The sequence below is a fragment of the Hesperophylax consimilis genome, chromosome 19 (genome assembly GCF_061612785.1).
Source record: "Hesperophylax consimilis isolate HC1 chromosome 19, BYU_Hcon_1.0, whole genome shotgun sequence".
In the NCBI taxonomy this organism is placed as follows: Eukaryota; Metazoa; Arthropoda; class Insecta; order Trichoptera; family Limnephilidae; genus Hesperophylax; species Hesperophylax consimilis.
In genome coordinates, this window is record NC_142854.1 from 23,228,412 (window position 1) to 23,300,500 (window position 72,089).

At 35.5% G+C, this 72,089-nt stretch overlaps 2 protein-coding genes across 3 annotated transcripts; both read right to left on the reverse strand.

Annotated features, from left to right (window-relative positions):
• Window positions 1-2,240: 2,240 nt before the first annotated feature.
• LOC149415019 (uncharacterized) lies at window positions 2,241-6,193 on the reverse strand. Of its 2 annotated transcripts, XM_089643143.1 has the most exons (6): window positions 5,362-6,193; window positions 5,194-5,283; window positions 4,907-5,041; window positions 4,621-4,755; window positions 4,335-4,469; window positions 2,241-4,184 (listed from the first exon to the last, which is right to left on the reverse strand). In XM_089643143.1, exons 1-6 carry the CDS (start codon window positions 5,567-5,569, stop codon window positions 2,287-2,289), a joined length of 2,601 nt encoding a protein of 866 aa, XP_089499269.1. In that variant the 5' UTR covers window positions 5,570-6,193; the 3' UTR covers window positions 2,241-2,286. The 2 variants fall into 2 exon arrangements, with proteins under 2 accessions (XP_089499269.1, XP_089499268.1); XM_089643142.1 differs by having other exon boundaries at window positions 5,194-6,193.
• A 10,823-nt stretch (window positions 6,194-17,016) lies between these two features.
• LOC149415020 (uncharacterized) lies at window positions 17,017-34,071 on the reverse strand. The gene is made up of 6 exons (XM_089642977.1): window positions 33,954-34,071; window positions 31,461-31,613; window positions 21,518-21,676; window positions 21,250-21,427; window positions 20,849-20,991; window positions 17,017-17,048 (listed from the first exon to the last, which is right to left on the reverse strand). Exons 1-6 carry the CDS (start codon window positions 34,069-34,071, stop codon window positions 17,017-17,019), a joined length of 783 nt encoding a protein of 260 aa, XP_089499103.1.
• Window positions 34,072-72,089: the final 38,018 nt, after the last annotated feature.

Here is a 72,089-nt window from a genome sequence, read left to right on the forward strand (position 1 = left end):
AGACTTAGAAGTAAGTAGATGTGCATGTCGCTTACCCTCTTGATCAGTTGAGACGACGTAAGCGCAGGCTCCATATGCTTTTTCCGAAGCGTCGCAGAAACCGTGTAATTGTATATTCCTTGGCGCTCCGTGGTTAATTCCCCTCGGGATTTTCAATACATTTAGTTGTGATAGTTCACCTAGATAGGCCCTCCAGGGTAGTAAAATTTCATCAGGTAGTGTGTCGTCCCATGCTGCTTTTGATTGCCATAATTTCTGCATAATTAATTTGGCCACCACTATTATGGGGCCTAGGAGACCCAATGGGTCAAAAGTTGAAGCTATGCACGACAATATCTGACGCTTACTTTCCGTCTTACTTGACGGTCTTTTAATTTCATATGATAAACAATCTGATTCATTATCCCAGATCAAACCTAGGATCTTTTCAATTTTGGAATTGTTAGTGATCATTTGTTCACCATTGCTTTTCCCAGCAATTTCACCCTGGCCCGACCCAGATGACAATTCCGAAATATTCGATCTCCACTTCCGCAGGGTCATTCCGGCGGACAGTAAAATATCATGTACCTGTTGCTTCAACCTGACGCATGCGTCCAAGTCGTCCTCTCCGGTCAACAGATCGTCCATGTAGAAATCGTTTTCTATGACCTGGCTTGCTACGGGAAATTTAATGCGATTGTCCATACCGATTTGCCGTAGACATCTAGTTGCCAGGAAAGAGGAAGGTCCCAAACCGTAGGTGATTGTCTTCAATTTATAATGCCTGAGTTCCTCTTCTGGAGAGTCGCGCCATGAAATCTTCTGCAGGCTGCGATCCTCTGGGCGTACGTTGATTTGACGGTACATTTTTTCTATGTCCGCCGTCATGACGTATCTATGTTTCCTAAAACGTAAAAGATGAGTGTATAAATCTTTTTGAATAACAGCTCCTACCATTAATGCATCATTCAGGGAAATACCGGTCGACGTTTTAGCCGATCCGTCAAATACTACACGCACTTTAGTAGTGCTGCTCGCTTCCTTTCGCATGATGCGGCAAAAAATAGGAATGGTCCTTTGTTTTCTCACATAGCTCCTCCATGTGATTTAATTGCTCATATCGTCGCCGTAGATGCCAAGAGAGTCAAGCCACAAAACCAGAAAGCTGAGAAAACGGCCCTCAAAGATTTTTGGCTACAAAAAAATCACATTTTTTTGTCATAACTTTTTTGTTTTTAAAGATAGAAGAGTGTAATTTTAGACATAGATATTTTGTGATGTTATCTTTTTATTAGTTAGATTGAATAAATGTAAAAAACAGTATTATAAAAGTTATTTGGGTTATATCTCTTGACCACTGAATATTGAAATAAACAGATGGTACATTTGTGTGGTAGTCAAAAGAGTTAAGCCTCTTACGCCTGTTGACTACTGAGAATTTGCGGACAAATTACTAACTTTTTTTGGACTATACTCTAAACTCTAAAGGAAAGTCTATTAACTATCTAACCACCGCGCTGTTTCTCTAAGGGTTGAGCAGAGAGGATGGACCGCCAAACAGAGCTTGGCACTGCTTGCTTCATTCACATTCATACATAACCCTTCAGTTATTCTGACTCATGGCACGGCCCGACAATAGTATCTGGTTCACTTAATCGCGCCAAGTTTTTCTCAGGAGTCCTCCTACATGTCATTGTTCATCCACTCTACATGCTTCGTTATTCCGATCACACGCTCAAACCATCCTTTTCTTAATTTTTCTCATCACGCTTACATTATTTGCAAATTACCACATTTTTCACACAATAAAAACATGGTTTTACCACACATACACCTCAGAGATCTTATTTGTCCAAAATTCATTCAGACAAGATTTGAGATTTTCACGACCAAAAGTATTAGCGATTGATTTTTGGGGTATTATGCCGTGTTGTGCTACGACCTTCTTCAATGTGTCGAACAGCGTTAGTGTCCATTATTAGAAGAAGGTAGCGCAATACGGCATAAAACCCAAAATAAATCAGGCTAATCTATCATTCTACGCTCATAGTATACTTCCTCTGCCAGTTCTATGCCTCATTGCCATACACATTAAGATTGGTATCAGCATTCCATTTTTTGCATTTTAAGTCTGTGAATGTACTACTGTATCATCCCTTAAAATTTGGTCCATAGTCAAGCAATCTATCGTATGGTTACTATGTTTATACCTGTTGAAATAAAGTTGGCTGAGGTACATAAAAAAAATTAATACAAAGTTAGATTCTGAAGAAAATATTTATTACAAAAATGTTATAATAATTTTTAAATTCCATCTTCTCCGTCACTCTCCGAGCCATCATTCTCCCGAGATGGACCGTCCTCAGGCTGCAAATTTTTATAAAAATCATGATAGGTGGACGGAATGCTGCCTTTATCACACAATTTGAGTAGGTCCTTTAATTTGTCTTGGCCTATTTTTGGCTTTGAAAAATACAGTCTTTCTACTTCTACGCTTGCACAGGATAACGTTCGAAGCCGTCTTCGCTGAATGTTAAGGGTATCAAAGTCATTTCGGCTCAATTGATACTTATAAAAAACAGTAGTGGGTTCACCTTTTCGGTATTGAAACCACTTTACTTTGAGCCACTTTAATTTGTCTCCATTTTCTGATATATTTTTGTTTGTCATAACTTTATTGCTGTATTTTTTATAGTTAAGGAAGTCAGCATAATCCATTTCCACAACCTTGTGGTATGGTTTAGAAGTTTTTGCAGTACGGGCAACAACGTACCATCCATCTGGTGTGAACACGTCTATTTTTCTTCCTCGGGCCTCTATTGTGGAGTGCACAGAATCGCACTCCATCTCTGAGTGCCCTGATTCCATAAATTTTTGATTGATGACGTCAATCGGCAGCTGTTCCACTGCACGTAGGAACATAGCGGATACTACTGAGTTCCGATTTTGACCAGAAGCCGTGTCCGAGTACAGCGTCACTACTTTTTTGGGGCCTAATGACACCAAGAGGTTCCACAGACACGTAGCGATCTCCGAAGCACCCTTTGTGCCCACACCTTCGTGCCACATGTAATTCGTTGCTTGTCTGGAAGCCAGCTCATACACCGTGAAGTTATACGTTTTTAATTTTTTTGTATAATATAACTGTCCCACTTGTAAGCTCGGAGTCAATAATATTTTTTCCAGATCCATAGTGAAGCAACTGATGCTAGGATCATTCATAGCTTGGGCTTTGTCAATTTGTTTGTGTTCCCTTGCTTCTGTTTTTCTTGTTAAATGAAGATTAAATTGATCTTCGTCTCTTGACTTCTCTTCGTCAGACTTATTTTTGTACTGCGTACAAAAATCACACTGATCCTTTTTTGGTGTGTGAAATCCATAATTGAATTCTGTCACAAATATTTGTTTGTAGAAGCCGAGCTTTTCTGGTACCACGTTACGTTCTTTACAATACTCAACATAGTCTAAGTAAATTCTTGTCTCGCTCAAACCAGATGGCAAGTATTTTCTTTTACTGCTGCTCCGACAGTAATGCGAGGCAACTACGGGCAATGACTTGATGTGGTCCCTGATTATATTCCTAACTTCCTCGGATTTTTTGTTTGGCGGTTCCTTGCGACCTCTCTGATCTATTTCAGTGACACCTGAAGGAGTCAACTTTTTCATTGCACTTTCAACTTTTGTTCCCGAGATGACAAAGGTGGCCAAAAAAAATTTTTTGCACACTTGGACTCTCTCTCCATTTAACATTACCGTATATTCGAATGTATGTTGTCGTTTGATGGTGTCTCCACTACGGTATCGTCGTTTTACTGGAATACAATTTACATTGCCACCAATGAAGGCCCATCTCGCTCTGTCGGAATCCAGACTCAGATAGTCAGCCAACATTTGCTCCTGTTGAGATTTTCCTATTTTGGATGCGCAATTATAATGGCATTTACAGCTAACATCTCTAATTGTCCTTGCTTGAACTGTCTTTCCGGATCTGCTTTGGTATTCTTTACCTGCCATTCTCAATATCTTTTGGGAATTCCGTTTCCATTGGTTTGGGGTTCTCTTGCGTTTCCTACTTAAATCATCTGTCTGTTGGTTGCTTTCCAATATTTCAGAAATGGATGTTCCTGAGGCATTAACGTGGTGTTGATTTGAATGTTCTTGCCTGTTATTGTCTTCATTTTCGGAAAGGTTCACGTTCAAGTCTGTAAAACCGAACAAAGTGGTTTATTTCTTTGAAACACTGAAATAATTATTGAATTTTACAAGCAAATGATTCGCTGATAATCACAGGTTTTACAAGCCAACATAACAACTAGTATGCAGTAGTATTGTTAACAAATAAAAATACTGACCTCCCACATGCGTGCTTGGAGCGAAGCTTCGGAGCTCTGCGTATAATGCTGGGACAGCAATCTCATCCGGAACTTGCATGCCACCGTTCTGGCTGTGTTCTGCACATCCAGCTTGCACACCATTTAGAGGAGAGCCTGTAAAACAAAACAAAGTAGTTTACTTCTTTGAAACACCGAGATAAACATTGAATTTTACAAGCAAATGCTTCTCTGATAGTCACAGGTTTTACACAGCCAACATAATAACTAGTATGCATTAGTATTAATAACAAATAAAAATACTGACCTCCCGCATGCGTGCTTGAAGCGAAGCTTCGGAGCTCTGCGTATAATGCTGGGACAGCAATCTCATCCGGAACTTGCATGCCACCGTTCTGGCTGTGTTCTGCACATCCAGCTTGCACACCATTTAGAGGAGAGCCTGTAAAACAAAACAAAGTAGTTTACTTCTTTGAAACACCGAGATAAACATTGAATTTTACAAGCAAATGCTTCTCTGATAGTCACAGGTTTTACACAGCCAACATAATAACTAGTATGCATTAGTATTAATAACAAATAAAAATACTGACCTCCCGCATGCGTGCTTGAAGCGAAGCTTCGGAGCTCTGCGTATAATGCTGGGACAGCAATTTCATCCGGAACTTGCATGCCACCGTTCTGGCTGTGTTCTGCACATCCAGCTTGCACACCATTTAGAGGAGAGCCTGTAAAACAAAACAAAGTAGTTTACTTCTTTGAAACACCGAGATAAACATTGAATTTTACAAGCAAATGCTTCTCTGATAGTCACAGGTTTTACACAGCCAACATAATAACTAGTATGCATATTGTATTGATAACAAATAAAAATACTAACCTCCCACATACATGCTTCGAGAGACGTCCAGATTTTGCATGTTCAGGTCGTGTTCTGCACGTCCAGCTTGTACAGCATTCCCCTCAGAATCTACAAAACAAGTAAAACTGTCAGATTGTCGCATTGTTTTCAAACAATCGGAATCAACATTTTTAACTAGATTCTTACCTTTGAGGTTATGTTGATCCTGTGGATTTAAAACTGCTGCATCCATTTGTTTAGCACGTGAAGAACTCATTAGGTTCTGTGGATTAGCAGCTTTAGTTGATGCAATCATTTGTTTGCCACGTGAAGATTCCAATATGTTATGTCGAACCGGTGGATTTAAAGCAGCTCTGGCTGCTGCAACCATTTGTTTTCCGCGTGAATGATTCATTTCTTATCACTGTTTCACTAAATAAAGTTGAAAGTACAAACGTTTGTAGGCACAAAACGAAATAAAGCACAGAATCGCTGAACGAACCGAACTGATGTTGTATTAAAATAACACTGACCGACGCACTGAACACTGAACTGACAGTTCGCGATTCGCGATACTGTCGTGGGCGCAGACGTATGTGCAAGCGTGAACAAACCGACACGATAGGCATTTTGCTGAGTTAGAGGAAGACAACACTATAAATCATTGTCGAATGTGAGTAGAGGTGCGCACGCTTTCGAGAGAAGTTTGTGTTGCCAATGGCGTCAAGCCACGCATAAAATTAAATTATTGGGAAGTCAAAAGATCTATGTGGCTTGTCGTCATAGACTGCTTTAACTTGTGTAAAATTATTCGAAAGTCAAAAGTCTATGCGGCTTGTAGTTTTTGACTGCTTTGATTGTTTTCATCGATGTGTGTTAGATCTATTGGCAAATTTCAAAATACTCAATAACGGAGTGTTTTATGGCTTAAATCTTTTGACCACGGCAACTTTGAAGGTTTTCAAACACTTCTGCATACTTAACTCATTTTCGCCAAATTTGTGGCTTGACTCTCTTGACATCTACGGCGACGATATTCTTTCATAAATTGAGCATACTGAGATTTCAGTTCAGGATTCATTAAAAATTTTCTTTCCAAACCTTTGAATCTTTTTTCCGCTGTGCCTAATGAGTCACCAAGTTGGTTGACACACGGCCGGCGCGGCAAACTCACTACGTATCTACCATCGCTCTCTCGGGCGTGCGTGGCTACAAAGTCGGCTTCACAAGCCTTCTCCTCGTGGTTATAAAAACTTGGAGGCATCACCTCTTCCATTTTCCAAAATTTTTCAACTTGATTTGACAATGAGTTTATTGATAAACTACAGATTTCTGGTACTGGCCTTTTTTTATGGTGAGCGTTGATTGGGCCCGAGATGATCCATCCTAATTCTGTCCTTTGGAGCGTAGGTCCGGTATCCAATCTTAGCCGATCATTCTTCAAGATCTCCCAAAAACTCTCAGCGCCCAACAGTATATCAATTGGTGCTGCTATGTTGAAGTTTGGATCCGCCAATTCCAATCCCGGCGGAAGCTTGAAATCCTTCCTGGCCACCGTTGCTTGCGGTAAATTTGTAGTTATTTCCTGCAATATTAGACATGTGATATCTTGTTTATAATTTGTTTTTAAAGATTTCATTTTAATTGCAACACGTTTCTTTATATGGGTCACGTTGTTATGTATACCCGACACGGGTTTGTTTATGCTTTCACACTTCAAATTCAATTTTATTGCGAACTTTTCTCACATAAAATTTGATTGGGCTCCTGAATCAATTAATACCCTTGCTTTATGCATTTCATTATTGCGATCCAACACTCCTATGATTGCTGTCGACAATAACACAGTTTTTTCCGCCTTCACCAAGGTGGAGTGGTTGGACACTGAAACTCGTTCAGTTTCCATATGGTCGCCGCCTCCAGGGCGAGCTTCACCATTTTTATCGGAATCATTACTCGGGTGATTCCCTTTATGCAATAAGGTGTTGTGGCTATCGCTACCACATAGCTTGCATTGCATATTAATTTTACAATATGAGGCCGTATGCCCTAACCTCAAACATTTGAAGCAGGCCCTACACCTCTTTATCATTTGGCTTCTCTCTCCTGAAGTTAACTTTAAAAACTTTTTACAATAATAAATTTTATGTCCTTTATCGTGACAACATATACAATTATTGTGGGCGGCTGCTAAGAAAACTGATTCCTTTCTAGGAATGTTATTGTTGCCGCCATTTATTTTCGGGTAGGTAACATTTTTTTTCGATTCTGTATGTAACATTAATTCTAAAACTTGCGCCCTTGACGTTAGACATTTGAGAAATTCTCCTAACGTTGGTAATTCTTCTTCTAATGTTGTTTGTTCCCAATGCTTTCGCGATATTGCGTCTAATTTATTAGAAACTATATAAATAATTAATGCATCCCATTGATCGATTTTTAAGCCTAAATTTTGCAGAGCCTTTAGGTTCACATTAGTCTCATCAATTAAATAGCGCATGGCTACCGGATCCTCTTGTTTCATTTCTTTAAGTTGAAACAAAGCTTGTATATGATTATGAACGGTAGTTCGCAAATTTGCAAATCTTTGTTGCAACAATTCCCAGGCTGACACGTAATTTAAATCTGATACTTCGAAATTGGCGATCACTTTCGCTGCATTCCCCTTTAAGCAGGATTGCAGATAATAGAATTTTTGCACATTATTTAACGTTTGATTATTATGCACCAGTGTCTTGAATGTCTCTAAGAAGTTTACCCATGTTTTTTGATCACCATTGAATTCCCTTAATTGGAGGTTAGGAAGTTTTATTGCTACCTTGTTTTGCTCAACGGATTGTAACATTTCTTTTGCTTTCGCTAAAATCGAATAATATTGATTCTCAAAACTTTCCCTTTGGGAATTATTCTCGATGTCGTCAGAATCTGGTAGAGATTCTATTTGATCTTGAATTAATTCAAACTGGTTTAATACGTTTTCAATTTTTTCGTACCTAATTTGGATCTCGTTTACCGATAAACTATTTATTGAATCCCCGAACCTTTTAAAACTCCTCGTTTGGCGATTAGCGATTTCATATTATCCATCTTAATTGCGTAAAAACCAAAAAAAAAATGTTCCTTTAATATTTTCTGCGCAATCGTATTATAATTGAAACCACAAATAATGAAATAACCAAATCCAGCCGTACCTTGACAAATTCTTACAAATAATATGTTTGAGCTACCTAACCTTAAAAAACCAACAATAATAATACACAATGACTTGCATCTATGCTGTGGGTAGCCGTTTTTTTTCTTTTCAAATTATTATATTAGCAAAATACACAGTAAAACATAGCTTGTTTGAACTTGGAAATGATTAAAAAGATAGGAAGGCACAAGGTTACTCATCTGAATTTCTTCTGGAATTGGCATCAATTTTTTTTTCATCAAAAGCCTTTTGTTTGGTGCTGGTTCATTTTTCCGATAAATCCTCTGATTATATCCATCCGGCTCGAAGGACCATGTTGAGAATAGTTTGGGGCTTGATGGAGTCTTCAGAATAACAGACGCATGGTTTTGGTTGCACAAAACTGCATTTGTACTTTATTTAATGTTACGAGTTTAAATTTATTCCCGACCCGGGCAAAACACTTTTACAGGTGGTCAGTTGACCATAATTCCTGCCTGTTACTATTTTTTACATATATATATATATATATTTTTTTTTTTTATACAAGTTTTTTTGGAAAAAAAGTTTGATTTTATTTATTTGTTCTTGTTGGTTCGTAATACAGCGCAATTCGGAAGGGAGATTATTGTAGTTTTTTATGGCTTGGTAAATATAATGGTTTTGCATTTGAGTTGTTTTAAAGATTGGCGTAATAAATTGATTTCCATTTCTCATGAGTTTGTAAAATTCTTGATATTCTGTGTTATTTTTTTCTTTACACATTTTTATAATGGAAGTTTGCTTAAATATATCATTAATATTTGGTACTGGAAACAATTTAAAAAGCAATTTTGTTGGGAAAGTAGAGTTTTTTTAAAAGTATTACCTTTATAATAATTTTTTGCGAGACTTTTACTGAGTTTAGGTTGTTTATATAAGATCCTCCCCAACCTATGATTCTGTAAATAAGCAGAGAGTGGACAAGAGCATAATATACATTTTTTTGTGTTTTCACATTTAAAATATTTCTTAACCTAACAAATATATATATACATTTCCTTATTCTCTTTACTAACTCCGTAATATGGCTTTTCCATTTCAGATTTTCATCGATGATCACACCAATATATTTAATTTCAGAAGAAGAGTTGATTACAGTACAAATAGGATTAAGTAGTTTACAGTTGACATTGTCACAATTTTCATCATGGATTATGATATTTACTTTGTGTTTAGGTATTTTTTGTAGCGAAAATAATACATTTGTTGTTTTTTTGGCATTAAGTGTGAGTAGGTTATTATCAAACCATGATTTTAAGATATTAATACTTTCATTTGCAAGTTTGTTAACTAGTTCCCATGTTTGACCTTTTATTAATAAAACAGTATCATCAGCATAAGAGATTAATTCACCTTTGATTTTCTGTTGGAAAATGTCATTTACATACATTAGAAATAGTAATGGTCGATAAGTCCAACATAATACATTTCATTTTATCCATTGGGTTAATTACTCATATAACTAATAGTTTCTAGTAATTTTTGCGTAAAATCACGTACGTCCTTCAAAAGGATAGTATAGAGTATAGATTCTGCATAGCCGAATTTTATATGTTCTCTTAGAAATTTATTATCATTTCCTAATGTTTTTATAAAATGTATCACCAAATCATTTAAAAAATAATGTTTGAATAATGCTATATGAATATATTTAGTAAATTCGTGCCTCAAAAATCATACAAGTAACGTAATGAGATATTTTAAAATTCTAGAAATGTATTCTTTCTCCGCGCTTATCAAGAGATTTTGGATTTATATTACATGACTACAAATATTCTATAAATTGTTGGCGGTACTGCAAACCAATCGTGAAGCGTAGATCCCTGCTTGGTCGACAAAGATGGTAAAAGCGCCCACGGTGCAAATCAGCGAACCAAACTCAGGGGCGGAAGCATTTGAATGTGCTGCAACAGTTTATTGTTATACTGGTGGATACTATATCACTATAATACTGTACTTATATCATTGGGGTTATTTCAAAAATGAAAAAAATGTGCCTTAATAATTTTATTTGTATAATAATGTAAGATATGGAAGGACCTACCCTCCCCAATAAAGACTCCATCGAAATGCTTGGAGTAAGTTTAACAGACCGGCTCGGACAAGGACTCCGGTCCGTCTGATTGACGATCCATTGTTAAAAGACCATACACTGTGGATATGCTGAGTTTGTTCTACGGGTATTTTGATGGAGCCGGCACTAAAGAGCTTGCAGCATTGATCCTTAATTCACTGGTGCTCGTGCGTGAAAGTCGACGTACACAAGCGGAACACCCGTTCAAAGTTGATGTTGGCTTCATGAGAACGGGCCGTTTCTTCGACTCGTTTTTGTGCAAGATGCTTCGCATGTCAAACGAGCTACCGGCATCTGTTTTTCCTCCTTCATATAATCCAGGCCTCTTCAAGAACCGCATAGACGTGATAAACATATTATGCTTATCAAAATGCGTTACATTGATATACTTGGTGTTACTTTAAGTGACCAGCTAAGGCACGGGGGCTCCATCGAAGCCAGTCAAGTAAGCCTCTCAGAAGCCGGGTGTTCTGTACAGGGCCCACATATACTTTAACAGTACACATTTTCTGACTCTGTATAAATCGCAAGTGGGCCTCAATGTTGAATTTGGCAGCCACCTCTGGTTTGAAGCTCAAAATACTTGAAAAAACTTTTCTACTCTGTGCAGAAACGCGAGTTCCATTTGATAAATTCCCCTATCTTAACAAACGGATTGCTATCTTCATAGTACAAGCTTCAGGTGGGAGTTTTGTCACTATTCTATCAGTATTTCAGCGTTGTGGACGTAAAATCCGGTGCTCGTCTGGATCTGGGCGGTCCTCACTCGGCCGTCTGCAGCAGGGGTGAATGGAGGAACATGGTGGGCTAGCCTTGATGGCGGCAAGGGCCCCATCAGAGGGGGGGCTGGCTTGCTCCTGCGCATCTTGCAGGTGGGGCAGTTGTGGGCGATCTTGCGAATATTTGTTCGCAGTCGCAGCACATGGTAGCTGCCTCGCACCTCAGCCATTGTTCTCTCCTTATTTGGGTGATCGGCTTCCTGGTGATGACGTCTCACCAGAAGTCGTGCATATGCATGATCACCATCCAAAATTATTGGTGTCCGCACTGCTTGGGGCACGTTACTGAGGGCTCGTATTCTTGAGTTCATCCTCAGTAGGCCGTCAGGTCCAAGGAAGGGGCTCAAGGCTTTGAGCCTACTGTCACTTGGTAGTGGATCTCCTTTCTGGAGCGCATTTATATCACGATAAAATGTTTCTTCTTGACATTTTCTTGCCCATCGGGCCTCTGCTTCCTTGATTTCATCGGTTCTTAAATGATTATCAGGTTGTTCGTGGCTTTTTCCACGACACCTTTTAATAGAACGATGTATCCGGCAGGTAGTTAGAATAAGATAATTAAATGAGGAAAATTTCTTGATGTCGGGCAGTGTCTCTGCCACAGTTGAAGTAAGGCCAACGTTTTGGCGCCTTACTTCAATGTGCCTGGGAGACCCATTCGCGGGGCCGACTGATTTTCTCGTACCATTTTCAGGCACAGATCCAGCTGGTACTCCTCGTACGGCCGCCTGTATAAGAGGTGCTCGCGGTACGGGGCCAGATGGTCCATGGGGCGTGGTAGAATGCCACCGGGCATGGTGCCTGGGTGGTCTTCTCTGCAAAGATGCTGGCACAGATCCAGCTGGTACTCCTCGTACGGCCGCCTGTATCAGAGGTGCTCGCGGTACGGGTCCAGATGGTCCATGGGGCATGGTAGAATGCCACCGGGCATGGTGCCTGGGTGGTCTTCTCTGCAAAGGTGCTGGCACAGATCCAGCTGGTACTCCTCGTACGGCCGCCTGTATCAGTTCCGTGGTACCTCTGTACAGGAAGGCTGAGCTGCTTGATGGTATTGGCTTTGATAATAAACTCATCAGCCATTCCGGCGCCGCGTAGAGTAATTGGCACGCGGCGGGACGTTATGTCTGATGAGCTCATGTTCTTCGCTCCGTGTAGCCGTAGCTCACGGGTAGGTCCGGTAGCGCCGAGTTTTTGTGCTGTGGTGGCGTCAATAAGGGTGACTGTTGAGCCCTCGTCCAGAAGCGCAAAGGTTTTAATCTGCCGCTTCGGGCCCGACAATATGACTCCCACCACTTTTAACACGGCACTTTCGGTGTGGCGTCACATATTGTGAACATCTGCCACAGTAATGTCATTATCACGATTGTTATTATAGTTGTGAAGAAGTCGGTGGTGGGGGGATCTGCACTCCCCCACGCCGCACCATTCACTAACTTTGCACTGTTTTGTATAATGTTTGCCATTGAGACACAATCGGCACAAACCGGCGTCGTTCACTGTTTCAAAACGATATTTTAAGTCTTTCGCGGCGAAAGTGCGACATTCGCTAAGTTGGTGGCCATTTTCACCGCACTGGACACACCCGGCGCGGTTATCGAACTCGCGAACTTCACCGTAACTGTTTTGCACTTTTTCCCCGCTTCGATTATTTTCTCGATTATTACCAGACAAAATTTGGGGCATTCGATTATTACCAGACAAAATTTGGGGCTTTCGATTAATTTTCGCGAACTGTTGTTTTTCACTAGAATTGTTGTTATAAGTATTGTTTTTTCGCGATAAAAACCGTTCTGACGCGGCAGACGTGTTTAAACTGTTGTCACAAGTGTCACTTTTGTTCGAATTGTTTTTTCGCGAAAACTTTTCTGACTCGGCAGACGTATTTATGAAACTGTCACAGGTATCACGTTGGCGCGCACTGTTTTTTCGCCAAAACTGTTCTGACGCGGCGGACGTGTTCTCGAAACGGTTTTCGTCACATGTTTCACGATTTTGAGCACTGTTTTTTCGCGAAAACTGTTCCGTTATTGAGAACGAATGTTCACGGCGTGGGCGGGACCTCGCGGGGTCAACCAAACCGGACTTCGGGATGGCGTTCGCGACGGTCTTCAGGAAGGCGGCAAACTGGCAAATGGTAGCGGAGGCCTCGTAGTGCCGCACTTCCATCAGCCACGCCAACCGCAAGGTGGGCGGCATCTTCCCCGCGATGTCACTGAGCAGCGCTGGATTCGTCAGGTAGCCATCATTGTTGAGGGAGCGGAGTGATGCCACCAGGTTTTGAACTGTGCCAGAGAAGTCTGCGATATCCTCCAGAGAGGCCTCAATTGTGAGGTGGGGCAGCTTCTTCACTTTGTCCAGCATCAGAGCAGCGAGTGAAGTAGTCCCTCCAAATCTCTGCTCCAGGACTGCCAGGATCTCCGGAACCTGAGCAGGGTCCATCAGAAGGGGGCCGACGGCTTCTCGGGCTTTCCCCTTGAGGGCCCGCTGTAGGCGGATCAAATTTTCGCTGGTGGTCATCCGACATGTGGAGGTGGACTGGGTAAACTGTGCCCTCCAGGTGGGCCACTCCAGTGGATCTCCAGAGAATGGAGGCAGGTCCTTGGCCATTGATTGTCTGGCAATAAGGGCCGCCATTCGTGGATCGTCCTCGATTGTGGGACGGGGGCTGTCCTGAGCCCTTGAAGCTCTGATGGCTTCTGTCAGGGCGGAGGCCAGCTGAGCCATGGGACTGCCATCATGCTGAACCCAGGCTCTGGTATGTTGGGCCGTCTCATCCGCCGTAGGTTGGGGCGGGAATCTCGGCATGGAGCTGGTACTGGCTGTGGGCGGGCCATCTGGCCGTGCCGGCACGCCATACTCGTGTTCGCGCAGTGGTACGGGCAGCACATGTCCAGATGGTCCAGATGGTCCAAATGGTCCAGGTGGTCCAGGCTGTGTCCAGGGCACGTCCCACTGCTCCAGCAGTCCGGCAGGTGATCCTGGCATCGGCGCTGGGTACCCCGGGTGGGGCAGAGGTACGGGCAGCTCAGGGCCATGAGGTACAGGCTGCATCAGTACTGGGCATCCCTGAATGGTCCAGGGTGCTGGTTGCGCAGGGCCTGCTGGCTCTTGCTGCGCACGTGATGCGTACCTCTGGTCCACCAGAGGTACAGGTCCGGCTGGCACTTCACGTACGGCTTGCCTCTGTTCTATCAGAGGGGCGGGCGGTACGGGGCCAGAGGGTCCAGGCTGCATTATGTTTGGGCATCCCTGAATGGTCCAGGGTGCTGGTTGCGCAGGGCCTGCTGGCTCTTGCTGCGCATGTGATGCGTACCTCTGGTCCACCAGAGGTACAGGTCCAGCTGGCACTTCACGTACGGCTTGCCTCTGTTCTATCAGAGGGGCGGGCGGTACGGGGCCAGAGGGTCCAGGCTGCATCATGTTTGGCCACCCTGCATTGGGCCAGGGTGGCGAGGGCGGGGGACCGGCTGCGCCGCTGCTGAGTACCTCTGGTCCACCAGAGGCACCAGGCTCGGTTGGCCGGGCTGCACCCATCCAGGGCTGTACCCTTGGAAGCGCCAGGGTCCTCCTTGAGCAGGGTACCCTTCCAGGAGTACGGGTCCAGCTGCTTTGAGTCTCTCAATGTGCTCGGTTTGACTGCGAAGCTGTTGTCGCAATGACTCCATCGCATCCTCTTGAGATATGGAGGGCGGTGAGTCATGATCTGCAGGTGGTGCCATGTCAGGAGTAGTGCTGGGCGTGGGCATGGGGGTTACGTCAGGCGTGACGTGAACCACAGCCGTGGCCTGAGACACAGCGTCCAGGGCATCTGCAGATGGTGTTGAGGATCCATCGTCTTGGATCCGGCTCGACCGTAAGGTTGGAGACATCCTGGTTGAAGGCGTGTGAGAATCCGGCTCGAAGGACCACTTGTACTGGACAGGAGTCCGCACAAGACTGTAGATTTCGGCGCCGGGTCCAAACCGTGTCTTCAACCGATGAGAATGCTCCTTTACGGCCGATGATGATGATAGTAGTAATATTTGATGAAATCTGCCTCCCGCACCCAGGCTTGGTGAATGTCGGGCACTGGGTGTGCTGTCGTCTCTGCTCGCTTCTGGTGTTGGCGGTTTTCCAGAGGAGGGCCAGCTTGTCTTGAGGAGGTAACACCAGAAGATCTTGGAGCAGAAGACTTGGCGAGGTGAGGCAGATGTTGGGCAGGAGTCACTTGTAGATAAATAAAACGCTTGGTTTCGGTGGTAAAGATGAACTAATTTATTTTCAATTATGTGGCTGCTTATATTTGATTAGCCTGACTCGCGCCCGACATTGGGCTGGGAGCCCAAAAGTGGTGGGGGATTGTACCCGCGCCAACAATGAGTTTATAGGCCCCGACAAAATGTTGCATATTCATTTTGTCGGCAGCACTGGTGAAAGTAGTCGCTTAAATTTGCGAGTTAGAAAAGATTTTGAACGCTTACATGAATAACAATTACATAGTTTAAATGCATAGTAGTTATAAGAATGTGTATCTTGACAACTAGATTTTTTGTTTGTCAAGATACGATAAAAAATAAGAAATGTTTGTAAATAAATGTGTAAATATGATCTCAAAGCGATCAAATTTGTAAAACATGTTAAGTTAGCATTTTTCCCAGGTCCCCCGTAACATAGCGCTCAGAAAGAGATAAGATTCACTATGCTACGAGGTTCCTGGATTTTTGTACACGCAAAAAAGGTAAAAAATATTGTTCAAAATTGGTTGTACATATGTGTGAAAAACAGCTTTTTTAATATCTCCTCAGCGGTAGTATATCGAAAATAGTGTTTATTTGACTACCGCCGAGGGGATGAACAAGTAAAATATAAACATTTGCAATATTTAAAAATTGATTTTTCCTAGTAAATTTTACATAGAAAAAATGCTGGACATCGATCCACCATCGATCACCATCGGCGACGCGGTATCGATGCCGTTCGTAGACAAAGTTTTTCAAGCGGCCGGGAACAAAATGGCCAGTGGCGGGGATTGGTGATTTTGCCAGTGGCGTGGGGTAGGCACATTTTATAAAAGTAAAACAAATTTTATGAAATCAAATAATGTGGTCAACTACGTCCGTTACACTAAGAAATGGCCCTTGGCGATAAAAATGCTGTTTAGTAAGATTAAAAACAAATCAAAACACAAGGCACTGTTCAAAATATTTTTTTGTACATTAAAATATCCATAATATGCATGTAAAAGCACTTATGGGTATGTAATGTTATAAGTAAATATGTATTATGATGATAAAAATCAGTCCCTGTGCATAAAACATATTTATTTAACTTAAATAGTTCCACTTCTAAAAAAAACATACATTGTTATATACATTTAGCTTTAAACTCGTGCGATAGGTTTATAGTAATAATCTCTACACAATATTTTCAGACAAATGACCGGAATAAAATCACTGTGAGAATAATATTATTCTATATAAATTAATTAAAATAATACTTAATTTCGAATTAATTCTTTGAATAACTTTTGAAGGATATACCCATCAATGATAGTTAATATAAATAGTTATCTTTCACAAATAATAATGTGTGTGAAAGCTATTTATAAACAAATAACATCATTTAAATAGTAATGGCTTTAAACATTAATTGCTTAAAATAGTATGAGAATATTTATGACAACAATATAAATAGTAAATAGGGCTAGGGTACTGAGCCGCCCGGAGTGCAGGACAAAGTGCTTTCACCGTACTACAAAAAATTATTATAAAAAACCAAAAAATCGGCTAAGGAAAATTATTTCCAATTCGCGTGGTTTAAAACAGGCCAAATGCTAATCCGAAAAGGACTGGGGGAAAAAATTAAACAAATTGAAAATGAAAATGATTGTTAAAAATGGTGTATGGTGTAAAATGTAGGTCACTCAGACCTCAAAATAATACTATCCTTATTTTGCATACCACCATGGCTAATGTACTTACAACGAACTTAAATAGCACACAACAACATCATACAACCAATGATACAAAACTCTGTGATTCTATTATTAACACTCCAGGTTCTCTTACAATATTTAACCAAAATATAAGATCCCTTAACAAAAACTATGACGAACTTTACATAATCGTATGCAACTTTTAAACAGATTTTAAAATTATAATCCTTACAGAATGTAGGATTTCAACCGCTTTTACAAAAAAACACAAAAATAATTGTACTAAATATCACACACTAAATCAAAAAATCAAAATGTAAGCATTGTTGTATACGTAAATAATAGTCTTAACGCCTCTGCATCAGAAATTTATTTAGTAAAAATAAACTGTCTACAAATAATCTTATGCGTGTATTTTCGTCCTATACAGATAACCATCCATACATAACATTACACTATTTATAATGGATCTGGATTCTCACCTAAAAAAACTAACTTCATTCAAAAAAATAATCATAGCTGAAGATCTAAACATTAACATACCTCCTAATGGTCACCCTCAAAATATTGGATACCAACTGATGCTTCTGGAACATGGCATTATAAGCACCATTAATACTCCTACAGGGGTAACCAAAGACTCAGAGTCATATATCGACCACATTATGGTTAAATCAAAAAGACAAATATATATTGCAATATACGAATCGAAAATCACAGATCACTACACAAAAACGATAGGCCCGACTTCCCCAAATATAAACTCAACTTTCCAAAATAACACCGCAAAAAAAAAATTTACTACGTGAACCTTACACAATGTTAAGAAAAACAGACATTGAAACATCTAACAAAAATGAACTCAACAGAAGAAGCATGGAATTATTTTTTAACATGTCTACAAACTCTCATTACCCAAAATACAAAAAGAACACCCACATCTATCCCTCATCGCAAAGTAAGACTTAAAAAATGGATTACTCAAAGCATCATAAATAACATAAAAAAGGGACAAACTACACAAACAAGTTAAACTCAACCCTTATGATACCTCGCGTTATTTCTTCTATAAAGTGTATAAAAATATTTGTTCCCTAACAATACGTTAAGCCAAAGAATTATACTACCGAAAAAACTGATAACAGCAAATTATGACCCTAAAACCGTATGCTCAATTTTGTGGGAAAGTACGCATTCACAGAAGAACAAAGATGATACCATAAAAAAATACTAATTAATTATGAAGAACTCTACTTCCACGACAATCCTTTACGTATCCTCAATTTTATAAACAAGCACTACATTAATATTGGAGTTAGCCTAGCTGAAAATATAAAAACTACGTTGCCTCTCAGAGATATCCAAGAGCCTCAAAACAGTGCAACAAACATCAGTAGTGAAAATTACAACAGACATTTCAAATTACATAATGTAACGCTAGAAGATACCAATACAATAATTCAATCAATAAAGAATGACACAACTACAGGACCGGATGATTTAGATTCTAAAACTATCTTGACACTTAGTTAACAACTACTTAAACCACTCACATACTTAATTAATCTTAGTCTAAAAGAAGGAATTTTCCCTAGATTACTAGAAAAGGGTTTTATTATTACAATTTTTAAATCAGGACCAATAAATAATGTAAACAACTATAGACATATTACGCTACTAAATACCATTTCGACAATTCTTGAAAAAACAGCTTCAACACTATCTGGAAACAAAACACATACTCTCGATCAACCAACATGGCTTCAGGAAAAACAGGAGCACAGTACATGCAATAGCTACTGTAACGGACTTCAATACAAAAAATCTAGACGCTAAGAAAAAAGTTATATCTTTTTACTTAAATCTATGTAAAGCCTTCGACAGAATTTCAAACAAAAAACTATTCAAAAAGCTAAAAAACATAGGAAATAATGGAATAGAATTCGATCTTATTAAAAGCTTCATGTCTGACAGAATGCAACAACTAAAAATTGACAGCAAGACAAGTTATCCACTTTTAATCACGTACGGAGTCCCACAGGGGACTATAATTGGCCCTCTATTATTCCCCATCTACATAAACGAATTATGTGAAATTGTAATGTACGTATAGAAATAAACCATAATAAAGTATATAAAGTATATATATATATATAACAAGGTTCAGTGTGACAATTACATCTGTCGAAAAAGTCAAAACAATAAACACAAAACACACTTGAATTGATTTAGTTGTAATGTTGATGTTTTACCAGCAGTGGGACTCACATGACTTACAATTACTTTTTAGAGGTGTGTTGACTAGTCATTATGTTGGGTTAACATGCATAGCTGAATAAAATATAATATATTTTCCTTACTTATTTTTACATTTTCATTTTTATCTCTTTTCTAAATTCACAACATTTACAGTATCGGAAGCTAATGGATAATAAATGAAAAAAATAATAACTATAAAAATTACACATTTTCCTGTTCAAGTCAAAATTTTGAAATCCACAAAAAAATTGCAGGTAATAACAGGAAATATGTCTAGTTTGGAATTAATAGCGACCAGGCATGCATAATTGCAACTTGAATTCACATGTAACCCCTATTTATAATAAATTAAGTCTATTAATTAATCTTCTCGGATGTGGCTTGCAGAGTTTAACTACGTTTTTCCAGTTTATATGCATATTTTAGTATGCCTACATCGGCAATTATTTATATTATTATTGTGAGTATTTAAAAGAATGTTATTGTGCCATGAACCAAAAGGAAAAGAACGACAATAGATAAATCGTAGCATTACTATAAATTTCTGCCATCTGATAGTTGTATGAGTATATACAAGCGTATATAAAAAAGCACGATTCTTAATTTTGCTTATTTGACTAACCAAAACAAAATAAAGATTTGCAAGAAGAAACTTTATTGCTTACATAGGTGCTTAATAATAAAAGAAGAAAAAAATAAATATGAAATTTTTTTAAATTTTAAATAAGATTTTAGATAATTAGTATAGTATGTATGCGTAAGTGTACTGTTAAATTTGAGTTCCGTGAGCAGGAGTAGTTACAATGGGCACATGAATAAGGTTTTTCTCCAGTATGGGTGATTAAGTGCCTTTTTAAATTAGAGTTTTGTGGAAAGAGTAGTTACAATGAGGACATGAATAAGGTTTTTCGCCAAAATGTGTGCGTAAGTGCACCGTTAAATCTGACTTATGTGAGCAGGAGTGGTTACAATGGGGACATGAATAAGGTTTTTCGCCAGAATGGCTGCGTAAGTGAAGTGTTAAATGTGATTTTCTTGAGCTGGAGTAGTTACAATGGGCACATGAATAAGATTTTCACCAGTATGGGTGCGTAAGTGCACTGTTAAAGCTGATTTTTGTGAGCTGGAGTAGTTACAATGGAGACATGAATAAGGTTTTTCTCCAGTATGAGTGATTAAGTGCCTTTTTAAACGAGATTTTTGTGAGCACGAGTAGTTACAATGGGGACATAAATAAGGTTTTTCGCCAGTATGTGTGCGTAAGTGCACCGTTAAATCTGACTTACGTGAGCAGGAGTAGTTACAATGTGGACATGAATAAGGTTTTTCTCCAGTATGAGTGATTAAGTGCCTTTTTAAACGAGATTTTTGTGAGCAAGAGTAGTTACAATGGGGACATGAATAAGGTTTTTCGCCAGTATGTGTGCATAAGTGCACCGTTAAATCTGACTTACGTGAGCAGGAGTAGTTACAATGGGGACATGAATAAGGTTTTTCTCCAGTATGAGTGATTAAGTGCCCATTTAAATGAGACTTTTGTGAGCAAGAGTAGTTACAATGGGGACATAAATAGGGTTTTTCGCCAGTATGTGTGCGTAAGTGCACCGTTAAATCTGACTTGTGTGAGCAGGAGTAGTTACAATGGGCACATGAATAAGGTTTTACTCCAGTATGAGTGATTAAGTGCCTTTTTAAACTTGAGTTCCGTGAGCAGGAGTAGTTACAATGAGGACATGAATTAGGTTTTTCGCCAGCATGTGTGCGTAAGTGCACCGTTAAATCTGACTTGTGTGAGCAGGAGTAGTTACAATGGGCACATGAATAAGGTTTTACTCCAGTATGAGTGATTAAGTGCCTTTTTAAATTTGAGTTCCGTGAGCAGGAGTAGTTACAATGAGGACATGAATAAGGTTTTTCGCCAGTATGTGTGCGTAAGTGCACTGTTAAATATGATTTGCGTGAGCTGGAGTAGTTACAATGGAGACATGAATGGGGTTTTTCTCCGGGATGTGTCTTCAGGACCATTATTACATCTGGAAAAGATGGCAGATAAAGCTCAGTATGTAGGTATCGAAACGATAAGATTATTAAAACTGATTCAGAACAAAAAAAAACCATTTTACCTGCAGTCTCTGTATACTTAATACTTTCAGAGTGCTCTAAGCATTCCTTTTTAACATCTGGCAGGTCTATGTCTATTTCCGTATAAGGGATTATTCCTACATCTTCTTCTCGGGGTCCTGGTTTTTCCTTAATGGGTTCAGTCTCCACTTTAATGCTACCTGAAACAGAACAAGAACAAAATGTTTATTTATTTATATATAAAGACATGAGAGCTTTGTGTGTGATTATTTGTTTCCGATTATATATCCCGGTTATATCTTCCCCATCGAAAAAACTAAACCGTTCCACACACCTTTCCACAAATGATTATATGCAAGTGCATTATATAAGGATTATAAATACAAAACAATACAAGAACAACAAGTCAACCCACCAGAGATCAAATGGGAAAATAATTCACCGACTCCAGATATTTTCATATCAGAGGGTTCGGCTCGGTAGAACTCCTAACTGTACCTATAAATCCTACTGATCCCTCAAAATAAATATTTAAAAAATCTTTCATTATCCTACATGTATTTAAAATGACTAGATTTTTTCATTTTTATAAATAAATTCTTTGAAAAATCTAATACGCCTAATTTTTGAATGAGAGAGGTAGGTATAATGCCGGAGCCGAAAAACCAAATGGTTATTTATTTATTTAAACGCCATAAAATGGCATTTACAATAGAGTGATTACAGAACAAGTAATGTGTACACAAAAATATTGTTGCAAGTGATACAGTTGTTAATAGAAGTGCAGTTAAACAATAGGTACATAATTAAAAGAAATATCTACTAGTGTAGTAATAGTTGCATGAATACTAGGTTTGTATAAGACCTGACATAAATCGAGATACGAGGTGTTTATGATGATTTATTATTATTAATTTCAACGCCCTGGTGGGCTTTTACATAACAAGTTTTTTACATAACAAGCTTTTACATCACATAACATACAGAAACATTTTTAAATGGAAAAAGATAGACTATAAAAAAATAAATAAAAGTAAACATAATATGAAAGGTAGGTAGGTGAATAGATAAGTTAAGGTAGAGTTAATTCATTGCAATAAAAGAGAAATAAACTAGTAGGTATGTTAACAATTACAAAATTACATGTGAATGGCTAAATGTGATACATAACAAAAATTTTTTGTTTGTTCTCGCTTTGACGGCTTTTACATGCATGAAAGACATGAGTAGGCACAACACAGGTAGGTATTAGTATACGATAAGTGAATCGTATATTGTATAAAGGAGTTCAACCAGCAAATACTTATTTGGGCTCAGGCTACAGTACATTCAGCAATTATAATTGTCACAATATAACACAAAACATAATTACAAACATACTCGAAGCATACCGGTTAGCAGTGGTGTAAAACATTTTCTAGCGATTTATAAAAGTAGGTAATATTCTTGTAATTTAAAATACATAAATTGTTTTTTTTTTGTTATTATAAATGTACGTTAGTTTGTTATTATTATGACAAAAATAAAAGGTACACAAAAATTACATAGAAAAAGAAGTAGGTATATACGATGAATAGTAATTAATATAAAGTAAATTCTATTAAGGCCTAGAATGTTATAATAACAGAGAATATTTTATTTGAACAGAATAGTATAAAAACGTGATTTTTCACATGTATAATCTAGCAAAATATTAGAATAGAGTAATTAGTAGTGAGTTTATTTTTGCCTTCAAAATTAATTCTACTTGGAATAGCTGGGCAAGTATTGCAATTTGGCTTTAGTAAAACAGGGCTGTCAACGATTTTATAATACTTTTGGATAAGAAATAATATGTTGTTTTGTTTCCCGACTATGCACCGGTGCCGAAGGGATTAATGACAATAATTCCTTACCAGTAGAACAAGTATGGCATTTCCACATCACGCCTGTAATCTAAAATGTAGTCTTCCATATATTTTTATAGTCTGAGAATGACAAATTCTTTTAATCTTATTTCCCGAATCTGTGTATTTTCTTATTTTTTCAGAAATAGATTTTTTAATATTACAGGAATCTGGAAAAGCGAAATCAATTAGAGAGGTTATTTTTTTAAATTTTGTCATGTAAAACTATATCGGGTCTATTATGACTAATCGTTCGGTCTGTTAGTATAGTTTTATCATAATAAATTATATAAAATAAATTTTCTAAAAATGAATTTGGTTCGTATTCATAATATGGTACTATATTACGGCAGTCAATCAAGTTATGTTAAATTACCAAACTTTAGTGAATTATTTTTGAAACTTGATTGTGCCTAAATGTATACTCGGACGGCGCTAATACAGAACATCCCGATATAATATGTTCTATAGTTAAGATAATTGTCTTGGTTTATCATGTCGATTTATATTTGAAATATGGATACGGGGTGCGTTGTTGAAATGTTATCTATGTATAATATCAATGTTACATTAAACTAGCTTCGAAGTGAAATACCGTCAATATGACGGGACATTATAATTCAAAATTAGAAAATGCAAAATAAAATAACTTAATGTTAAATTATTTTAATTACATAAAAAGTTCTTTACCGTTTGTTTGTATAATTCATACAAATCGGGAGTTGTGGAGTTCATTGAACCAGAGTTACAAAGACACACAATAGAATTTTGAATTTTTCGCTATACAGTACCTGGCCTCGGCCGGGCTTCACGCAGAGTTTTTTTTATTATTTTTAACAGTTATTTTAATCTTTAATTCGACTTCAAGTGTGCAGAAATTCTCCAAGAAGTTTCAAAATTGAAGGGGTGAGAAAAGGGGATAGGGATAAATTTTCTAAATCTCTTGTACACAGTCGTTTTCTTATTGTTTAAATGGTTAAGTGTGCAAAATGTTATCAGTCTCGGAATTAAACAGTGGATTTCAAAATCAGACTCTCTTATTTATACAAACAGATGTAAATATGATAGATAGGTTCAAAATAGGTAAAGATAAATAGGTTTTGAGTAATCTGAAAGTATGTTGCCTGTTGTATGCTGATGATGCGGTGCTGATTGCTAATATTATGTATGATCTACAGTCTCTCGTGTCTAGGATGAACGAAGTATGCATAAGAACGAGTTAATGATGAATATAAGTAAGTCTTAAGTAATGGTGTTTGAAAGAGAGAGTACGAAAACAGTGTGCAATGTAGCTGTGAATGAGGAATACTTGGAGAAGGTGGATGAGTTTGTGTATTTAGGAAGCTTGTTTACGAGAGATGGGAAGGCTGACAGAGATATTGAAAGAAGAGTAAATGCAGGTAACTCCATTAATGGAGAACTGAACGCAGTTGGCGCTAACAAAAAATTGTCCAAAGTACCTACCTAAGGTACCTACCCTGATGTAGGGAAGTGAGGCATGGAACTGGCAAAGAAAGGATGAAGTAGATTGAATGCTGTTGAAATGAGATCCCTGAGGCGTAAAAGTGGTAAAACCATGTATGATCGTGTGAGGAATGTGGAGATCCGCAAAGAGTGCAAGGCTGATGTAAGCGTAATGAGTCAGATCAAGAAAGGGACGCTTAGATGGTTTGGGCATGTAGAGCGAATGAGCGAAGAAAGGAGTGTAAGGAGAATATACGATGCAAATGTGAATGGTTGCAGAAGTCGGGGATGCCCGAGGAATACATGGCAGGACCAAGTGAATCAGATACTTGAGTCGGGCCATGTCAAGAGTCAGAATAATAGAAGAGTATGTATGAGACGATGTTTGAATGCGAATGAGGGAAGGAGTGTGTGCCAAGACCAAGTTGTTTGGCGGTCCGTCCTCTCTGCCTACCCCTGCGGGGAAACGGCGTGATGGTTAGTTAGTTTTTTTTTTTTAGGTTCTAAAATTTAAAATTTCAATATTCAATAAATCAAAACAATAATTTCCTATGAAAACTCAATTAATTTAATGGTGTGATACTTTCGTACTGCATATATATTTTTTTGCCAAAATTTTGGAATATGTTTTGTCGACCGTAGTTGTGAATTTGTAGTTTTGCGACTTTGTACTGGGAAGTGTTAATTAAAATTTGCCATGCTGTAGAACATTACAATAAGTGTTTAAAATAAGAAAAGCATTAAAATAAGGCTTATTTAAATGCCCATTTATCATATTTTCTGAGTATCATTCGTAAAGTGTCATAAACAGTCTTAATTTACTAACGACTGGACAAAATAACAAGGTTAAGTGAGAGAATTACATTTGTTGAAAAAGCCAAAACAAACACAAAACACACAAGAATTAATGTAATCGTAATGTTGATGTTTTACCAGCTTCAGGAGTCACATGACTTTCAATCATTATTTAAAAGTGTGTTGCATTTTAATTATGTTGGGTTAACATGGAACCCTAAAATACATAACTAGCTATATGACAATTTTCTATTTTTCCTTACTTTAATTTTTCTCTTTTTTCTAAGCATACACTAAGTACAATTTCGGAAACAAATTGACAATAAATTAAATAAATAATAACTACAAAAATTACACATGTTTCCATTTAACTTTGACGGCCGGCGTGGTCTAGTGGTATACGCTTTTGACTACAGATCCGAAGGTCGCGGGTTCGAACCCGGCGTGCGCAAATAAATTTTATTTGATTAATTTGTGTTATTTCACAATTAATTAATTTAAAATAATATATAGTATATTTGCGGCACGTTCCAGAGTGGAAGATACTCTCAGTATCGCCCTGGTGTAAGACCACCATTCAGAATTGAAACGTTGCTTGAAATGGCTTTAGCCGTGTTTGGTGACCAGATCTGAATAGCCAGGTACTTCCCCACCTTCCTCTTCCCCATCTCCCTCCCCTCCCCAATACCCTCAGCCTCACAACATACCCCAATTGGGGATGCCATAGTCTCACTGGCTCCAGACGGGAGCAGTTGGGACTCTTGTGCGGTAATACTGTAAAAAAAAAAAAAAAAAAAAAACTTACAATTTTGATTGTTTATAATAGGAATTATGTCTTGTTAGGAATTAATAGTGACCAGGCAAGTATAATGACAACTTGAATTCACATCTAACCCCTATTTATAATAAATTAAGTGTATACACATATGTTTGCCATAATACATAAAAATAAATGTCGAAAAAAGTTATAATAAAAATAAGATTAAATTTGAACCGCTCATTGTAGTGGGAAAATTATGCTTGTGCAATGATGGAGGATATGTCTAGCAGAGTTAAGAGACCCAATGAACCAGACATTTATCTACCCTTTTCCAGTTTTACAAAATTATGTCAGTTGATAATCAGTTATGTAATTAAGTACCTATAACTACTTCAACAATTAATTATATTATTATTATGAGTATTTAATTCAATATTATTGTGTCTTGATGAACCAAATAGAACAATAATAGATAAATCGTAGCATTAATATTAATTTCTGCCATATATTAGTTGTGTGAGTATTATATACGAGTATGTAAAAAAGTACGTTTCTAATTTAAGCTAATTTAATAAATCAACACAAAATTAAGATTTGTAAGTAGGAACTTAAATATCTATATGGTACTTAATTATATGGGTCATTCCGCCGTTTCGTTCAAATTTGCCTGTTTCCGCGGATTTTTTTTTTTTGCCTTTTTACTATATATTTTTATAGAAATGGGTTCCCGTACCTATCAGATGTATAAAAGTGAAAAGGGCACCTTTGTGCGACACTTGGATTCGAAGAAAATTGATGGAAGGTAATGAAGGTGTGGATGGTAATGAAAAACTGTTGGATGGTAATTTAAAAATTTGGATGGTAATGAAGTTTGGTAATGAAATATTAATAGATGGTAGTGAACATGTTTAAGGTTCTTAAAATGTCTGTGAATAATGAAATTTGAATAGAAATTGAATAATAAAATAGATTTCAAATCATGCTAAGTATCATTTGACGTGGTGAGCGGATTAGGAAAAAGAAGAAAAACCTATTATAGTGAAAAACTAAATGCTTTATTCAGACTTTTGAACATTGGAGACAAGAAATACATTTTTTCATACATAATCAGTTCTGCTTACTTATGCTTTTGCAATATCTGTATGAATTGTTAAAAAATAATGGAAAAAAATATCAAAATACAAATTAAGAAAAGGCAGCTGGAACATCAAACCCAACACAACTAAAATTTTCCTATTATACTACTTACCCAGAAATTATAAGGAATAGTCAAATTCTTTATAATTACGTTTTATAAGTAGGTTTGTACACAAGAAATACAAAATTTTCCCATTCCTAAGCAAACATCGTAATATTTGAAAAATAGAAATAATAAAAATAATAAGAAAAAATCAGATGTCAATTGAAATGCAGTTTAAAATAAAATCAGAGATACTTAAAACAAACACAACATATGTAACTAATAAGTACAAGATAAAGGTCTTACATCTAAATAGGAACATAATATTTAAGGAACTTGAGATCATTCTTGTGAAAGTTTTTGCTGGAAAACTATTTCAAATCAAAGTTCGGCAAATTTTTGAAAGTGAATTGTCCTCTTTCATTCTCATCTGGATCTTGCAAGCGCTGAAGAATTTGTGATTCCAAAATGAAATCGTCGTCACTAATTGTTGGCCAGACAAATTTTTTGGAATTCCCTTGAGCTTTTTTCAAAAAAATTACTTTGTACTCTAGTGAAGTTTGCATTGGCAAGTGTCTCGTTCTTTTTTGGGGAAAACAGTCCAGTAGGGTCTATATTTACAAAAAGTCGAATAGCTGATTTTTTGTTGTTCTTTGCAGAATTTGTCGTGGAGGTTTTTGAAGTTATCTGTAATATATCTTTTCTGTTTTTTTAAAACTTTGCGTTTCACAAATTCTTTTTTTCCGGGAGCTACCCGGCTATTTACATCTTCTTAAAAAAATCTTGTATCTTCCGTTTTATTTCATTTGTTTTGTTATTCTTGTTTTCAGCTAAAGTCTTTCTGATTTGAAAGGGAACTTTACTGAGTACTTTATATTTCTTTAACTTGTTCTTGTCTCTCCGTATTTCATTCGCAAACTGTCTTTTCTCTGTTTTTTTTAAAGCCTTGTATTTTTCATTTAATCCTCGAGACAGCGATTCACTGAACAACAATTTCTTTTTTACATCTTCGACTTTATTCATTGGGATGTATTTAACTATGTCGTTTACTTTTTTCTCTACTGTATCTTCGATTGGTCCATTTACGTTTTGTAGCTGCAACGCCTTCAATTTCTTTTGTTCGTTTCTTTTCTCGTTCCTGAGTTTGCTTATCTGGTCCTGTAACGTCTTAATGATTTTCAATGATCTAAACCTCAATTTTCTAACATTCGTTAGACCACGCACATTTTTTTTAATGATTTGTTGTTCATTCTCGACTGCGAGAGGGTCAGGATCTAGAGTATTTTGCACATTATTGGGTACTTCCTTGACATTTTCATGAATTGGAGGCATATTTTCTACTGTAATCGTTTCTATTTTACGCTGCTCCTCTTTTTTCTTCCAATAATTTACAGAGTTCTTTCGCCATCTTCGTCTTTGCTCTCTCTGGGCTCTTTCACTCATATCTTCAATGCTGCAAATCTTTTTTTGCGCTTTTCGCATTAAGTATCTTTTTTTTTCTTTCGCTTTCTGAAGACTGTACAGTTCCGGATTGTTTTTAATCTCAGCATATTTTTGTTGCTTACGCAGCCTGTCCTTGGATAACTTTTCTTCTTTTTTCAGTTTTTTATTTAACTTTGCCATTGTGGATTATGGTGTTTAGCCTGTAACAAATAATAAAGAAAAATTATCATAAGTATCGGATCAAGTGAGAAGTTGAATAACAAATATGGATAATTTCAATTTCGTTACTTTTACAGGAGAGCCCAAAAATTGTTACACTACTTTTATATCTTTGTTTAATATTTTTTTCCCTAAATGATTTAAAATCTAACAGTAATGATATGGTTTTTTAATCAAGAAATTTGCGTTGGACTCTTAATAATGCCCTTTATATAGATTTTTGTTCAAATCTGGATTTGTTTAGAAACTTGAAATTTTGTAAAAATTCATCTGTTTTAATAGACAACTGAAGTAATGAAGATAAGTAATGAAAATAATTGTGACTGTAGGGGAATAGTTAAACCATTTGTTTAATATATTATTCGTTTACATTTGAATAATTATAATTATATCATTGAATAAAAAAATCGATTTTCAAATAAAAATTCGCAGGGTAAATTTTAACAGATTGTTTTTCCATATCAGTAAATAGATAAAACGAAAATATGTATTTCACCAAAACTGAAATTGTCCGACGCTAGAACGCAAGAAACTGCTTTTATTGATAATATTAACTTTTATGAACCCCCAAACATGGTCCCAGATGCACGTAAAAATAACCCTTACAAATTTATCATTACCCTCCACACCTCTAAATTACCATCCGGCAAAAAATTTTACGATACGGAAGGTAATGAGACGGAGGGTAATGAGGTTTTGACAATCTTTCCTTAATAACTCGCTTAATAATGACATTACAAATCTTTATGTTTCAATAAAAAATAGTCCGACTAATTATAGTTTATAGGTTCATGATTCGAATTTTTAAAACATGTACTTACTTTAAAAAATGCTGGAAGGTAATGATGCCTGGTCGGTGACAAAGTCGTTTTCGAGCACGGAGATCGCAGATATTTCTTTATTCAGCGACGCACGTCCTCCCCCGTCCAGATATAGCGGTACACTGATTAGTAACGGAGGCGCGGGGTAGGGTACAGCTGACGAACAGTGACAAACACGGTCACAATTTTAATTACCGCTTTGGCGGAAGACGACAGCGATTTTTTCTGGACAAAAACAAAATCTCAATTCTTTCTATGATACAGTAACTTTAAAAATTAATTAAACACAAATAAATATGCAAAATTAGTTGTAAATTCAGGTCGATTAATGAATGTAGTGATTTTACTAGTGTAAAATGTTCTTATTTATTGATCAATTTACCGGTCCCTCATTTACACGGGGAAGGTAATGAGATTTTAGCATGTTTTTTGTATACCATAAAGTTATTAAGTAACAAATGCCTAATCCGGTAAATACTACTTTTTCCTTTTTTAAATAACTACATTTTCCAATAAAACTTTCTTGAAAAACATTATTTTTCATATGACTTTTTTGCAAGAACATGCGATTTGAACGAAACGGCGGAATGACCCATATAGTAATTATAAAACATAAAATAGTTTATAAGATGTTTTTTTTCAAATTTCAAATAAGGAATTAAACAATTAGTCCAGTACGGGTGTGGTAAGTGTATCGTTAAATCTGACTTGTATGAGCATTAGTGGTTACAATTGGAACATGAATAAGTTTTTTTATCAGTATGGGTGCGTAAGTGTACAGTTAAATTTTACTAGCGTGATCAGGAGTCATTACAATTTATTTATTTAATTTTTTATTTCTATAGAATTTATAAAAAAAATAATAAGAACATGAAAAAGGTTTTAAGATTTACGCAGTCAAAAGTATATTTGTTTTTGGGGTGTTGTGCTGTGTTGCGTTAACGCCTTCTTTAGCCAACTTTTCCGACAACGTTGGCTAAAGAAGGAGTTAGCGCAACACGGCATTACACCCCAAAAACAAATAACAAAAAAAGGTTTTTCTCCAGTATGAGTGGGTAAATCCATTTTAAAAGTGATTTGTGTGAGCAGGAGTAGTTACAATGGAGACATAATGAAGGTTTTTCGCCAATATGGGTGCGTAAATGTACCGTTAAATCTGACTTCTGTGAGCATAGGAGGTTACAATGGGGACATGGATAAGGTTTTTCTCCAGTATGGGTGCGTAAGTGCATTGTTTAATCTGATTTGTGTTTGAGCAGGAGTTACAATGGAGACATGAAAGAGGTTTTTCTGTATGTGTCTTCGGGATCATTATTTTATTTGGAAAAGATGGCAGATAAATCTCAATAAGACGTTTATCTATAATGAAACGATAAGATTATCAAAACTGATTCAGACCGAAAAAGTGCATTTTACCTGCAGTCTTGGTAATATTATCAGAATGTTCCAAGCATTCTTTTTTCACATCTGGCAGGTGTATATCTATTTCCGTGTAAGGGATTCTTCCTCCATATTCTTCTTGGGGTCCTGGGTTTTCCTTAATGGGTACAGTCTCCACATTAATGCTACCTTAAACAGAACGACAACAAAATGTTAATATATATCATGAGAGCTATGTGCATGATTATTTGTATTTATTGTCAGATTGTTTTATATAGCTCAATCAAGATCCTACTGATAAGATACTTGCCGACTTTGCAGTAGCTAAGCTAATTCAAATTCCCATCACATAAAAATTAATAATCGGATTGGTCTATTATGTCGATTTACATCTGAAATATGGATACGATTGTAAGTTTTTGAAATGTTAATTAATCTATGTCTAATGTAAACGGTACATTAAACTAGCTTAGATGTGAAATACAGTGAAAAACATGGAACATTATGATTGAGATTTGGAAAATAAAATAACTTCATGTTAATTTATTTTAATTATATAAGTAGGTTCTTTACCATTTGTTTGAATAATTAAAACAAACTCTTTTGAAAAAGACACTGCAATTCAAAGCATGAGTTCAAGAGTTCATTGAACCAGAGGTTAAGAGAAACACAACAGAATTGAGTAATTCTAGATTACCCAGCGTCGGCCGGGCTTCACGTTCAAGTTCAAGTTTTTTCTGGATTTTGAACGCTAATTTTTATCTCTTTTGTATTTTATAAATTTTCAACTTCCATACTAGGCTCATGCTCATAATATGGTAATCGTATGTGATTTATGTAAGAATAACAATAATAAAACATAACGGAAACAAAAACTATCATGGTAAATCAAAACAGAAACTTATGGTTAAACAAATCTTATATTGGACATCGAGTGTGCAAAAATTCATCAATAAGTGTCAAAATTCTACAGGGGTGAGAAAAGGTGATAGGGATAGATTTTCGAAATCTCTTGTAGATAGTCGCCTTCACCTTGTTTAGAAGTTCAAGTGTGCAAAATGTCGGAACATCAATCTCGGAATAAAACATTAGATATCAAAATCAGACTCTCTTCTTTATACAAACAGATGAAAAGATGATATATAGGTCCATTAATACAAAAATAACAATAAATTCTCTCATTCAATAAATCAAAACCACAATTTCCTCTGAAAATAGAAGATTTGTGAGTAGCAAGTAGGTTCGTAATATAAACCCACAGACATAGGAATTAATTGACGAGAAGATAATGGCGAGGGGTAAAATCAACTGTTGAAGAACGAAAGGAGTAAGGCTGACTGTGATTCGTCAATAAATCAATCTGACAGTAAATAGGCATCTCGCATTATAATATCACCATTTACTTCTTAAAAGTAAAATCTGCTTTTGAATGAATAGACATTTTTACATGGGAGCGCAAATTACTCGCCACTTATGAACAAATTTGCGAAGTCCAAATTCGGCAAAAAAATTCGGTTCTATTTTCAGAGTCGAATATTTCGTTTAAGTATTTAGTTAAGACACTTTTATAAATGTTCATAATTTACTTCCCAGCAACCAACCAGTTTTGTGTTTCGCGTCCAGACGTTTCTCGATGTGATAGTATATGTTTCTAAAACTGATCTATATTATACGATGTGAATATGCTTAAAATAAAGTAAAATAATGCTTATATATGGAATCTAATACGACAATTGGGTTAATTCTCTTTTTCAAATCTATTTTTACAAGTTTTCATAGTACAAGTTAACATTTTGCCGTGTTATTTCGTAAAATGAACCGATGATGCCTCGACCATAGTTCGCACAAGAATGATGACGTCACGTTTTCAAATTTCACTTGAGGCCATACGCGAGCACAGCCGGATCCAATGGAACCGGTATGGGGAGTGGGGATAATACGCTTTTAATCACTTAGGGCAGGTCTACTAATATTCATATGTCTATGTATAAACCATTATTTTAAGTGTCATTTTTATATTTACAATAAGGAATTATGAAATTTTCTTCAGGTAGGTAGGTACCATAGTTTTGATTATTCCAATTGACAGAATCTAAAATGGACACCATCTTGAACTGGAAACGGAAAATAATAACAAATTTACAGACGTATATAAATGATCAACGGTCGACTTAAAACAGAATTTCGCTTCGCTCTTTTGAGTAGAGAATTTTTGGAATGGATTGATTCACTTTGATAATTAAATATGACGATGCAACATTTGACGAATTAAGAACTGTTTGCGAGCATAATAAGTTAAACGTTTTCTTAGATCATCAGTTGCGTGTAAAGCAATATTTCAAAGGTAAAATTTTGAAGTGAAATAACACAGAACTGCGCTGTATAATTACTATTATAATAATTAAAATTATGGACAACAAGAGGGGAAGTAAAGAACAAGCAGCTGTTCTGATTATTTGCATCGGAAACACTTCTGTGATATGCAATGCAACTTACTAGTTGGCTGAACACTCTCGGCATACTGCAAACATTCCTTCTTCACATCCGGCAGGTGGATTTCAACATCCCCATAGGCCATTTCACCTGAGCCTTCTTCCTGTGACCATGGTTCAGTTTTGATGGATACACTCTTAGGGTTGGGATCCATGGCACTGCTGTGATAGCGTCCTGTTGTGTAATGATAATTATTCTCAGCTAAAAAATAAGAAAGGACTGTAACAAAAATTCTCTCTTTGAACAGTTCATATTAAAAATAATCAACACTTATTTAAAACCGCTATTACTTTTCAAAAAAACAAATAGTTTCGTAAGCAATGCTTACTTCTTCAAAATTTACTTAATTAATGGTACCACAAAAAAGGTTTGCTGTTTTTGAATTAGCGAAAATGACTTATGTGATGTTCAAACAGGGTCAAGGTTAGATGAAATTACTAATCGCTTGATTTTAATGTTTGACAGCGGCCGTAAATGAACAATAAACAAACTCATGTACTCTCTTTTGTCTCTCGTATTATATCGCGAATGCTGTTTAAACTGATCAATAAGGTGTTGAGCGATATAATCTTACAATTAACAAGCACAAATTTACGTGTTTAGGTGTTACTTGGTTAATATATAAAGATCATACTTACATACAAGGCGAAGCACGGCGGTCAATAGCAAGATATTGAAGAAACCTCTACAAAAAAGGAGAAGCATTTCAATTTCAATTATTGTGTGGTTCATATAATATAACTTTAGAAAGACAGAGCAACACTTATATACGTTAATGAAGCGAAAGCAAAGGAGACACAAAAGTCGGACACCTGACGTTTCCATCCGTAGAGATGATCGATATTCCTGGCCCGGTTCCCGGCTCCATTGCCGTCACTGGAACCGTAATTATTTATGTCTATGGAACTGGTACATTTTTGCACTATTTCACTGCCATCCCTATAGAAGGCCGTGCTGTAGAAAACCAACTGACATTCAAAGAGTCCTGTTTTTGGGACTTCGTGGTAGCTTTTTTCTATGCGCCAGTATGGATTTTGTAGGCGTCTGGAAAGTGTGTGCAACTGATTGAAGCAGTTATTTTACATTTTACATCACGTTTCTGCAATATTTATACTTCTTTTTTGTAAAACAATACGTTGGTGGTTATATACGATCTTCAAGGTAAGACATTTTAAATATATTTACAATTTTAACGTAGTAAATAATGTTTTCAACAACTTTCATAATGGCGGATGACGCTTAGCTTTGGATCTGTACAGATTATCATTAGAAATGGTGTAATTTACTAGATAATATAATATAATCTACATAATATAATATAATCTACTTAATAGTACTATGTAATAACATGTGTAGAGCTTTCTGAGAGAATAATAGGGTAATTCATAAGCCGCCACGTTTTTAGTAGGCACTTGGAAATGATACTTTGTTTCAACTCGATTGTTTGAAATTTGATTTGTTTTGAAAATACGTAATATATTTATTAGTGGATATTAGTTTCAGATGCCTCATAAGTGCTGTGTTCCCGGATGCAAATTACACCAGTTCTCTGAAGAAGGAAGGAACGGTTACCATCTTCAAATTTCCAGCGGAGGAAGAACGCAGACAGTCATGGATCAGGGCCATTCCTCGCAAAAATTGGATTCCAGGTGCTTTCGCTGCCGTTTGAATCAATCATTTTGACAAAAAGGATATTATATCGCACCCTAAAAAAACAAAATTGGCCATCGGAGCTACACCAAGTATTTTTAAAGGTTTGTCAAGTTATTTAACAAAGAAAAAGGCACTGGATAGAGTGAATCCCGAAAATAGGAAGTTAAAAATAAAACACCGACACGAGGAAAAAGTTGAACTTTTCTTTCAAAGTGACACAAAAGTGAATTATAGTGATTTTGTTAGAAATATGCAAATAAAAATTTAACTCGGTGAGTGGAATGTAAAAACTATAAATGACATAACATATTTATACACCACAAACTTTGACAATGTAGATAAACAATTATATTTAAGTTCTCAAGTTGTAGTTGACCATAATCTGAATATCAAAGTATTTGTCGGAACAAATTAACTTTCTCATCGTGAATTGAAGTGGTTATTCCCCAAAACTATGATATTGATTTTATAGTCACAATTAGAAAATTTGTTGGTACGATATCATAATATTAATATAGATGAAAATGTTAATTATGAAGACAAGAGTCAGAATACTGTAAATAATCAATTATTAAAAGCTCATATTTATTTAAAATCCCTAGACGCTGCCAGTAGTCTTGAATATGAATTTAAAAACTCTTTAGAACTACTTTTAGATCAGGTTAGTTTATTAACATCAAAAAGGAGACGATATAGTACTACCACTTTAATCTTTGCTTTCATGATTTACTCGAGGTCTCCTACATGTTACAGATTAATTAAAGATTTTTTTATTTTGCCACATAAAAGGTATTTACAAAGCATTTCTTCGTCGTTTGATGTTTCACCTGATTCTTCAAATAATTTATATTTTAAAAATATAGTAAAGGAGCTTTCAGAGCGTGAAAAGTTTGTTTCCTTATTGATTGATGAAATTAACATAAGTAGTTGTATAACTTATAAATCCAATAAACTTACAGGTTTTGCATCAAATGATTCCTCAAAAATAGCAAAATCAGTGCAATGTTTTATGATCACTTCATGTTTTGGTGGTTTAAAAGAAGTCGTTCGACTGATGCCAGTTAGTTCTATTTCTGGCAGTGATTTGAAAACAATAACCTTAAATGTTTTAAATTTTGTTCAAAAACTTGGCTTTACGGTCACTTGCATAATAATGCAAGTGATCAGTAATAACTGACAATAATCGGGTGAACCAAAATATGTTCAAAGAAATATCTCCCTTGGATAATTTTGTTAATCCTTTACACACTAATCTGCCAATTTTTATGTTTTATGATTATGTGCACATATTTAAAAATATTAGAAATAATTGGATCAATTTAAAAGATTTTAAGAAATCATTCTCATATCCAGATTTTGACGACAACTCAATAATAAGACATGCCCAATTTCAAGATCTGAGAGATATATATTATATATACCATAGAAACCAACAGTACAATTAAAAAGGCATTCAAATTAAATTATAAATCTCTTAATCCAACATGCTTCGAAAGGCAGAAGGTGATTTTAGTTGATAATATATTTCATTGTACCACTATTGCTGCTTTGCATCATATTGACGAGTTTAAAGAAACGGCTATGTTTTTACAAATAATAAGATATTGGTGGGATATTTTTAATGTTAAAACTACAATGAAGGGTAAAATAAAACGAAATGAATTTTGTACACCCATACTGGGGGTATATGATGAGAAACTGTTGCATTTAAAAAAATTTGCTGATTGGTTAGATAAATGGAACAATTTGCCAGGTGGTACTTTATTTTCAAGGGACACTCTTAATGCCTTATATGGCAGTGTTTTAACTTTCATAAAATTAATTGAATTTTCGTTTGCCAATTTTCCAGTTTCCTATGTTTTGTCAGGAAAATTTCAAACCGACAAGCTCGAGCGATTTAGTTTGTAAAGAAGATTATCGGGCACAAATTACCATATTTCATATTCACAAATTGTAGAGTCAGAGAAAAAAATTAGAGTCAGAAAATTGTTTGGGTTTAAAAATATATCTGAGACGTTAACCGATATTAAAAACTCGCTTACACCTTTGGAAAAAGAAACTAATTTAGAAATAGATGTAACTGAATTTATACATATATTTAAATCTAATTACATTGAAACATACGAAAATGACGAATCGTCACAGATTTATGTTTGTGGTTATGCAGCCCTTGGTGTTAGAAAAAAGATAGCGAGTAATTGTAACGAATTTATGAATTTGGTGTCCGATAGCAAAGGAAAGAAAATTAACAATAAGTATTTTGATTTTTTACAAAGAGGAGGTTTGATTGTCCCATCTGAGTCTGTAAGGTTTGTATATTTTCATTTATGTTCCATATTTGAATTCATTGTCAATGAAAAGAGTTACATCATAGGAACATGGACACCAAAAGGACATATTATTAACATTAACATTTTTAAGCCTAAGATCCGGTTCTTTTTATGTAGATTTAGATTTGTGGCGTCGAGAACAATCCATTGAATAATTAATAATAAACCGCTCGACCTACTTAGTATCTACTCCCGAATTATGTACCTGCAATTCAAATCGCATCGTTAACAAAGCAACCTACGTACTTCAAGTACCTACCTGTCTATCGACGACAATAATACTGCAGTCCGTCTGGGATACTACGAGAACTCGCCAGAAGGTTCGAGTCTACGGCCTATGCATAATCGCCGCAATGTCGAAGGTTCCCGAAACACACAGTCCGAGCGAGTGGTCTCGATTTAATTGCAATTTACTACCTACTGTCGCCATCGGCCGTGTAGTATAAATAAGCCCGACGCAGCGAGTCAGTCAGTCATCAACCTGCCGCCAACGATGTACTAATCTCACGAGTGACGGTGCGCCCCCGCGCCCCCCGCGAAGGACAACATATACCCGGCTTCGCCCATACCATCATGGACTCTATCGGGACATCATCTTAGCGCCTTGTCCAGATCGCCGTTCCTGGCAAGCGCTGCTCGGATTACAAGCGCCCTGGTTCCAGCGTCTCTGACCAGCGCTTCTTCCACGCAAACCATGACCGCCACGAGGACACGCAGCATCCTCACTGGTCGCGCCGTTCCCGCTCAACCGCCTACAAGGTCCGCCGCACCTTCGGCCGTCTCGTCAGCACTGGAGTGCCTGAAGACCTACGTTCTTCGCCAGTGCCTGACCTTCATCGAGTCCCGGTCACCAGCGCCCGGCGTCGACTCACTGACCCGCGCCTGACCAGCACATCATCAGCCAGCATCCGGTATATTCTTCTGTCCAGGGTCAACTCTCGTTACGGCTACACTGACTCATCAATAAAACACAGTGAACTTCACCACACGCCTTTTATTTTCGTGCCTCACCATTGATCCCCAAAGATTCAAAATGTATTTGTGGGATGACAAATCACAGAATTTACACTATGATTGTGAAAACTCTATCATATATTTTGCTTAATAATTATAGCAAAATGCAAAACAATCGTATCTCTTCAAATAAAAAAAGTAATACAAGAAAACTTAAAACATATTGTAGTGAGTTAATATTATAGTTAGTGTTCATTTTTATTTTTTATCAATATTATTGTTGATTTGAAGGATATTAGCAGTTTATCTATTTTACTTACTTAATAATTTACATTCTATGTAACCTACTTTTGTAACATTTTATGTAACCTGTGTTTTGTTTCTTTATTTTTATGGACTCAGATATTTGTATGGTGGGTCCCCTCCAATGTTCCTATCCATATAGTATAATACAATTATTGAAAATTGTGTATATATTGTGTATAATGTAATAAAATATACTTGTACAAAAAATTATTTTCCTATTTATCCACGTAAAATTGTATTGTATTGTGTATAATGTAATAAAATATATACTTGTACAAAAAAATATTTTCCTATTTATCCATGAAAAATTGTATTGTATTGTGTATAATGTAATAAAATATATACTTGTACAAAAAATTCTTTTACTATTTATCCATCAAAAATTGTATTGTATTGTGTATAATGTAATAAAATATATACATGTACAAAATATTCTTTTACTATTTATCCATGAAATTCTAAAATATCTATTTCCCACAATAAATATATATTTTTTACCCATAGGATTTAGGTGAGTATGTATTCATTAATATGAATCAAAACGATTTGCATAGGTAAAATAGGTAAGTATTTATAATATGAAATATCCATGCCTTCACTTTAAATTAAATTCATTAGAACCTTTAAAATCAGAGCTGGAATGATGTTTTTGCTTCTTGGGGAAATAGGCCTCTTTACTTTGAAATTTGACTTCCCGCCAAATCTACAGCACGGCTATGTAAATAGAGACGGCAGTGACTATTTATAATAAAATTAATAAGTGACTTCTCTTCAGGGGCGTATATCTCCCGTCTGACCTTGTAACACTGATGGGAGGAGTTATTCCCAACCCAAATTCTTATAGACAAAGCTGTTGTGGCTGAAAGCTCAGATCTCATTGGCTCAGAGCAAAAATGTAGTTTGATCTCTCGCTCTCTACCATAGCGAATTGTTTAACAGAAATAGAAGCTAAGCATGGGTTATGCTTCGATAAAAATTAACGGTAATTTCCAAGACGCGATTTGAAGGTTGAAGTCAGTTGATGTTTTTAGCGTAAATATTTTTAATTTTCTTTCACCCTTCTAAAAATTATGTTGCGTGCTAGAATTCTTCAAGGTGATAAATTAATGCCGTGTTGTGTTAAAGGTTGCTCAGACGGATTCGATAATCCGGTGCTAGCAAGAAACAGCAAGAAATACATTTGTTTGTGGGTGTCTTTTCGCGATTGAAAGCAAAAATACGGTACTTTTGGGATTAAAAAAGAATGCGTTGCTAACGCTTAATCTTCCAGGCATCATAAAATATCTGGTCTATCTCCACCAATTGAAAGAAGAACCCGATGCCGTTGTTAAATACAGGTACTAATCTCTAGTTCTTTGATAAAATATTCCTGATTCCTGAATGTAGGTACTTCATTGGCAAATAATTGAATTAATGTTCCTTTTCTGACCTATCCGTATTCCGACGCGATCCTATACCACGTATTGGGATGCTAAAATTGCTAAACAAAGCCACGATTACACCAAACAAGGTCATTTAAACCTTTCCGGAATTGCATCATGTAAGTACCTTATTTAGATTTAACCAGCATTTTCCATGATGTTTGCTGACGACAAAGCTGTGGAAATTATATGAAACCCTTGCAGGAAAATTTGAATAACTTCTAGGGCTGTGACGATAATAATTATTAACAGTTAAATTTGTTATTATTTAACTAATATATTTATAAGAAGTCACCTACAGTACACTTCAACAGTGTGGAATCCTCATTAATAATGAAGGAATATTCTGAAGGTATACACCTAATTTATATTACAGTGAAACTTGCTCAAGAAGTTTTGTTTTCGGTCCCAACAAATTCTGCAGAAACTGCATAAAACACGATTTTTTCCCATATAATAAGGTTCCAAAGTTCGACAGTGCATCAATCTATCACAAACAATAACTGGTGGCGAAATATAAATGTCCCCCTTTTCTTAAAATATTTTTAATTAATTTTTTCCATGAAATTTATTAAATATGTGTACAATACTAGAATAGTGTAATCATTGGTCTCAAATTTTGTCTTTTTCTAGGTAAGACGAAGGTCATTTTGAGCTGCATTGGTCCGACAGCAGCCCTTTTTCCCAGGAAACAGAAGACGCACTTGGAGATCTTGGGGACCAGACGGCAGCTGCGATATGTATAAAATTTGTATATTTATATAACAGACTTTTCTGTAGGTCTTTTTAAGGTATACAATTCCGTAGTACATTATTTTGATATTCTCATAAGGTCTCGCCAGCGTTAGCAATGCAAGCGGCCAAAAATAATCTTTATATCGACTTTTCTCTGCTTTTTATCAATATGTGTCAATGCATGTGTTATTTATCTAAACCTTCCGGAATAAATTCTCTTAATGATAGTGAAAACCTTATTAAAATCAGTTGCATAGTTAAGAAGAACTAAACGCACAAACAGACAGACGCGAATGTCACTTTATTTTATACTATTTAGAGATAATGGATTCCACCACGAATTGTCAGTATCCAAAATAGAAATATTGATTACATGTTCTTAACTTCTATTTTATAATATCTTTTGTTGTTATTATAGTTTATGTATTATTTAAATTATACCATGTAAAAGTCAAAAGGTGTTACTATTGTTGTTCGTTTAGTCAGGGCCGGCCCTGAGCCAAATGGCGCATGGCGCAAGTAAAATTTTAGCGCTCCTTGTCAAAACCAGTAGATACCTAGACCCTAGATAGTAGAAAGGATCACTTTAATCAATAATATTTTGATGCTTTGTATGTATGCGTAGCGTGGTTTTTATGAAAGATAATCTTACGTTAGTTTAGGTATTATCACCCTTGGAAATTCAGCGCCCGAAGCGGACTGCTCCAATTGCGCCCGCACAGGGTCGGCCCTACCTCTAATTCTAGTTTTTATTACTTGACATATCTTTCAACACGTTATATTTTGTGTATATATTCTTGTACTTTTGTGCAAGGTCAAATTAAATCATATTAAGTTGTTGCAGTAAGACAAAAATCCTGGGTTCGATTCCTAGTTGAGACTGTTACTTTTAATTTTTTTGTGTCTTGTTCTATTTCATGTTTTGCTTAGATATATAAGTATTATCTTCTACTTCAATGATAAATCAATGCTCAATACATCGGTTGTACTGACCCTGTTTTGTATTACTGTCCATTGTCTTTTTGAAAATAAAAAATATTTTGATGTGTGCATAGCTGTGGGTTTTTTTTTATTTTCCTTTTCCTGCATTCCAGTATTTTTATTTTTAAAATATAATTTTTTTGGGCTAGTGAATGAATGATGTTAGCTGGGTGCAGGTATATTGTCTATGTTTGCTCTTTTTTTAAATGGCCTTGAGATTTATTTATGGTCCACTATATATTTACCTGTCTGGACCAAACGACCGTTTTATCTGTGGTCGTCTGTGGTTAAGGGGGTGACAAAATGAGGCCATACAAAAAGCCCGAAGATATCGATCTAGAGAGTTGTTTATTTATGGAAATATCGACCGTCTCTAGTAGAGATGGGCGAAGCGGCTCAGTTGAGGGAGCCGGTTCACTGGGTCCCGTTCACCTGAAAGATCCGCTTCAGTGAACCGGCTCGATTGAACCCCCCCTCCCCTCCATAAACAAAATAAAAATAAAGTTCTTCGCGATAAAAGAATACACACGTGTGGTCGTCGATATTATACAATGGTACAGATATTGAAATCGACCTGTGTTCTACACTCTACAGTGTCCTAAGATGTTTAAGATTCGCTATTGAAATTTATTTTAGTTGTACATTGCGACCGAAATCAAATTGGATCGTTTATTATGCAATGTGTTACTGAAATGTTTTGGTGAAATTAAAAGTATTTATTATTTTTTTTTTTGGTAAACTAATGTTTAAGACAAGATTTTTTATGCATAGCACAAAGGGTTACAATTATTTTATAAGCAATAATTATTAGCCTGAAAAACTAGTATATATTGAATTATTTCGCGGATAAGAGATAAGCCGCCATAGCTCGGTGGTCAGAGCTGTCAACCGGAAATCGAAAGGACACGGGTTCAAGTCCCATTGGCGTCATGTATCTTTTATCAGGAGATTTTTCAATGTGGATGAGTGTTTTAGGCTAATAATTATTGCTTATAAAATAAAAGTATTTAAACATCAAACCATGAGATTTCATTTTTCTTTTATAAAAGTTGCATTTAAAATATTTTTAGGGTTTTATGATTTTTCATAACAGGTTGCGTCTGACAAAGCTCCCTCCGGAAGAATGAGCTGAAAAGATAAATGCTTTAAAGGTCATTTCTCAGGACTGCGCTTCGTCAGATGGGACCTTGCTATCGTGAGGAAACATTCCGACATTTTTGCTTCTTTGGGAATATTATATATTTCGAAGACAAAATTTTTGCCCAGAAAAATCGATCTATATATCGTATATTTATGATTACATTCAAAGGGGCTTCCCAATATTATTGGAATACCCTTTTATTAGAATGAAAAAATGAAATCGAGAAATCTTTTGTTTTGTTAGGTTTTTGGTACAAAACGTCAAACTTCAATCGTACGGTAATCGTCGTATCACGTTTCTTATCGCTTTTTAGTTTTTTTTACCCGGAAAACATAATTACGAACTTTATAATAGCTTTAATTTAAATTTACCATGATTTCCACAAGAAAAAAGAGTGAAATTTGGAATCATTTTTCTGCGGCCACAAAAATTGTCAGATGTGTAATTTTTAAATTACAATAATCTATTTCAATACTATTGAAAAAGTTTCTTTAAATTAAGTTTAAAAAAATCAATTGGTGAATGGAATTAAAATATAGAACAATGAAAATAAACTTAGATCTCTTTTAAATTAATTGTTTACTAAATAAGTGTAATAATAATACAAAATGTGTTGTGAAACAAAATACTTCGGTGTGAGAATAATAGTTAAACGTCGTTCACTTTTTTTACGATTATTTCGATATCAATGATTAACTGAAAATAAACCATGAACATAATATAACTTCCTTGTTCCTGTTATAATAAACTAAATAAGTGCCGACACAACAACTAAAATGTTATGCGAGCGTCAATACCAGTATTATTATGTCGTTTATATGATCAATACGGTCAGTACGTCAGTAGTGACCCGCGAGCCGTGAGATCCGTTGAACGATGTATGCGGATCTTCGTTCGCGAACGGGTGAGTCGGCTCTTCGGGTCTGGCGGGTCACCTGCTCACCGGCTCACCGTTTGCGAACGAGTGAAGCGGGTCACCGGGTCACCGGCTCACCGGCTCACCGTTCGCGAACGAATGAAGCGGGTCACCGGGTCACCGGCTCACCGGCTCACCGGCTCACCGGCTCACCGGCTCACCGGCTCACCGTTCCCGAACGGGTGAGTCACTAAAGATCCGCGAACGAGTGAGCGGCTAATTTGGGAACCGGATCTTACGGATCCGTGTAAAGATCCGGTTCACTGAGCCGACTCGTTCGCGAACGACTCACTTCTAGTCTCTAGTGGATACGTCAGATCGCGTCAGATTAACGTTAGTCGACGTCTCCGTATCTTGTGCTTTCTTGTCGTCATTAATTATTATTGCTCCGTCTTTCTAAATTTCATATGAACATTACATTAATGGTATTAAATTTATGTCACTTGAGATTATTTCAATAACCAACACATTTAAAGCAAAGTTTTTAAAATTGAGGAGCTTCTACTTTGCTTCTACGCTTTGGAAGTGAATCCGCGCTTCGCCTTTAAGTAAGTAGGTTCTAGTTATATTGACTAAGTAACTTCTCAACTCCTTGTTTTGTGCTTGTTTATTCTGTGAATATATTGCTTAACACTCGTGTTATAACATATTGCGGTACCTAACACCAACCAGGTGAACACGTGTCGTGACGGACGTGAGCGGACAAGTTTGTTAATTGTTGACTTACAGCCGCTGTCACACATTAAAACTTAGCTTTTAGTAATGCAGTTCATCTAATCTTTAACCCGAGTGAAAGAGTTTACCGGATTCCATTTAGTACAAATCATTATTAATTTTTATTTGTCTAGCATTTACACACAATCTAAAGTAATTCCCCTTTTTAAAGGTGGAGATCGTCTAGATGTCAATAATTACAGACCTATATCCTTACTCAATACTCTTTCAAAAGTAATAGAGAGATTGGCTAAGTCGAGATTGGTATCTTTCTTTGAAACATATAATATACTCTCTAGCAATCAGTTTGGTTTCAGAGAGAATATAGGAACAAGTGATGCAGTGTTGAGAGTATTGTCCAAAGTCATTAGTGCGTTAGACCATAAAAACAAAGCTTTGGCTGTGTTCTTAGATCTATCAAAGGCTTTTGATACGGTGTCCCATGGATTACTCCTCAAAAAATTATCTTCTCTTGGCATTCATAGTACAGCACTAGGCTGGTTCACATCCTATCTAAGTGATAGAACGCAAAAAGTAGAGATAAATAATCATTTAAGCAATAGCAAACCAATCTCTTTTGGGGTTCCGCAAGGTAGTGTGCTTGGACCAATATTGTTTTTAATCTACATTAATTATTTGTGTAATTTAGATATTCCAGGTAACATTGTTAGTTTCGCAGACGATACTGCTTTAATATTTGAGGGTAAAACCTGGAGAGATGCTTTTAACAAATGTGACTTAGCATTAAGAGCAGTAAAGAGTTGGTTGAATAATAACATCTTAACATTGAATACAATAAAAACTAAATATGTGACATTTAGTATATCATCAAAAAGTCAGCCTTCTGACACTCATAATCTAATTATACATAATTGTCTGCTAAATTGTAATTGCCACCCCTTGGAAAGTGTAGATTGTATCATGTATCTAGGTGTAAAGATTGATAAATTTTTAAGATGGAATGACCATATCGATATGTTAACAAAGAATATCAGGAGACTTACATTTATTTTTAAAGAACTGCGACACATATTGGACAAAGAGAAATTAAAAACTGTCTATTTTGCCTTAGTCCAATCTCGACTTTCTTATAACATAGTATGTTGGGGATCATGTCTAAAGTCCAATGTTGAACCACTAAATATTTCTCAAAAATTGATCCTTAAAGTAATGTACAAAAAAAAATTCTGTTATCCATCCAACCTACTTTATAAGGAACGTAATGTTATGTGTATAAAACAGCTATATATCACTCAGATACTTTGCTGATTTTTTATCAATATTAAATCTGCTGAAAGAACACAACAAATGCGGACAACTAGAATTAGCTCTACATTGAACTTTGTGGCTGTGCATACTAAAACTTCTTTTGGTCAAAGAAATTATTTACATCAGGCACCAATTATGTTTAATATTCTTCCAAATCATATTAAGTCTACCAATTCCTTAGTTAAATTTAAAAAATTAATTAAGATTTTTGTATTGACAGACAATTGTCTTAATATTTTTTCATCCTTGTCCTTTCTTAAATAATAAGATTTTATTTAAGTCCCATTTACTAAAAACTGAATGTCACCCTATCTGTCTTTATTATCTACTTTGCTTCTTCTTTTGAATAATGATTAGTTATGGTTCAAATATTGTTACAATATACTGTCAAATTACCCATCTGGTAACACATCTAATACTTATTTTTTTCTTTAATTTTGAAATATTTTGTGTTTGTATGTAGAACTAATTTATGTTTGTGATTACTCTTTTGTTTGCTTCACTATAGTGTAAATTGTTAACCTCGATACAGGCTCAGTCCTAGTGAGGTTGATTTTTATGCGAAAAAAAAAGTGTTTTATGGATAGTGAGATGCAATAAATAAATGTTGCCACAAAATGAGTTTGATGCGTTTGAAGAGGTGAAAAAAAATTGATGTTCGCTCAGGGTTAGTTTTTTTTTATGTGAACACCCAACCAGAGTTGCAACTGCTCCCAACCGTCTGGAGCCAGTGAGAGAATGGCATCCCCAAATGGGGTAAGCTGTGAGGCTGAAGGTAGTGGGGATGGGAAGGAGATGGGGAAGAGGAATTCGGGCGAGTACATGGTCATTCAGATCTGGTCACCAAACTATTATGTGGTCACTAAAGCAATTTCAAGCAACATTTCAAGTATGAATGGTGATCTTACACCAGGGCGATACTGGGAGTATCTTCTATCCTAGGGGGCGTGCCGCAAAACAGCTTTATGGGAAGAAGTTTGGATTCCTTATATGTATAAAAAAAAAAAATTAGTCGAAAAACTTTTTATATCGTTGATTTCACCGGTTGACAATGGCGTAAGAATATTCACAAACTAAAATATATTATTGTATATCATTTATTTTAGTTATTTGTTCAGATTAAAAAATACTAGGTAATAACTAGGTACTTTCTTACTTCACTAAACCACGTTACTGTAAAGAAGGTACCTAGGCCTTTAAAAATGATTTTTAATAGATTTATTTTTATTTTTTTATTTTTTTATTACAAGATAATACATTACAAAATGATAAAAAAGTAATAATGTATTATTATATATTTGCTTTTCATATCCCCGTAGTACTTGTATTGATGCATAAATACATCTACTTTTAATAATTTCTAATATTACAGTAATGAGATGATAATTTCATATTATTATTCTGCAGGTAATTTAAAAATGTCGCTAGAAGAAATAGCATTTTTCGCTCGAATAATCGCGTAGACCACAAGGTTCTCCTCGGCCGAATTTCGGCCGAACGACATATTCGTAAACAGGGAATTTTTATCTAAATTCTGACATCGATTCCATTCGTGTGGCCGATGAGATATTTTGCCGCATCTGGAGGATACCTACAATGTCATTTGTTAGGTACTTCTCCCCACAGAAAAGTTGGCCGAACGATTTTTTTTTCATAACAAATTTGCAATCAATTTTTGCCGTTAGTTTTGGTAATGTGATATTTTCATCCCAAAAATGAAACCGGAAGCCGTCGCTTTCCAGGACTCCTCCCGGGCCGAAATCTTGATGAATGCGTTTTTTTAACTAATCTTATTTGGGGTTAAAGCCCAATACTAATTTGGTTAACGTTGCCTATGGGATGGGATTTTTACGGTCATCGTATAGGGACGGCGATGCGACTTGCCACCAGAGCCTGCAGGTGTCTATTTATTTTGCCGGTTGTTTATTTAATTACATTTTAATTGTTAGAAGAAAATATAATAAAACTGATTGATATTTATAAAACCAAATGTTTATATTCACAAGGACCACGTTGTATTGTAATTTGATGTTAAAATGGAATATTTACTGTGGGTTCCTTTATATATTTTTGTTAAAACTCTAGAAAACATAATGTTCGTATATGTGTGCCCTATAGACTCTGTAACTACTTAACAGAGTTTGCTTTGTTTGGAGTTTGTTCTTATTAGTGTCACGATGTTTAGAGAGTGGTTTAAATGATAGAAGTCAGGGACGCTGGAGAAAGAGTTACGCATTCTCTCTACAAAGTCAAAATAAGACGGCCTCCGGGATTGAGGGCTAAGGCTCACAGCAAGCAATCCGGAGGTCGCGAGTTTAAGTCCCGGCTTGCGCAAGTAAATTTATTGAGTGAAGAGTTGTTTCAATTAAATAGTTAAAATACTATAATACATATCATACAAACTTCTGCGGCACGGTCCAGAGTGGTAGATACTCTCGGTATTGCCCTGATGTAAGTCCACCATTCAGAATTGAAACGTTACTTGAAATAGCTTAAGCCTTATTTGGTGAACAGATCAGAATAGTCAGGTTCTTCCCAACCTTCTTCTTCCCCATCTGCTTCCACTCTCTGCTACCTTTAGCATCTTCAAATACCACAATTGGAGATGCCATAGTGTCACTGAGCCCAGAAAGTTCAGAGCAATTAGGCTTTTGTGCGGTATTCACACAGACAGTAAAGTTTGTTTTTTTGTAACAGATTTTTCACAAACTATTTTCAATAAAAATCTGATAAAAACAATATAATTCTACTCTGGACTTTTTTTCCATTTGTTTGGGCCACCTGCAAGTCATAAAACACAACATTTCCTAGAACGGATACGAATATGACGAGATGCATTTCGTTAACAATCTCGATGTCCCCACAAAGACATCGAAACCCAACTATGTCAATAATAAGTGTGAAAGTTATATCAGAGTTAATCAGATTATACTCATGTTTCAGTTCACGAGTATTTTTGACTCCGTACTAACCTATGGAACATTTGGCAAACTGAACTCTTAGGTCGGAATATTAAGTTTTTATCATTGAAAGTTAGCCAATATCAACGATCCACTGACAACTGCTTCCTACAAAATAAAATTTGCCTACCCACATTAAACCCGCGTTCTATAGGTACTGATAACAACTTGGGAAAATTACTTAAAAATACTAAAGATAAAGATCACAAATTTAGCCACTCAGGCATTTACCAACTATGTTGCAATGATTGTCCATCGTTCTACATAGGTAAGACAACTAGAAATATAAATATTAGAATCACGGAACATTTAAGATGTTTAAATAACAATAATTTTTCAGAGTTTGCCAATCATCTCATTTCCACCGATCATACTTTTAGAAAAGATACAGGGGTTAAAATTCTTCACCGTAGTAACAAAGGCAAAAAATTAGATAATTTAGAAGCACTTGAAATCAGAAAATCCCTCAATAATAACTCCAGTATAATAAATAACCAAATTAATCTGTCTTATAGTCCTATTCTAGACATATTTCCAGCTAACCGCTCTGTTCTTCCTGGAATTCCTGTAATTACCCCTTACACTTTGTCCACCCCTCCCTCAAACACTTAACATTTTTGTATGTATATGTCAATATTTTGTGTAGTAGATCAGTTTTTAATACTCTCCTGACGAAGGAAGGGTTCTTCCGAAACCGGTAGAGTGAAAATAAAACAATGGTGGTCGAAAACAAATTTATGTGTTTTTATTATACACTTTTTATTATTTGAAAGACGATTAATGATTCCGAATAGTGGTCTTATAACAGGGCAAGACTGTGGTCATTGCGAACTGTAGTTTGTTTGTTGGCGATCTGCAGTCATGCTTGGCAACGATAATAATATACCTACAGATAGAACCGCTATAGATCAACCGTGCTAGCTATCCTGGTAGCTGCTGGATGTAATGGAGACACGAAAAAGGTTTTTCTCCAGTATGTCTGCGTAAGTGCACTGTTAAAGATGATTAATGTAAGCAGGATTAGTAACAACGGGAACATGAATAAGGTTTTTCTCCATTATGGGAAATAATTTGAAATTTTAAATATCCCTTTTGATACCATAAATAGCTGCAGTAGGACCATGCAAAGGTTTTTCTCCAGTATGGGTACGATTGTTAATTGTGATTTGCGTGAGCAGGAGTAGTTACAATTGAGACATGAATGAGGTTCGATGTGTCTTCAGGACCGTTATTACATCTGGAAAAGATGGCGAATAAAGCTCAATAAGTCAGTATCTATAATGAAATGATTAGTTTATTAAAACTGATTCAGACAAACAAAAATCCATTTTATCTGCAGTCTCGGTATAACTAGTGGTCTAATAAGTTTAATCTGTTTATGTATTTTAATAAACTATAAAATTTAGGTACCTGTGGGTTATTTAATCATTTTTTTGCTAATTTTCAAATAAGTCACTAAAACAAATTTTCACTGCTGCTTTCACCAGCTCATGACACTTATGAATAGGGTTATTCTGAATAAGTTCAAAATGATATACTTGTAAAAAATTCACGGTCTTCGTTATGTTGTCACATTTATCAATAGTATAACACTTTTAAATAAACTGAAAATTTGTAACGCATAATTAAAAATATTTAAAAAAAATTAAAATTGTGAAGGAATTAAAATGTGTTACAAAGGCAGATTGAGAGAGAGAGTTTGAAATATTTTTTTTTTCAAAAAATGGATAAGGTGTTGGTAAATGTAAGGTAAAAATGTGTTTTGATTATTCCTTTCGAAAACTTGAATAACTGCAGCCAATACACGAGCAAGATTTATTCCTAGTACTAGTTTTAAGAATGCACCGTTTATAGGTACACACACAATATTAACGCTTACTTTAGTCAGAAGGAATAGTAACAGTTGGAACATGAATAAGGTATTTTTGTCAAGTATGGGTAAGAATGTGACTTTTTAATGTTCTCTTTGGAGTACGTGAAGAGCGTAAGTAGGAAGAAGAAAACCATTTTAGTCCATTATGGGTACATAAGTGTGCCGGTAAATTTGCTTTGCGTGACCAGGAGCTATTACAAAGGGGAACATGAATAAGGTTATTCTCCAGTATGGGTGCGTAAGTGTACCGCTAAACCTGCCTTGCGTGAGCAGGAGAAATTACAATGGGAACATGAATAAGCTTTTTCTCCAGTATGGGTAAGAATGTGACGTTTTAATTGTCCCCTTTGAGTACATGAATAGCTGCAGTAGGAACACGAAAAAGGTTTTTCTCCAGTGTGGGTGCGTAAGTGCACTATTAAATTTGATTTGCTAGAGCAAGAGTGGTTACAATGGGTACATGAATAAGGGTTTTCTCCGGTATGAGTGAATAAGTGCCGTTTTAAAAGAGATTTTTGTGAGCAGTAGTAGTTGCAATGGAGGCATGAATAAGGTTTTTCTCCACTATGGATGAGGAGGTGCCTGTATAAATTTGACTTTCGTGAGAAGGAGTAGTTACAATGATGACATGAATAAGGTTTTTTGCCAGTATGTGTGCGTAAGTGCACCGTTAATTCTGATTTTTGTGAGCAGGAGAAGTTACAATGGAGACATGAATGAGGTTTTTCTCCACTATGGATGAGGAGGTGCCTGTATAAATTTGACTTTCGTGAGAAGGAGAAGTTACAATGATGACATGAATAAGGTTTTTCGCCAGTATGTGTGCGTAAGTGCACCGTTAATTCTGATTTTTGTGAGCAGGAGAAGTTACAATGGAGACATGAATGAGGTTTTTCACCAGTATGGGTACGTAAGTGCAACGTTAAATGTGATTTGTTTGAGCTGGAGTAGTTACAATGGAGGCATGAATAAGGTTTTTCACCAGTATGGGTACGTAAGTGCAACGTTAAATGTGATTTTTGTAAGCAGGAGTAGTTACAATGGAGGCATGAATAAGGTTTTTCTCCGGTATGGATGAGAAGGTGCCTGTATAAACTTGACTTTTGTGAGCAGGAGTAGTTACAATGAAGACATGAATGAAGTTTTTCACCAGTATGGGTACGTAAGTGCACTGTTAAATTTGATTTGTTTGAGCTGGAGTAGTTACAGTGGAGACATGAATGAGGTTTTTCTCCGGGATGTGTCTTCAGGACCATTATCACATCTGGAAAAGATGGCGGATAAAGCTCAATAAGCCGGTAATATTTTGATTATTTTAACTGATTCAGACAAACAAACATCCATTTTACCTGCAGTCTCGGTAATACTTTCAGAGTGCTGTAAGCATTCCTTTTTAACATCTGGCAGATCTATGTCTATTTCCGTATAAGGGATTCCCTCTCCATCTTCATCTCGGGGTCGTGGTTTTTTTTTAATAGGTACAGTCTCCATATTAATGCTACCTGAAACAGAACAACAACAAATGTTAATTTATATAAAGAAATGAGAGCTATGTGTATGATTATTTTTATTTATTGTGAGATTGTTTCATATAGTTTAATCAAGATCCTACTGAAAGATATTTACCTTGCCAAATACAAAACAAATTCCAATCACATGAAAATCATTAATCGGATAGGTTTATTATGTCGAAATATAAAATATGGATACGGTGTAACGTTTTTGAAATGTTAATATTTCTCAAAATGATATCAATGGTCACATTAAACAAGCTTAGATGTAAAATATTGTCAAAAAACACGGGACATTATAATTCAAATTTTGAAAATGGAAAATAAAATAAATTCATGAAAAATTATTTTAATTATACAAGTAGGTTCTAAAGAAACCATTTGGGTGAATTATTTAAGGAATTGTTTTTTCAGATTATCAGTTGCGAGTAAAGTAATATTTCAAAGGTAAAATCAAAATCTCAGCTGAAGTGATATAACACAAAAGTGCGCTATATAAATGTTGTGTTAGCATTATTATTATAAAATTAATGGACGACAAGAGGGAAGTAAAGAACAAGCAGCTGTTATAATTATGTAAATTAAAGACTTCTGTGATATGCAATGCAACTTACTAGTTGGCTGAACACTCTCGACATACTGCAAACATTCCTTCTTCACATCCGAGAGGTGGATTTCAACATCCTTATAGGCCATTTCACCCGAGCCTTCTTCCTGTGACCATGGTTCAGTTTTGATGGATACACTCTTTGGGTTTGGATTCATGGCACTGCTGTGATTGTGTCCTGTCGTGTGATTATTCTGGTATTATGGTAATTATTCTCAGCTAAAAACAAGTATAAATCCTTAACAAAACCTTTCTCTTTGAACCGTTAATATAATTAAAAATAATCAACACTTTTATTTATAACAAAACCAACATGTTTCGTAAGCAATGCTCATTTATTCAGGGTTTACTAAAAACTAATGGTCCAACAAAAAAGGTTTGCCGTTTTTGAGGTAAGGAAAAAAATGATTTGATGTGACAGGGTCAAGGTTACTTAATTAAGGCTTGGTTTTAATGTTTGACAGCGGCCGTAAATGAACAATGATCAAACTCATGTACTCTCGTCTGTCTCTCGTGTTATATCGCGAAGGCATTTTAAACTGATCACTCAGTTGTTGAGCGATATATTCTTAAAATTAACATGCACAAATTTACGAGTTTAAGTGTTACTTAGTTAATATAATAGAACCTACTTACATAAAAGGCGAAGGACGAAGGTCAATTCGAAGACGTTGAAGAAACGTCATAAAAAAGTAGAAGCAGTTCAATTTCAATTTGTGTGTAGTTCGTATAATATTACTTTAGAAAGACGGAGCAATAATTACATACGAGAAGGAAGCAAACGAGACTATGTGACACATTAATCTGACTGGTCTGACAACTGACGTCCACAATAGTCTACACATAAATAAACCACTCTCTAGATCGATATCTTCGGGCTTTTTGTATGGCCCCACTTTGTCACCCCCTTAACCACAGACGACCACAGATAAAACGGTCGTTTGGTCCAGACAGGTAAATATATTGTGGACCATAAACAAATCTCAAGGCCATTTAAAAAAGTGCAAACATAGACAATATAACTGCTCCCAGCTAACATCGTTCATTCATTAGCCCACAAAAATTATATTTTAAAAATAAAAATATTGGAATGCAGGAAAAGGAAAATAAAAAAAAACCCACAGCTATGCACACATAAAAATACTTTTTATTTTCAAAAAGACAATGGACAGTAATACAAAACAGGGTCAGTACAACCGATGTATTGAGCATTGATTTATCATTGAAGTAGAAGATAAAACTAATATATCTAAACAAAACAAGAAACAGAACAAGACACAGAAAAATAAAAAGTAACGGTCTCAACTAGGAATCAAACTCAGTCTTACTGCAACAACTTAATAGGATTTAATTTGACCTTGCACAAAAATAAAAGAATATATACACAAAATACATATTCAACAAATTTAAGTGTTGATTATTATTGCCACAGCACTAGAAGTTATTCAAATTCTCCTGCAAGGGTTTCATATAATTTCCACAGCTTTGTCGTCAGCAAACATCATGGAAAATGCTGGTTAAATCTGAATATTTACATGATGCAATTCTGGAGAGGTTTAAATGACATTGTATGATGTAATCGTGGCTTTTTTTTAGCAGTTTTAGCATCCTAATACGTGGTATTGTATCGCGTCGGAATACGGATAGGTCTGAAAAGGAAAATTAATTAAATTATTTGCCAATGAAGTACATTCAGAAATCAGGAACATTGTATCAAAGAACGAGAGGTTAGTACCTGTATTTTACAACGGGTTCGGGTCCTTCTTTCAATTGGTGGAGATAGACCGGATAACACAATTTAACACAACACGGCATTAATTTATCACCTTGAAGAATTCTAGCACGTAACATTATTTTTAGATGGGTGAAAGAAAATTCAAAATATTTACTCTAAAAACTTCAACTGACTTTTCAACTTACGAAATGGCGTCTTGGAAATTACCGTTAATTTTTATCGGAGCATAAAGCATGCTTAGCTTCTCTCTCTGTTACACAAGTCGCCACGGTAGAGAGCGAGAGATCAAACTACAATTTTTGCTCTAAGCCAATGAGATCTGAGCTTTCAGCCACAACAGCTTTGTCTATAAGAATTTGAGTATTGAATAACTCCTCCCATCAGGGTTACAAGGTCATGCGGGAGTTATACGCCCCTGCCTGACCCATAAATAAACCACTCTCTAGATCGATATCTTCGGGCTTTTTGTATGCCCCCATTTCTTTTTTTTTTTTGTTTTTAATGCCGGTAACCCGGGCGTTTATTGACATCAATATTTGTTTACATATTATGTGCGCTACCCGACTCACTAGACAATATCTGTTCTGAGCCGGGTAGCAGTATCTACCATTACATATATCAATAATAATAAAAGTGAATAAAAATACAAAGTAAATAAATAAAAAATACAAAATACAGGAAAAAGAAACGTAATAAAAAAATAAAAAAATTACCTAGATAAAATAATCTAAATATAAATTATCACATACATATGTAATTTTATTTTTATTTTTTTATTTTTTTTTAGTGTGAATCAAATAATCAAATAATTGAACATTTTTTGTTGTGAAAGTTCTTAAAAATTAGCATGGAAGGTTTGCAAGTAACTTGTGAATGCAATTTCTTTTTTTGTTCATTAGCCACGTATTAAAGTATTTATATCTACATTTTCTGTTGATTTGAGTTGTATGTTGTGTTTCTTTTAAGAAAATATTGAATATGGAAGGTGCGAGGTAAGATTCATGTTTTTTTGCAAGAGTGGATTTAATTATTGGCACTTGTAAATGATTGTTAGATTTAGCTCTAGTGTTCTGGGAATGAGATATGTGTGAAGGTGACGATTTTATGCAATTTGTGTGGATAATTTTTTTTATGAATAGCTTCCTGATATCAAGTGTTTTATTTTTAATTAAAAGATTTTCAGTGGGATAAAGATATGGTTTTTTGAACATAGTTCTAATAAGTGCATTATGAGCTGTATTAAGTAGCTTGATGTATGTGTCTGCGGCACCACCCCATGCCGATATACCATAAATTAAAATGCTTTGACAAAGGGAAAAGTAGACATTTTTTAGTAGTTTAAGTGACATAATGTTTCTAATCGTTTTAAAAATGTATATTTGTTTCCGGATTCTCATTGCAAGTGAAATTATGTGAAGTTCCCATTTTAGTTTGCAATCCACTGTTAACCCTTTCCTTCCTGACGGTACAAATTTGTACCTGTTGATTTCCTGCCTAAAATCTATGCCGCATTATCGTCTATACCTTTGCTAAGACTGACGATACTTTCTAGTACCGTCTAGCTAGCCAATAACAGCAAAGTATTTGACATACGGCGATTTGGCGCCAAGTAGGGCAAATAATAAGTCTTCGCAACGACGACCGTAATGCGTGGTGACGTGCTGTTGTTTTAGAAAATATTTAAAAATAGTTATTACTTGGTAAGTGCCATTATTGTTTATTACACTTGGAAATTAAGGTTTTGTTTATGTAGTAAATGTGTTTTTAGTGCATAATTCTAGTTATTAGTGTTTGAATAACTCGAAAAATCGTTAAGGACTAATAAGTACCGTCAGTAACTTCTTGTTATACTTTATTTGTTTGAGACATGAGTGAAATTTATTATTTTTATATCGAACAAGTCCACGAATGCATATGAGAAAACAATTTTTTTTATTTTTTTTTGATTTACTAGATTCTTATATGCCTTGAAGAGGTGAATCATTTAAATTTACTGAATTTAAAGTTAATGTTCTTTATAAAAATAGAACGGCGTCATATGCGCCTCGCAATTTTTACCTCATGTGGGTATTTTAAAAATAATTTTTTTTATACAATCGTCCCGTACAATTTTTTTACGCTTTTTTCAGGTCTTCGAAATGGATATTTCAAAAAATAATGCTTTGATTGAAGCATTACTTTTAGAAGACCTTCCGGATTGCGATGCGAATTCAGATGTGGAGTTGTCTGACGAAGAAAATATTGAAAATATGCAACTACATACATCTAGAACGTTTGATCAAATTTTCGAGGAAGCGTTGGAACAATCTTTAGATCAAGCTGAACTTGAGGTTACAAATGAGATCGAAGAAAAAAATGGAGAAGTAAGTCAATGCGCATTACCCTCCGGTTCTTCAGAAACTGTTGCTTTGATACCATCTAAAAAGAAGAAGAATATTGAGCCGAATCGTAAATGGAAAAAACGCGATTTAGAAACTTATCTTCCAGAATATTCTACAAATACGGGTGTGGTCGAAGAATGTTTTGCTGGATGTAATACACCCACCGAAATTTTTTTAGTTTTCATTGATGATATTCTGGATATAATTATATATCAAAGTAACTTATATGCAGTCCAACATGATAAGGTCCTCAACCTAAAAAAGGAAGAACTGATGGCTTTTATTGGAATGAACTTTTACATGGCCTACAATACTAGACCTTCATGGACAGATCATTTTTCGTCGGCCCCTGATTTGAACAATCCTTTGGTAAGCAAGACCATGCCCAGAGATAGATTTGCAATTATTTTGTCCAACCTCCATTGCAATGATAACTCTCAACTGCTTCCTAACTGCAAAGACAAACTATACAAAATCAGACCTATAGTTGATGCTTTGAACAAACAATTTCAAGGGTGCTACCACGGAACGAGAGAAGTGAGTGTTGATGAATCAATGATAAAATTCAAGGGAAGGTCAGTCTTGAAACAATATCTTCCGATGAAACCAATAAAGAGAGGCTATAAGCTATGGTGTCTGGCTAACCAAAGAGGTTTTATAAAAAAATTCATGATTTATCAAGGAAAAGACGAAGTAATGAATGCAAAATTTTCCGATTGCACTTTAGGAGAAATAGTGGTTTTGGAATTGACAGAATCTGACTGGGGGAAGGATAAAGTAGTTTACTTCGACAATTTTTTTACATCGGTAGCTCTACTGGAGAAACTGAAGACTGAAAGAACTTACGGATGTGGAACAATGAGGGTTAATCGTAAGGGTGTACCCAACAATCTGTTAGCTGACTCTAAATTGAAACGTGGAGAATGTGACTATCGATTTTCTATTTTGGGCATCGGGTTTTGGAAATGGAAGGGGAACAAAATCGTAAACATTGCTTCGAATTTTCATGGCAACGAAGAAGAAACTGTAACTCGCAAAGAAAAAAATGGATCCAAATCGACAGTATCTTGTCCAAAATCTATCAAAGACTACAACTCTTACATGGGCGGTGTAGATATAGCTGACAGATTGAGGGCCTTGTACTGTGTAGACCGAAAGTCTCCAAAATGGTGGCACAGATTGTTTTGGGGAGTTCTGGATATAGCTTTTGTAAATGCATATGTTGTTCATGGGCTGATACTTGAAAAGACTTCTGTAAAAGAGTTTAGAAGGTCAGTTGCACAAGGATTGATGACAAAAAAAGATCTTGACAAGAAAAAAAGGTTATCGAGGGAAAACCAACCCAGCCCTGGCCCATCTAAAAGGCGCAAAGCAAACTATTCGACATTGAAAGATGTTAGGTTGGGTAACAGAGGCATACACTGGCCTACTTTTGTAGAAAACAGAAGCAGATGCGAAGTATGCAGCATCAAGAAGATACAGTCAAAGCCTCACTCAAAATGTTCTCACTGCAATGTATTCTTATGTCTAAATGAAAAGAAAAACTGCTTTACTGAATACCACGAGATTCATTTTTAATTATTTATAACTATTAATATTTATTTAACGATTTAATTAGTTTAAAAAAAAAAAACCTATGTTTTAAAAGTTCCTATTATACACATTACTATGATACACAAAGTTCCTGACGGTACAAATTAGTCCAGGTCACAGTAATAATACCTAGAATGCAAATAAAAATCTAAAAAAAATTTATGTGTTTCCTTTACAACATATTATTAAGAATCTCATATAAAACCATTAATTTTGTACTTTTTTCTCATAGCCGTTAGGAAAGGGTTAAACCAAGATACTTAATATTATCCGAATGTTCAATTTTTTCGCAGTCGCAGTTTTTGATACAGGTGTAAAAGCGGGACGGTTTTTGGTTGCCCAATATTTGTTTTACTGAATGTTAGAAATTTGGTTTTCGAGGTGTTTAGGGTAAGAAGATTTTTGTGGAGTCATTTTTTTATCTCCCTCATACCAAATTCGGCGCTCTTAAATGCCTTTTCCCAAGATTGCTCTTTAATAAAAAGTACAGTATCATCTGCGTAGCTGATCACATTATAGCAGAGTGTTGGAATTTTAATATCAGTGAGACCATTAATATAGATAAGAAAAAGAATAGGGCCTAAGACACTACCCTGAGGCACTCCGTACTTTATTTCTGCGGTGTCACTCAAGCATTTATTAAGTTCAACTATTTGTTTCCTATTTTTTGTATAACTGATGAACCATTTGAGCGGTTTTCCATTGATGCCAATATTTTTAAGTTTTTCGTATAGCATATCATGAGAGATGGTGTCAAAGGCTTTAGCCAGATCTAGAAAAACTCCAATTACTTTAGATCCCTTATCTACATGTTTTACAATGAAGTTGGTTAATTCAGAAATTGCCTGTTCTGTGCCCATTTTTGCCCGAAAGCCGAATTGATGACTTGATAGTAAGTTGTGTTTATCGAGGTAGTTTTGATAGAGAGTTAAGTAGTGAAATAGGTCTGTAGTTGGAGATTAACGTTTTGTCTCCAGATTTATGGATCGGGGTAATACTGGCAATTTTAAGTTTGTCAGGTACAACACATTGGAAGAAACTTTGATTAAATATATGTAGGAGAGGTATACCGATATATTCTCGTAGATTAATCAGGATTTGGTTAGATATCGGGCCAGGTGCATAATGAGTTTTGAGAGAAATAATGAGTTCGTTAATTTCTTTTTTATTTATTTTATAAATGTTAAAGGAATGATTTGGTCCCAAGGAGGAACTTTCTTTGACAAGTAGCTCTTCTGTCGTGTGGTTCTTTGTAAGTATTTTTTCCGCTAAATCTAAGCCAACGTTGGAAAAATGATAATTAATGTGATTTGCAATTTTTTGGGTTTGTTTTGTGTTAAACAGATTTTCCCATCGACTAACAATTTATTAATAGAAGTACTGTTTTTAGGTTTTGAATAAGCGGCATCTTTAATAACTCTCCATATATTTTTTGTGTCTCCTCCGGCATTATCTATTTCTTTCCTGTAGAACTCATGTTTCGCCTGCTTTACTAGTCTATTACATAGGTTTCTGTATAATAAATAATTGTGTTTTAGTTTACTGTCCATTGGGTTTTTGTTTACTCTTGCATGCATTATATTCCGTTTATGTATATTTTTTACTAGCCCTGCTGTAATCCATGGTTTAATTTGAAGTGTTTTGTGAGTAGTGTTTTTATTATAGTGTGTTTAGTGGTAAACGTATTCAGGGTTAATAGAAATTCATTTAGCGCTTTATTTGGATCCGTTTCTTTTAGAGTTGTAATCCAAGATTCGTGACTTATATCAGAGCTAAGTGCTTTAAAATCTATGATATGCTGTGACGTATTTGTATATATTTTACGTTTTATTTCATTTTTCAATCGCATACCAAGTGTGGTGGTGAAATGGTCAGTAACGGTGGAATGAATAGTGGATGAGATGGTTTTATTTTTTGTTTTAACAAAAATATGATCAATACAGGATTTTGACTCTAGTGAGGTTCTTTTCGAAGAATTTATAGTTGACTGAAGGCCATAGTGAGCTAGTAGACTTAGATATTCGTTAGTTTTGGGTTTAAAGTTAAGAAGGTTTATATTTATGTCTCCTGCTAAGATGAGTTGTTGAGTATTTTTATTGTTTTCCATGAGTTGTTGTAAAGAGTTTAGGAAAGGTGATATATTTTTGTAGCATGGGGGCCTATAAATAGCAAAAATAGATAAATCTGATCCTAGAGATATTTTGACGCATTTTGCTTCTGTTAATTTTATTTCCGATTGAGAAGAGTTCAGCGAGTCCTTAACCCATTTACGCCCAAGACTAAAGTAATCGTAGAAAAAAGAATAAATTCATTTTATGTAGTAGGAAATAGAGTTTTTTAACAAAAATAAAAAAAATATATTTAATTTTTTTTTATTTACTAGAAAAAAAAGTGCCGTGCTCAAATGGGGACACTGGGCACATTCAGTATGGTATTTCTCGAAGGATGGTTTTTCAATACACAAAGTTTTTTTGCTTTTTTTGCACTCCTCACGTGCCTTACTATGGCAAATAGTGCATCGCAACTGTTTTGTCAACTTCTCCGGAAAGTGGCCAAAACCATCAAACTGTAAATTGAGCACTACAGAGGCTGATGGGTGAAATTGTAGCTGGTCCATCTTCACGTCGTTACTAAGTATGTGTAGATCGAACATGTATGTAAATAACACCCACCACCACTTCTTGCCTCGTATTGAAGTTCGATACGTTGAAATCGACTGATCGGCTTGATAGACACCGTCCATGCCTCTGTTGTAATTCATAAATACTTGAGGAATATTTTCAGCTCGGAAGAAAATTATCGTAGTTTGTTCCCATTGTACAAACGCTGTTATCCAGCCAGCGAACAAACAATATTTTATTGACCGTGTTGAACCGGTCGTCAAAGTCAGCACGACTTTTCTTTTTCATCTCCTTGACGGGTGTGAGAGGAAATTTGCAGGTCCTACCCTCACGTACAGTTCCTGTAGCCAGATTCCCATAAATCCCGCAGCAATGCATAGCTAGTGAAAAAATTATCGAAGAACACAACATGGTCTCTAGGATCTGTGTTTAGCTTGTTCAACAGGTTTTTCACAACTCGTGTACTCAACGGCTCATTGGTGGGTATTTGCGACTTGCCGCAATAAATATCAAAATTGTGGCAGTAGCCATCAGCACTAGCGAGCATCCAATTTTTATAACCGAAGCGTACAGGCTTACCTCGAATAAATTGTTTCGACGGATGACGTCCAAAATATTTCACCATGGATTCATCTATTGACAGATTTGTGTGAAACACTCCCCATTGCATAAATTTCTTCATGAGAACCTCAGCAAGGGTTCTCATCTTGAACATTTTATCTGATGTTTCAGCAGCTACAGTATTATCACAAAAATGTTGGTAATTTTTGATATCTCGTCATTGCCTTAGAAACAACAGGTACATTACAGTCCTCGTCTAAAGACCAAAATAGACGTTCGCGGGGCAAAGTGTGATAACCAGATAGAGATAGAATGCCCAAAAATGTTTTCAACTCACCAACGGTAATATTGATATCATGTTTATTGTTTTGTGATGCATACAAATCAGAATATTGAAGAATCATATCGATTACTTCCTGATCAAAAATCTTCTCGAAAATTGAAACAGGATTTTTACCTTTGAGATCAGTAATTAGGTTTTTGCATCGTTGTTGTACATTATTCTCATCAAAAGGCATGTGATCGTAGCTAGGCTCGCATTTACGCCAACGGGGCCCAACATTGCATCGTTGCCTTCTAGCGGAATTCGACAAAGGCTCTTCATCAGAACTGTCCCAATCTTCTTCGTTTCTGTTTACAAAAACTTCGATATTTCCAGGAATATCTCTTGGCATGTCATTGGTAATAATATTGTCTTCATCGCCTTCTTCTTCGTCAGTGAGGATACTTGTTTCTGGGGGAAGAGCAACGATATCAAATTCAACATCTGAGTCTTCTTCTGCCATAATAGCATCAAGGGCCTTCTGGAGTCCATGATAGTTATCGCTTACTTCAAATTGCCGTTTTGACATATTTATGTGCAGTCAAAACTCTGTAAAAAAAAAGAATATTTTACTCTTTATGTGCCCACTGTCCCTATTTGGGGACACCAACAAAAAAAAGTAGTTCACAGTTCAGTAAATTAAATATTTTAACTTATCAAATTTTTATTCCAAAGTAAACAAAGTGTTCAATAAGATTATGTAGAAAAATTAAAAATTTACGAACGTAAACATATAAAAAAAATACTTACATTTGGTAATCACCGCGACTCTGAGATTCACTTTATTTATGACACTAAAATACTTTTTATAAATGGTGTTATCCAAAATGTTTGATATAAAATGTAAGACACATCAATTAACTCGACAATAATGCACTGTTAGCAAAACTTACCACATTAATAACAAAATGGTGGGTAGATTTGAAGGCGTCCTCGTTTGGGCACGGCAGGCGTAAATGGGTTAATAAAGTTAACGATCCCATCATTTTGGTTCAGTTTAGTAGTTGTGTGGAAACTCGTATATCCTAATATGTTAATGTCAGTGAAAGTTTCGTCTATCCAACATTCGCTTAAAATGATAATATCGAAATGAGTGTTAAGGTCTTGTAAAAATACTGCAAAATTGTCAAAGTTTTTTTTGAATGCTTCTAAATATTTTGAGAAATTATGTTCAGGGAGTTATTTTCGGCGACGGTTGCTTTAAAATCTGTAGTATTGGTGAAAGTGTGTTCTACATTACATGATATTTCAAAATCAATATTCAGTGTTGAAGCCATTTTAGAGGATGAATATTGCGTCCTATTATCTCTGTCGTAATTTTAAATGGAGTAGCCATATAATGCAAGTATACCCAAGTAGTTGGAACTCAATACCACTGCCCGTCCGGTAAAATTAATAATATAATATGGTTGCCATAATGTCACACTACGCGCATAACAACAGCAATATAAATAAATCGAGATAAATGCATAGAATATAATACAATAGAAGGTGATCAACATGTCATCTAGAAACATTATACGACAAGATGTTATTATATATAGATAGTAGTAACATAGTGGAATGAAATGTGCATTATGTAAACATGGAAACGTTATATTAACTAACAATACAAGAATATTAAGCAAATACAGCACGAGAATTAAATATTCTGGGAATAATAAATAATACATCGTTTTTTTTTGCGCGTAAGAAGAGAATATCAAGAGCATAATTTGTTAACAGGAAATATTGTTGCATATAGAAACATAAGGTTATAATAAAATAAAATAAATATATAGTTAGAACTCATTACTAAAGCTTGACGGTTAAAGTTAATAATATTAAATAGTTGCCGTATTGTCAGAAAACACGCACAACAACTAAAATAGATAGAAATAAGTGCATAAGATGTAATACAATAGGGTATGTGAGATAGATACTCGACAATTTTGAAAAGTAAATACAATAGGTTTGAAGAATAATTTATACGTAACATTTCGGGGAGTCGCTATATGCACAGCGACTAGTCGACAGGGGGCGTGGCCAACATATCCGAGCATACCCGAGCTGTTCCGAGTTTTTTTTAATGTTAAAAAATTCCGTCAAATTAGCATTTTCCTAATATGCATGCATTGTGTGCGTTGTGATTGAAATTTATTAGCTGGATTTTATTTACGTTCAAATTTTATTTAAGACGACATAAGACTTGAAAATAATATCAGCTATGGGCGTTTCTAGTGGGCGCGGCTATAGCCCAAAACATTTCGTTTACGCCCCGCGTTGGTCCAAATTTCGCACAGTGTCACATGGTTTGATTTCACACGGACAAGTTTTATAATTATAAATTTAAAATGATAATAATAATTTTCATTATTGTTGGCATTAGTTAATGAATTGCATAATTTGCATGGTGTTCTGAAAATCGTGGTATTTACATACAGTATTATAATCATCTGCAGTATGTAAGGCATCTCAAATAATCATAAATCACAAATCCTTTTTTAGTCACTATTTTTTTTCTTGATAGAACAATCCCGAAGAGTTAAAAAACTCATTGTAGGACGGGAGGAACTTACAATACATAGGTGGGAGTTAAAAGGTACAATTTTACATTGGTATTTTGATATCAAAATTATAAGTTTCACGTACGAAACAGTACAAAAATAGAAAATTATAAAAATTTTATACCAGCTACTTTGTGTAATATCTCATACTGGTGCAGACCCTGCGAATTCTTGAAAAATCTGTTTGCATTTTAAACTAAAGCAATTTTATGTTAAAATCTTATATTAGGTATAGAAAGGTATTTATGGCATGACTGAAATCTTTACATTCATTTTAAATTTTTCTGTGCCCAAAAATTGGCATGACTGAAAGCCAAATAAATATAATTTAAATGTAAAAAGAAAAAAAGGACATTATTTATAATTATTCTATTTGAAATACTTTTTACATGAAAAAAAAGTTCTACTATATTATCATTTTTAGGCGATCTATTAAAAAAAAACAATCACACATAACAGCAGAATTTTAAATTGAAAAAAATATTTAACGTGATATTTAACTATTAAAATAAAGAAACTTAAGAATTTTAAAAAAATCTACAAAATAAACTGTTTTCATATTTTTTTTACTATGTCCAAATTTTTTCTGAAACTTAACCACCGTGCACTTTTTAAGTTCAAATTATGACGAAAATATAATCTTTTGTTTTTTATTGGTGAAACACACAAAAAACCTTTACTGACTTGTGGAAGAGGTCACATTATAAAAAACAGAAAATTTCACTAATAACTTTAAAAGTAATCGTTTGATTAAATAAAAAAAATACGTAATAGAAATTACTGGACATACCGGCCGGGAGTCAGACGACCTTTCCGGCTTAAGCTCTGGCCGTTACTGAGGAATAACGCTGTAAGTGCCTGGGGACCTGCACACGAATACAGTTACGCGCGCCTCAGCGTGTTGGAGTAACGTACGGCGAGTTTACTTTATCGGGACAGAAGTTTGATGTTTCCGAGTGTTATATTTTAATTAATTCTTATGAATAAATTAATAAAATCACAATTTTTTTCTAGAGAGATTCCTCGGGAAGTTACTAATTCATCGTTTACAAAAATAAAATCTAGTGCTTCCCGCTCATCTTATAGTTGAAAAACGTTTTATAAAATTGGCAAACCGTTTTACATAAGATATTTAATGGTAAGGTCCTATTTTTATTAATCTTATATATAAATAACTTGCATCCCTGGGAATCCCTCGAGAAACATTTAAGATTTTAGTAATACGTACATCACAAATAATTAAAATGTGAGCGTCGGGGCAAATCCCCGTTATCAGGGTATTGTGTCACCTTAAGTTAACTGTTTCTGCGATGTTGAGCGGCTACGCTAAGTTTGTGTAACATGGTTTATGATGAAAAAGAAAATGCCCCCTTTATACCGCCTGCTCGCGTCAAGGCAATAAAAACATCCCAGTTTTCAATTAGTTTAGCGGCTACGCTAGGTTTGTGTAACATGGTTTGTGATTCAAAAGAAAGTGTCCCTTTTATACCGCCTGCTCGCGTCAAGGCAAGAAAAACATCCCAGTTTTCAAATAGTTTAGCGGCTACGCTAGGTTTGTGTAACATGGTTTGTGATTCAAAAGAAATTCAGGATTGTTGAAGCTGGAGTTTCCTTAGTACGAGATGTGTCTATTGTTGGAGCAATTTATTAAACTCAAATTTCAGGATGAGGCAAAACCTGATCGGCTCAATTCAGGGTTTATCTGTCATGTTTTTAAAGGGGTTTGTTCCCTCAATGTTTATATTTTCTTTGTGTGGTGTAATGTATTATTTTCCATTAATAAAATAATATCAAAAATCAAATATGCAGCTTATATGTATCAACTTAAATTCAGTTTTTTTGTAATATTTATATTTTTGTAATACCTGCATCAACTCTAAAGCGCCCCTGAGGTGATATCTCACAAAAGCGGCGCTATACAAATTGTCCAATAAATAAATCAATAAATGTATCAATGAATTGCCCAACTTCCTTCATTGCTCACTTATCCTTCAACATGCTATATGGCATCCAAATTTTCACATAGACTCCAAATAATGCTAGTTTTACTTTCCCATAGGTGTACTGTTTTGCAATGTAAAAAGATTACATACTTTGAGTATATATAGGCCTAATACGAATCTGTACAAAAGTTGAACATAGGACCTACCACAAGTCTTTTATTGTCCAAAAGTTAATTATATTTGCAGGAATTAGAATGTGGTTGCCATACCAAACAGTCTTTATTAAGGCTTCGGAATCGACTTTATGATATTGGCCCTATAGTAATGTAATCTAACCAAATGAAATCAATGTGCAAGAATCGTATGAAATGAAAGATGAAAATTAGCTATCGGCTGCTCGGCAATATTCGGAAATGCTCGGCCGTGACGTCACAAAAAAAATCTGAACGGAGAACCAATTTCAAATAAAGCGCCGAAACACTTCACTTCGGGTATGCTCGGAAATGTTGGCCACGCCCCATGTCGATTAGTCGCTGTGCATATAGCGACTCCCAACATTTCGTCACCATCTTAACCACAGACGACCACAGATAAAACGGTCGTACGGTCCAGAATGGAAAATATTTTGTAGACCATAAATAAACCATTCAAATGGATAGATAAATCTCAAGGCCATTTAAAAAAATGCAACCATAGACAATATAGCTACACCCAGCGAACATCATTCATTCACTAGCTAAAAAAAATAAAAATATTGGAATTCAGGAAAAGGAAAATAAAAAAAACCCACAGCTGCACACATCAAAATATTTTTTATTTTCAAAAAGACAATTGATAGTAATACAAAACAGGGTTAGTACAACCAAAGTATTGAGCATTAATTTATCATTGAAGAAGAAGATAATACTAATATATCTAAACGAAACATGGAACAGAACAAGACACAGAAAAATAAAAAAAAGTAACGGTCTCAACTAGGAATCGAACCCAGGATTTTTGTCTTACTGCAACAACTTAACATAATTAGAACCTACTTATATGCACGGCAAAGCGCGGTAGTCAATTTCAAGGCGTTGAAGAAACGTCCCAAAGAATTAGAAGCACTTCATTTTTTAAATCTTTGCTTTAAAATTGTGTTGGTGGTTGAAATAATCTCGAGTGGTATAAATTTTACATAATTGTTATGTAGTTTATATGGTATTACTTTAGAAAGACTGTGGAACTGTAACTGATGAGAGGGAAGCAATCATAAATAAACCACTCACTAAATCGATCCAAATTGGTCCTCTATTTAACCATAGATTAGATCAATTACAATACCTATAATCGAGTGACAGCTGTGTTTTGATCTGCTCCCGGAATAAATAGTTAACAATCTGGTACAGCGAGTAAATTTCCCCGTGGATGTGTCAAATCCGATGAGAATTGTTAGTTTTACTAAGTCAGTGTTTGATTTGTCAGTGATGGACCAGTGAATAAATAATTATCAATAGTTTAAAATCGAAAAATTATCAGTACATCGCAAATCAACCAAAAGGGTAATAGAGGCAGTGTTTGACCCACAGAGTCAACCAAAATGGCAAATTCAGAAAAAAATCTGAGAAGCAAAGGACAATCGACAGCTGCTAACCTTTCATCTGAGCCCTACGTTTTAAACTTCGATAATCTCCTGGAGAAAATGGAGATGAAAATGGAAAAAAATTGGAAGTATTTAAACAAGCAATAATAAAGAAAATAGATGACGAAAATCAAGAAACCAGAAACACAAGGGACTTCATCAGCCGTCAGTACGATGACATTCATCTTAAGATGGAGACCATTATCAAACTGGTTTCGGAAGTTGAATTAATGAGAAAGGAGCTAACGGAAAAAGACAGAATAATAAAGAGCCTGGAAGTCAGACTGGCAGTAGTGGAGCAAGTAACTCATGAAGACACCCTTGAATTTACTGGGATCGAAGTAAAAGAGGGTGAGCAGCCTGCAGAAATTATTAAACGGGTGGCCGCAGTCTCAGGAATCGAATTAAAAAGCGATGACATCCTCGACATCAAGAAAATTCCGGACCGACGACCTGGAGTCCCCCCAAAACTCCACGTCAGATTTACTAACCCCCAAAAAAGACGACAAATTCTACTGAACAAAAGGCAACTTAATACAATTACAACACAAGGAAACGGATTCCAGAAGATTTTTGTTGGTGAAATCCTTGGTCCCTATTTCAAAGATCTTCTGTGGAGATCTAAAACAAAGGCAAAAGAAATGGGCTTCAAATATGTCTGGTACAAAGACTGTAAAATAATGATTAGGAAAAATGACGGCGACAGGCAAATACACTACATCAAACATTCGGATGATCTTAAAAAAATTGATTAATTTCTTTGATTGAGAGTTCAACTTTTACCGGTCATTCACTGGGTCGTTTCCCCCAATATTGGTGAGTCATATCTTTTATGCTTATTTTCGCACTGTAACAATAATGAACTCCTGCACTAGCAATAAAAGGTTGAAACCCCCAGTGATGGCCAGGGATTAGTGGAGCTCTCATTCAAGGGAACTAAACAATTCTTTTTTTTTGTTTATTATAAATTTTATAATGGCTATTAACTTTAATCGCGTACATGCAGAACATGGTGTTCAAATCAACCCTTTTACTACTTCAGATGCCAAAATTTGCAAATACCTTATAGCAGAGGTAAAAAACACTACAATTATGCACCAAAATATTAGGTCAATTAATAAAAACTTTAATGAACTCCAGATACAGCTTAACCACCTTAATATAGACTTCGATATAATTATTCTCACGGAATGTTGGTTGTCAAACATTTATACTCCAAAATTAATAAATCACTACTCTTCCTTCAATTCGACAAAACATGATAGCCAGAACGATGGAGTCGTCGTATACACAAAAAATGATCTTAACCCCATTGTAACGGAAATAGACATTACTGGCGCGAACTGTTTGCAAATAAAATACAATAATGACACTTGCATTCTAGCAATTTACCGCTCTCCTTCGAATCGTAATATCACACCATTTCTAAACAGTCTTAATAGCATATTATCCAATCTTTCCCATACTAAAAATTTGATAATTATGGGAGATTTAAATATCAACATACTCCCAAATAATCCACATCACCAATGTCACGACTACCTGAACATGTTAGAATTCCATGGATTAATTAGTACCATCAATACACCAACAAGAATAGTCAATGAATCAAGTTCATGTATTGATCACATAATGGTCAAAACTAATAAACAAAACAAAAGCATCGTTTACAAATCAACAATTACAGATCATTACACAACAATCTTCACTTTGCAATCCGACACCACACAAAATAGACGAGATCAGTCTCTTATATACAATAATATTAACTTTGAAAATTTAAAAACCTCAATTAAAAATAAATCTTGGCAAGAGCTTTTCCAAATAAAAAACTCAGATGATGCATGGAGATATTTTGTTGACTTTTTGAAAAATGAATTAAGTAATAATACCACAACTTTGTCAAAAAAAATTCCAAACAAAATTAAACCCTTGAAATCATGGATAAGTCATTCAATCATCAACTGCATTCGCAGAAGAAATGCACTTCACAAAAAAGTGAAAGACAATCCTTACGACGTAATCTCATTAAACATCTATAAAAGATACAGAAATACGTGCGGGGAAGTCATTAGAAAGGCAAAAGAAATCTACTATGGAGACAAAATCAAAGGAAGCAATAACGATCCCAAAAAAATATGGCAAATTCTAAGAGAAGCCACAAATACTCAAAATGCCAAAGACAAACAGGACATACAAAAACTCTCCATTGATGGAAAAATTATTGACACATCAAGAAATCCTAAGGTCGTTGCGGATTACATCAATAATTTCTTTATTAATATTGGTTCAAATCTTGCTTCTCGTCTACCAAATTATGGGAATGTTCAACCTACTGAAACAGGACTTCAATACTCCAACAGAAGACTCAATTTCCAAACGGTGTCAGAAGAAGAGATTCTAAAAATTATCAATTCCCTAAAAATCACTTCTTCAGCCGGGGTTGATGGCATAACAACCAAGATCTTGAAAACGCTGTCTACGGAAATTGCATTGCCCCTAGAACATTTAATAAACCTTAGTATCACTCAGGGCCACTTCCCCTCAAATCTTAAACAAGGTATCGTTATTCCTATACTTAAAACAGGAAACAAGACTGATATAAATAATTACCGACCAATAACCCTACTAACAAGCCTATCAAAAGTATTTGAAAAAGTCATCAACTCACAGTTGGTAAGATTCCTCGTGAGCCATAAACTGATCTCAGAAAATCAATACGGGTTTCAAGAAAACAAGAGCACCTCGGACGCTATTGCCGCTGTCACAGATTTCATTGTAAAACACCTTTATAAAAGGAAAAAATGTATTTCAATCTTCTTAGATCTTTCCAAAGCCTTTGATACAATATCACACAATAAATTAATAAACAAACTTGAACAAATCGGTATTACGGGAAACGAACTTAACTTTTTTAAAAGTTACCTTAATGAGCGCAAGCAACAAGTTAAAATAAATAACATACTTAGCAACACTTGTTCATCTAACTACGGTATACCACAAGGTAGTATATTAGGTCCGTCTTTGTTCTTGTTGTATATTAACGACTTATGCAACATTAATATTCAGGGGAAAATCGTTAGTTTTGCCGATGACACCGTCTTACTGTTTGAAGCTGACACTTGGCTAGCTGTCTACAAAAAAGCTGAAACGGACATAAGCATGATAAAAAAATGGTTGGATATAAACACGCTCACACTGAACACAGAGAAAACTAAATATGTCACACCTAGTATTAATATTACTGGTCAACCTCCTGATGATGCCTACATCAGAATACACTCGTGTTTGAATTCCGATGAATGCTGTCAGTGCCCCTACATTGAGCGCTCTACTCAGATGAAGTACCTCGGCCTCACCATTGATCCATATCTCAAATGGAACCTTCATACCCAAATAATTGCAAACAAAATTAGAAAAACCATGCACTTTTTTAGAATCATACGAAACTTTCTCGGCTTTCAAGACCCGAAAATGATTT

What these genes read in the sequence shown, in the direction of transcription:
- LOC149415020 (XM_089642977.1), bottom strand. Translation starts at nt 34,071, where the DNA reads ATGGATCCCAACCCTAAGAGTGTATCCATCAAAACTGAACCATGGTCA. An exon ending in TAATATTACCAAGACTGCAG is followed by an intron (nt 21,677 to 31,460) that starts GTAAAATGCACT and finishes GTTCTGTTTCAG; the next exon opens with GTAGCATTAAAGTGGAGACT. An exon ending in TAAGTATACAGAGACTGCAG is followed by an intron (nt 21,428 to 21,517) that starts GTAAAATGGTTT and finishes CATCTTTTCCAG; the next exon opens with ATGTAATAATGGTCCTGAAG.
- LOC149415019 (XM_089643142.1), bottom strand. Translation starts at nt 5,569, where the DNA reads ATGAATCATTCACGCGGAAAACAAATGGTTGCAGCAGCCAGAGCTGCT. An exon ending in TCGAAGCATGTATGTGGGAG is followed by an intron (nt 5,042 to 5,193) that starts GTTAGTATTTTT and finishes TTTGTTTTACAG; the next exon opens with GCTCTCCTCTAAATGGTGTG. An exon ending in TTCAAGCACGCATGCGGGAG is followed by an intron (nt 4,756 to 4,906) that starts GTCAGTATTTTT and finishes TTTGTTTTACAG; the next exon opens with GCTCTCCTCTAAATGGTGTG.